Source organism: Lactuca saligna, chromosome 5 (genome assembly GCF_052625555.1).
Source record: "Lactuca saligna cultivar CGN05327 chromosome 5, ASM5262555v1, whole genome shotgun sequence".
NCBI classification, from domain to species: domain Eukaryota; kingdom Viridiplantae; phylum Streptophyta; class Magnoliopsida; order Asterales; family Asteraceae; genus Lactuca; species Lactuca saligna.
This window is the reverse complement of record NC_136421.1, coordinates 293861623-293933711: the sequence shown is the minus strand read 5'-3', so window position 1 is coordinate 293933711 and position 72089 is coordinate 293861623. Positions and strand designations below refer to the sequence as shown.

The window sequence follows — 72089 nt, the reverse complement described above, 5'->3', positions numbered from 1 at the left end:
CTATCCCAGGGGAGTTTGTTCCAATTCCCTCTTTATTTTGTCATTTTCTTTATCATGCATACCATGAAATGGAGACACTGCATAAATTAAGTGTGGGGTAGGGGGTTGATTATGTTAGTTACATTAGAATCCTAATTTAGGTATAATTTTGAAAATTTTGCATTAAAAATTACTTGGATTAATTTAGAAAATTTTGGTAAAACAATTAGGATTCCACGTTAGTGTTATGTTTGATGATTGCATGAAGACCCAAATGTTTAGTTGATCCTATATACGTTCTAGTGCATTTGTGGGCTCCTTCATTCTAGTGAAATCATGGGACAAAAACACAACCTCGGTTAGTTTGAGGGATGCAACATGTTTAGCATCGTGTACTTGAAATGTATCCATGAATTTTTTTTATCTTTAACCAATAAAGGTTGAAGTTGAGCACTCCTGATTAAGCATGTAGGGTTTTGAGTGTAAAAAAATGAGTTACATGTGAAAAAAAAGAAAAAAAAAGAAAGAGATAATTACAAGAAAAAGTTTTGAAGAATTTTGGGGCAATCAAGTGAAGATCAAAAGATCAAAATTCCGAAGATTCAAAAAGTTAAAGATACCGAAAATCATAAAGGTGGTGAATTCAAAGAAATCAAGATCAAATTATCAAAGAAGTGAAGAATTCCAAAAGCTCTATAGTGGTATCAACAAGTTGTGTATGCTTGGGTTGATTAACCAAAAATACCTTGAGGTTAGGAAGTTTTCTGCTGATGGATTCGGAGGGATGCATAAAATGAGCATTGTTCAAAAGAAGTGGGCGAGTATTTATGAGAATTGTTAGTATTTAGAATTGAGAGGGGTCGTTAGGAAAAAATTTAGACACAAATGCATGCAATGCGGTCTAGACATAATGGTTGGGTTCAATTGGGATTGTCTTATGTGATATTAGTGTGCTAAAATTTAGTTTTACTTGGGGGCAAGCAAAAGTCAAGTGTGGGGTATTTTGATATGTGCATATTTAGCTATATATTTAGTATATATTTTTATTATTTATTGGCTAATTTATTGCAAATTATGGACAAAAGGTACTTAATTGTGTTTAAATTGTATTTTAAGTCCAAAAGATATGCTCTGAAGCAAACGGAAGCAAGAGATGTGATCAGAAGCTCGGGAATTGAAGAAAAAAGAAAAAGAGCCAAATCCTGAAGAACTCGGCGAGTATGAACGACTACTTGGCAAGTACCCACGAATGTTCGCGAAGTAAAACACAAAGTCTTTGCCGTACACGGACTCTACAGAGGGGACTCGGTGAGTCGGTTATCTACTCGACGAGTAGACCATGTTTTCTAAAATCTATAAATAGAAGTCAAACTCCTGAATTGAGGCTCTCTCTGGAAACCCTTGGAGGTTAAGCTGCGATTGAAGTTGCTGCTGGAACCCTAGGAACTCGAAGATCAAGTCTAAGTATCCGATTTTGGGAAGATTGAAGGCAATTCAAGTGTGTTCTTACTTTAACCTTTGATTGAATCATGTTTAAACCAATGGATTTCGTTTTTGAGTTTGTTTTTACTATAATTATAAACTAAAACCCATGTATTCTGTTTAGGGTAGATGATTTTGTGAATATGGATTGATTTTATGGTTAGGATTAATTTAATTTGGTGATATTGTTTTGTTAAGCTTGTTAAAGAACCATATGTGTTAATTACAACTATTTTCAGTTAATTAACTAGCATATTAAGTTGCATGAACATCTCTTAATTGCTAATTTCATATGATTTATGTGAGAACATTGTTATATGCCTAGGAATAGCGAATGTGAAACTATGGTTAACTAGAAAATAGATAAATTAATGTGTGAGCTTGTGTGACGAACCATCAACAAGAGGTTAATTGAACAACCAATTTAATTAACCATTACAAGTCTTACTTAACCCGAACCAATAAACTAGGAAATTCATTAGTTTATACAATTGGCCATTGCTTGAATTAATCTGTTTTTTTTAAGGATTATTAATAGCGAACGTGAACCTAATCAACTTAATCGGTAGCCAAAGAAATTAATCCATTACATTTACAATAAATCAACCATAGGATCATATTATTCGAACCTAAACAGAAGTCCTATTTATCATTGAATTTAGTTGCATTTTATTTGCTTCGCTGTTAACTGTTTTCTTTAAGTGTTCGTTGAGTGTTTAAGTTTCTAGTCTTGCAAAACTAGAGAAAACCCTCCTTTTATTACTTTTTTTTTACTTAGATAATCCTAGTAGTTAGTCTTATAGTTGCCGTTCCCTGTGTTCGATACCCTGCTTGCTTAAACTATACCACCAATTGATAGGTACACTGCCTTTTGTGTGTCTAATTTATATTAACAAAAGTAGGATAAAACTAGTTAGTTTCACACACATCATACATCAAACCGCCAAGAAGCTTAAAGTCATTAGGGAAAGGATGTTAGCTGCCTAAAGTCATCAAAAGAGCTACACATATAAGAAACGATGACCGATAACATTTGATGTGGGTGATAAAGTGTTACTTAAAGTCTCACCATGGAAAGGTCTCATTAGATTCGGAAAGCATGGGAAGTTGAGTCCTCGTTTCATAGGATCATTTTAGGTACTTCAAAGGATAGGGAGTCAAGCTAAGAAGCTTGAATTGCACGTCAAACTAGAAGGTATCCATATTACCTTTCATGTTTGTTATTTGAGGAAGTACTCAGGAGAAGAAGTTGACATGCTTTCACTTTCAGAATTAAGGACCGACAAAGATAGGAGGCTGGTTGAAGTGTATGTATAAATCGTCGACCGTAAGACAAAGAAGTTACCTCGTAAGATGATTAACTTAGTGCTAGAGCGATGGAAACACCCAACAGGGTCAAATCTCAAATGGGAAATAGAAAGTGACATGAAGAGTCAGTATCCACATCTGTTTCCTGACGTATGATTCTGAGACGGAATCATCTTAAGGGGGAGAGAATTGTAACGCTTGCGTTTCCATCTAGGATTAATAATCATACATGTAACCTTCATGGTCAAGTCATGTAAACATTTTGTGAATGAATAAGACATGATTATTCATATATTTTATGCTTATGTGCTTTATATGATATTAAGATATATTATATAATAAAATAAATAAGATTTAAAATAAACCTCAAAAATAAAATATCACTTAGGAAAAAGAATCTCAACATAGTTATAACATTCGTAATTAGGATCTTGTACATATCTAGAACGCCTCAATCCGACTTAGAACAAAGAAGCTAGGAAGCGCCAAAGTCTCGCAATAAAATAGACACAACTACAGATAGCGTAAAGAGTGAATCTTGCTTAGATTGCTTTTTAGCTTAGGAAGTCTAAACAGAATTCATAGATGTCGTAAAAGCGAATTCATGCGTATAGATATCGTTTAAATCTGAATTCACTAGAGGAATTTATGGTTTTTCTAAAATTAGGCGCAACAGTGTGAGCACCGACATCGAATTTTAGATCGGTAGATTGTTATCCAAAATAGTCTAAACCTATGAGTAGTTGAACTTATTTGCTTTCGTTTAGCTAGATGATTCTTTGACTCTATGGCTTAGTTTATTAATTTATGGATTTTGTAAGTTGGTTTTGTGAATGTGTTTGATTATCATTACCTAGCATGTTAAAGATGTGATTTTGTTGCTTAAATTCAAGTTAAGTGTAGCTTAGTGAGTGACCATTAAATTACATTAAATTGATTACCTAGTGATTTAGTAACCATTAATTACTAGAGAGCTAGGATTGACCAAATATTAGATAAGTAATAAAAATAACAACTTTAGTTGTGTTGGAGAACATAATTGTGTTTGCTTAGATAAATCTTACATAGCCTATTCATAATAAATAACTAATTCTGTGTTTAGCTTGTGTATGACCATACAAGGTAGTTCATGAATTAGTGAAAATATTTGTAAATTTGGAATTGAATTGCAAATTACTTAATAAATGGTAACCAAATTTAATAATCCATAATTAGTAACTAACCATAGGCAAAATGTGGATTCGAACTAAACGAAAGTATTTTTAGTATACTAATTAAAACCATTAGTTAAGTGTTTAACTTTGTGTGAACTTGATAAATCAGATAAAACCCTTTTTAACTTTTGCTTGTTTTTAGATTAATCTATTAGTGGTTAGGTTTGTGCTATATTATTTGCAAATAGGTCCACTTCCTTAAGTTGTAATAGTTAGTTCGATAGTTTGGTAAATCTAATAAGTGTAATAATTACGAAACATCAGTGAGAGGGTTATCCGACTAAGTATGATTTGGATGTCTCCCATAAATGTTAGGTTTTGAAGTTCCTTCAAGGGACGAAAATTAGGTATCGGAAACTCGCTTCTAAGACCTGGTGCTTTGAACCAGGGGTGACAAAAATTAAGTGTCATCCGTTCGTTTGCTTCAAGAATATCAATAGAGTTATGCAATGCATCAATTTTGGCATTAAGGCATTTATTATAAGTAACTAAGATGTTTCTTTCACTGAAAGTGATTTCACAGTGTCTTTCAAAATAATACATTCATCCTTAGTCATTACGAGTTCTCTCTCTAATGATTCAATCTTAAGTTTGCGGTCTTAAAAACGTAATCTAAGATGAGTCAATTCACTATCCAGCTTCTCACTAACTTTTATGGAAGACTCACAGGCTTTATGAATAACTATCATATCTGATAGAATTTTAGTTAGATAGGGTTCGTAAATAGATAAATTAAAATTATTGTCAATTATCGTGGATTTTACCTGTTGGATGATGCTTCTGCTAAGTGGATCGTTTGTTGCCATTTAACAAAAGTTTGGCTCAACATCGTCATCATCTGCTTCTAAACCAAAAGACTAGTAGCCTTCATCACACTCAATTGACTATCTAGCCATAAGACACATGTTCCTTGCATATTTTTCTTCACCCTCATGACCAGATGACCAGCACCCATCAACATTTCTTGACACCTTGGTAACAAAATCCTTTTCACTTTCAGCAAGTTCTTGTACTCTACGAGCATAATAGGGTGGGTCTTTTACCTTTTGTTTTTGAGAAGTTTCAGCTAAATAGTTCTTTACAAAGTAGTTTCCGAGACCACATTTTTGACAAACAAACTTGGGTTTGACTAGTTTCGGAACTTCCGGAGGTTCCGAGGAGTAATTCGAAATGTTGGGTTAGTATGCCGGCGGATTTTTTGTAGGTTTAGGGAAAGGTTGAGGAGTGATTTGATGAGGGGCTTGAAATCAGTTATGAAAAGGCTTATGACTAGGATTCCAGGGATGTTTGTACTTCATATGTAAAAGTTCAAATTCTTGTTGGAAACGAAGTTCGAAATCAGCTAAATCGAGATCAAGATATTCTTTAAATGAATGATTAGGAATAACTAGGATAAGTGGAGTAGGACGTGTTGGTTGAGCAGATGAAATAGGTGGAATAGTTCCAAAAAGGTCTAAACATATAGGTTTGGAATTAGTGGGTTAACAGAACTGACTAAAGCGAGAGGACCTCCTGATAGTTCTCTTAACGTTTGAACAACGTTAGATTCATGGCCTTGCAGTCCGACAAATAATTATGGAGCTTCAATTTCTTCAGAGATCCATTACTCTAAAGATATGACTTAACATTTCCCCATATTTTAGTGAAAGTATCAAAGTCGTTTACAACAGATCTCAAACACTTATCCTTCATGTTCTCAGAATCTTCAAACAAGTCTTGAAGTGTATCCCAAATCTCTTTGGTAGATTTGCACAACATAACGTGCTCAAAGAGAGAACAAGGAACAAAAAAGATCATTTCCAAGAATGCAATTTGATCTGTATGAACATTTTCGAGGTCTAATGTAGTTAGAGGTGTTGGATGTTGTTCTTATTGACCCATGAGAGTAGCAGTGGTATCTCTAACCATTTGTCTTACGGGAACATGAGGACCTTATTTCATATATATCCATATCTTTTTACCTTTTTCCTTACCAAGTAAAATTCTCTCCATTCTAACTTTCTAGTGATCATACTCTTCAACAACTAGCAATGGGGCATGCATTGGGAAACCCCGTTATTTGCTATTTGCTATTTGTATTGGATACATTTGTTGAGTTGGATCAGGAGCAACCATTGAAGTTAAAGTATTAGAGTTGAAGTGGTATATGGAAGAAATTTTAGCTTGAACACAAAAATGACTGAGATGCCAAGGTAATATCAAATCAACTATAATTTGTTCTTATGGATTCAAAGGACAACCACGTAGGCTCTAATACCAATTGAAAGTGCAAGAATATTTACGCAGGCAAGCTTTCAAAACTCAAACCTAGAATTAACTTAAGATCAATGTTTGTTGCTAATATTAAGAGTCCAGTCAAGTCTGGTAAACCATTCATGACTTGAAATTATAAGTTCAACAAAGTTTTCAAGTATAGAAAATGAGTGTGAACTATGTAAAGAGAGTTTAAGAACAATGAGAACTATAGAGAGAATGATTTAACTTGCAAGATACTTGGTATTTATGCGAAAGAGAATGTTACTCTAAACGTTTCATTGCATGAAAATCACATCTCCTTAAATAGAAAAGGAGGGATAAAAAAGACAAACTAGGAAGACTGTGTGGACTATGTAAAGCTATAAAGTCAAAAAGCTGACACATAGGATTTTCTTGATCTTGTCCTACGATCTTTACAATAAAACAGAGAATAAATGACAAGAAGCATTAAATGTAAATATTGAAGGGATTTGAGCATTCTAACACTCCTAAAGTGTACATGCAACCCTAAAAACCTTGGATCTATGTTTTACTAAGATACATGCAAATTTGATTTTCAAGGTTATTAACCTAACTAGCATGGCATGGGGAACTTTTAAACATAACAGCTAGTTGAGATACATACCTTTTGTTGGTTGGATTCCTTGAGAACCTTGTGAGCCTAGAACCTCAAGTGTGATGCCTCAAATGTCTCACACAACACCACAATACTTGGAATAACCTTGATAGAAGTACACTTACACTCCAAAAATTGGTTTGCCCTCTTAGTTACTTGTAGTGGTCGATTTTGGTCATCCATGGGGTCTTTATATAGTTATGTCACAAGTAGGGTTACACCATGTAAACCCTAATTGTCATGGCTTTTCATATTCCATGATCCATGGGTTTGTAACCTCCATGGAGCACCTTATGGGTTTTAACCCAATCCATACAAACCACAAACCATTAGCCCAACAATACACGAATATATGATTTACACAATCAACCCTATATATTTAATTAGTCTCTTTTTGATCACTTAATTAATTCTAAGTTAATTCTTGATCAATACTAATCAAAAAATATTATTAATATATTAGAACGTATAATATATTAATAAACCTTAAGTGTTATTTCTTTCATTTAGTCTATCCAAGTGTTGCAATGCCATGCAACCCAAATGGACCATGCTAACCGGGTCAAGTACATTCCAGGAATAGTTATGAACTTAGACACCTAATTTAACAAATACATACTCAAAATAGCACTGAATACAAGGTGTTTCTCGGACAGTTCTTCATTTCAGAAGAAGCTTCATTTCGGAACTCATCACACTTCGGAATGGTATAATTTCAGATTGCTAAAGGTTCACTATTCATGTTTCAACACAGCCACATCTTGTTCAACTTTAGATAATCTTTCTCTTATCGATTGAATTATTTTCACAAGAAGAGAAAGTTGAGAGAGTATAGTTGTTTCAAAGTTGGAGCTTGATTCCCCCTGATAAATAGTAGCAGTCTAAATAGGTGTTGGCATAAGAGGAACATTCTCAAATTGAGGAGAAAGAGATACCAATATTGGAGAAACCTCATCTTGGATCATTGGCTTAGTAGTTACAACAAAAGGTGGGGTTGATCAATGTTGTGTATAAAGAAGTGGAGGGGAATCGAATGTGCTTGTTCATCCTTAGAGGAGACTTTATTCCTTGAACAAAGTCTTCTATGTTAGTGGTAGGCTCATCTACTTCAATCTCAACATCTTCTTCTTCATTATTAGTGCTTTCCTCATCATCATCCCCATCATCCTCTTCTTCAGAGTCAATGGATTCAACCACATATGGTTTGTCAATCCATTTCTACATCTTTATAGTAATATACAAATCATCTTCAGTAGGAGCAGTATTAATGATCTTTGAGGAGAGGTCATGAATTGAAAGATAATACCATGAATTTCAACATAGCCTTCCTTTCGAAGAAGTTCTAATATTTCATGAATATACATGGCATGATCAACTTTAGACTTGGACTAGATTAGAATATCATTAATGAATACGATGACAAATTTATCAAGCATTGGATGACATACCCGATTCATCATATCCATGAATACATCAGGAGCATTTGCCAAACCGAATGGCATGACAAGGAATTAAAAATGTCCATAACGAGCATAGAAAGCAGTCTTCGGTACATCATGTTCGTGTACTTTCAACTGATGATAGCCAGACCTCAAATCAATCTTTGAGAAATAGCTAACACACTAAAGTTTATCAAACAGATCGTCTATGCGAGGTAGTGGATACTTGTTCTTGATAGTAACTTTATTTAGCTCACGGTAATCAATACACATTCGCATCGATTCGTCTGTCTTCTTGAAAAACAATATTGGAGCACCCTAGGGAGAGGTACTCGGTCGAATAAAGCCTTTGTTGAGTAATTCCTACAGTTGGAACATCATTTCCTTCATCTCTGTTGGCGCAAGACGATAAGGAGTCTTTGCAATTGGAGCAACACCGTGTATAAGAATAATTCGGAATTCTACTTGCCTATCTGGAGGTAGTCCAGACAAATCATCGGGGAAAACATCAGTGTATTCATTAACAACGAGAATATCATTTACAGTTTTCTTCCCCTCTTTTGAGATATCTACTGTATAGGCTAAATAAGTAGAACACCCATTCGATATAAATTTACGAGCTTTTAGGAAAGAAATTATTTTAAAGATTTTAAGTCTTTGTTCACCGTAGACATAAATAGGATTCTCCCCTTCGATAGGAATGTGTACCATCTTTTCATAGCACACGAGTTCTGCACAGTTCTTTGACAACCAATCCATGCCGAGAATAATATCAAAGTTGGGTAAGGAGATAGGAATCAAGTTAGCAAGAAAATTATAGCCTTCAATTTCTATGACACAATCCCTATAGACTTTATCAGCAAGTAATGATATATTTCCCGCAGTTTCTACATAAAATGGTTGCGTGAGTGCATAGCAAGCAATTAGAAAGGAACGCGCAAATTCACGAGACACAAAAAGAATCTGAAGAACCAGAATTAAATAAGATGTGAGCATGTCTAGAGTTGACTAGAAATGTACCCGTCACAACATCCGGGTCTTTGCGTGTCTCCTCTATGGTAATCTAAAATGCACGGCCTTTAGCTTTTGACACCTCCTCCTTTTTAGTTGGAGTACTCTTTGGTTGTTGAACGAAATCTGGACTCCCCACCATTTGACTAATAAGAGTAGTGCAGAAACGCTTCCTGTGTCCAGTAACACCACAAGCAATGCATGTAACATTCTTCATCAGGCAAACGAGCTTCATGTGGCCTACTTCTGCACACCCATAACAGATCAGTGATCCTTAATCTGCATTCGCCCTGATGATTCTTTCTATAATTTCGACACGATAGCGACTGAAGAGAAAAAGATCGTGACCAACCACGACCACGAGAGGTATTATGAGATTGCACTTGTTTACCAGGATCAGATTGAACAGATTGAGCTGGTGGAATAGAGGAAACAGGAACAGTTCGATCAACACGTCGATGCTTCGGAACAGAAAGAGTGACACCACATATTTCTAAGTCATGCTTGCGCTTTCAGGCATACTCAACAGCTTTATCAAATGATAGAACATCCTGATTAACCACGAAATCATGGATTGCATACCGTAGTCCTTCCATGAATAACTGAATTTTATCGTCTTCAGTTGGAATATACTTTGCAGCAAACCGTGATTTTTGATTGAATTAGGTTTCATAATCATTCACAGTCATTCCTCCATGTTTAAGCTCAAGGAATTCTTTCTCCAATCTTCTCCTTATGTCTGGAGGACAATACTTTCCTAGCAAGCGAGTTTTGAACATTTCCCAATATAAATTCTCTTGGTCATACTTGTTGAGAGCTTTGAATGTTGCTTCCTACCAGACCAAGGCTTCTCCGATGTGCATTGTAGAAGAATAATTGGCCTTGTCTTCATTAACCACATGAGAGATACGAAATACTTTTTTTTGTGTTATGGATCCATGTAAGAACAACATTGGGATTAAGAACACCTAAAAACTCCGTAGCACCATTACTCTTGAAAGTTTTAAATGGGGGACATTTCATCTCCCTTTTTGAAGATTCTACGGTGGCTTTCTCTTTAACTTTATCACTATCCTTTTTGTGGTCTTCAAGAGTCTGCCAAATAACACCAGTAAATTTATCCAAGAGTCGCTCCTCACAAGGGGATATTGGAGTATTTAGTTCATCGGGATGAGGTTCTCCACTCGCATCTATTGAATGATTACTCACTTGTTCATCCATTGCTCTGAAATTTTGGAGTAATATAGTATTTTAGAATATTAGGATTTATTATTACCTAATACGTCAATTAAGTCTTTCTTATGGTTTGTATCCATATTCTTACAATAAATCCGTTCATATATTGAACTTCCAATAGTTTAAGTCTAAATACTAATCTGTGGGATTTAGTTTACTTAAACTACTACTCTGATACCATGATTGACAAAACCCCTTCTCTAATACCTTTACAATATTATTACTCCAAACATGCTATATGCATATTCATAATATAATTTACAGAAGTCTAGACACAAACCTACTATTAAGATTTTTACAAAGTTTTATATATTACATAACTTCTCAGGAATTTATACACTAAATACAAAAGTTATAATATTATCTATTCTACATCTTCCAAAAGTATATGACTATACTGGATGTTTATCACTTGCAATAGTTCAATACTGAGAAAGATATGCGAGTGACGCTTAGTGAGTTTCATAACAGTTACAATATAATGATGTGCCATATATACATTAATATGACATAAACAAAGAGGGACAAAGAACAATAAAGGCATATGTATATCATATGTCAGGCTTTCCAAATCAACCAATAATATGATTTAAAGATTTACAATCAATGAGACATAAAAATTTCAACTTGATATACATCAATAAAACTTCATCCCAAGTGGCATAGAACATAAAATTTTGGATTATCATTTTGCTAGAATATACAGGCTTTCAGCCCTACATAGCCCTATGCCAATACCAGAAGTTATATGGGTCATGCTCTACATGGACAAAGGCACAAAGCCAATACCAGAAGTGATACGAAACATGCTCTACTTGGCCAAATGCATAAATCCGATACCAGAATAATACGAGACATGCTCTACATGGCCAAAGGCTCAAAGCCAATACCAGAAGTGATACAAGTCATGCTCTACATGATCAATGGTATAAAAACTAGAATAACTTAGGAAAGCACATTAAACATATAACACATAACATATAATTGTCCCTATATTGAACTCACCGTGAAATAATCGAATTATAAAATGATAATTTGGGCAGCACTTCGTGTCTAAAAAATAACTTTCTTTAATAAAACCAGGGGTTTTTGTTGAAAACCGGGCCTTGCGCGGGCAAAGTTTCAACTTGAAAAGATTATTTTCTCGGGTCTTCAGTACGTCGGGACTTGCTTCGGGTGTTGGGGATGTTTCGTAGGCTTCGGGGGGTGTTAGGGTAGTTTGAAAGAGAGTTTAGGGTGCTAATATGTAAGTTTTTTGTAAACTTAATTCGGCAGCCTCGCACCCCTATTTATACTATCCGAAGCCCCAGGTTACGTTGGGCGTAAACTTGGAATACGTGGGGCGTACTGTTTTGTGTGGCTCTAAGCTAAGCGTAAATCCGGTACGCTACGCGTAGAGTGATGCGTAGCATCTGATCGGTTCCCGGACCTCGGACGTGTCAAACCTGCATGATACGTGTCCTCCGTCCGTAGTACATTGGGTGTACGTTCGAAGTACGTTGGGCATATATCTGTACGCTAAGCGTACACCTTGGTACGTTGGGTGTTCTTCCAGCCTCGAAGTTTGTACTTAAAACATCAAAAATTCATATATTTTGCATACGAGCTCCGGTTTTGACGTTCATTATATCCACGCGTAGGTGAAATTATGCTCTACAACTTTCGTTTGGACTCCGTTGGCTAATTTTGATATCACTTTATAATATTATATATTTAATAGGGCGGGATAGGAAAAGTACGTTAAAAATTCATAACTTCTTCATTCGACGTCCGTTTTTGTCTGTTTTTTTTACCGTTGAACTACAATCAACAAGATCTTCGGTTCTCGTTTAGATTGTGTCAGCTGAAAATTGCTCAATCTATAATTCAAATTTCGAGTTGTACAATGTTATGTCGAATCTCAGAAAAATCATAACTTCCTCATATTAAGTCAGATTTGGACGTTCTTTTTATGAAAGTTCTTGGTATAACGAATACTACGACTTTCATTTAAATTACTAAAGCTAAAAAGTAGTTTATCGTAAACTCACTTTTTACGTCATACACCATCGTGCCGGTTCTGTCGCTAAACTTTGATAAGTCATAACTTCTTCGTTATAACTCGGACTTCGATCAGGTTTTCGCCTAAACGTTTCTAACGAGATAATTTACAACTTTCAATTTTACATGTTCGTTAATTTCAATAATTGACTTTTTGATCGGAATATCATAAGACTTCCGATCACTTTATGAATGATTCTAAACATAGTTTTACTTCAAATCTCATAAAACTATCTTGTTTATGTATAATATAATAATATTCACTTTTAAGCTATCTACCTTACAAGACACGATAATTATACATGATTATTAAAGTGTATTTTACAGATTTTCCTGACTTTTGGATGTTTTACACCTTCTCTTTCTCACAAGAATGCAACGTGGTAATTCAATAATATAGAAAATCGTATGAACATGCACTCAAAGCTTTTCAAAATTTCCAACAATCGTAGACTACTCTTCATCATATTTAGAATTAACACCCAGAAACGATATTGCAACACAAAAAATTTAATCAAATATTTTCTTCGTAGTACGTGACTGCAACAATTTAGAAACTAAACCTCCATAACCAAATCCAAAAGCTAAACATTACAATACGTTGTCCCACATTTCACATAATTAATAAAACTCTAATATATGTTAATGTGTCCGATGAGAACGGTATTCAGGCGGTGGCCCCACATCACGGTAATCAGAAAACCGATGCTCCGCTGGTGGTGGTGGTGGTTGGACTGCAGGTGGAGGATGGTGGTACTCTCTACTTACAATGTGGTACTCCGGTGGTAAAGCATATACAGTAGGAGCCGGAGCCTCTCTATAAAACACATAATACGGGTCCCCCTCCTGTTCCCGAATCTCTTCACGGTAAGCGCGATGGTCATAGGTGTATGACCTCGCCAGAGACGCTACCAGAAGTGGCGGTGGCGGTAGGTGTCTGACGGTGACAGTCATCGGGGTATCATGCTGGTAAAAAACCGGCGGTCGTTCATAGTCGTTGCACCGTCGTTTTTCTCTACGTGGTGGGGAGAGGGACCAGGACCGAGGGTGAAAACGTCTTTCTTCCTCTTGATCACGTATTTTGAGTTTTTTTTTGGCCTCGAGATTCATCTTCCCTATTTCTTATACGTCTTTCATGGGATCTAATTCGATGATTTTCAATCGGTTGTGTTCTTCCACCGGGTTTTAAACCAGGTTTAGGACGGTTTTGTCCTTTTGATGTAACTGTAAATAGCTTACACAACTTCTTGACCTGTGAAATTCCTTCATAATTTATAAATATTTCTTTAAATGTATATTTTTATAAAACAGAATAAGGAACCTGATCGGCTTTCAGGAGACCTTCAAAGTTATTCTGTGTGTAGTAGTTTTCTTTAATGACATCCTTAAAATTCTCTTCTGCTATTGGCAAACAATCATCAAGCACACTAAATCGAACCTGAAATTCAATAATAAAAGTTATTATTATTCATTAGTTTTATATTAAGTTCTTAATAGAAACTTTAAAAGTCAATATGAATACTAACTTGAGATGGGAATTCATTTTTGAAAGCTTTTGGTTCAATGTTATAACCACCGGGTCCAGCAGCTTTGAAGATTCCATACATTAATCTGAGATCAACATCAAACAGAAACAATCTCATTCCTTTATAAATCTTTGCTACTTGATCTTGTTTATTTGCAGGAAGTCCAAGAATCTTGTAGCGAAAACAGTCTGTTTTTGTTTTTGAACTACACATGAACACCATCCCCATGCTTTCAACTCTCTTTGAACCTTTCTTTCTGCTTGATGATTATGGTTTATTATCTCCATTCACAACACTCGTCTTTGTGTTCTTGTTCTTGTCCCTATATCTACCTCTCTTTTCTTTACTCTCTAAATTCTCATTTAATTCCTCACTGTTTTGTGATTCTTTATCTTTCTTCTCATCTTCTTTCACAACACTTTCCTTGTTTGTTTCTTCATCTAATTCATATTCTATCACTTCTTCATATTCTATCTCTTCTTCATATTCTACCTCTTCTTTTTCTTCTTCTTCATATTCTATCTCTTCTTCATAATATTCTATCTCTTCTTCATAATATTCTACCTCTTCTTCTTCTTTTTCTTCTTCTTCTTCTTCTATCTCTTCTTCATAATATTCTACCTCTTCTTCTTCTTCTTCTTCTTTTTCTTCTTCTTCTTCTTCTTCTTCTTCAACCTCTTCTTCTTCTTTTTCTTCTTCTTCTTCTTCTTCTTCAATATTGTATGTAGTTCATAAAGCAAAAACACTTCATTTCAAAGTACATTATTGGCATGCTTAATAAAGTCAAGAGGGAGAGATTAACCTACTTGATGTAGATGACAGTGGAATAACTGATTGATCTACATCCTTTTGAGGACTTAAGTTTGATTTTGGGCTTTCATCTTTTATGTTTGTGTCAACCATTGTCATGTAGAAATACCAATTTGTAACTAAAACCACGTATGTTTAATTAGCGCTAGTCATCAAAGAAACCACTGAAAATGCTCATAAGTATGAAGAAAAAACATCATGCAAGGTCTAATAACATAAGACACTCTTTATGAACGGAAACTAAAAAAAATCAAGGGTGTGTAGGAACAGCATACATATTACAAGCACAAAAATCAAGGAAGAAACTAAAAAAAATCAAGGATGTACATACTTCTATGTTCATTTTGCTCTGGTTTATGTATAGCTGAAAAACCCATGGCTTTTACCAACTTAATCTTAGAAGCTAAGAAGCAATACAATGGAGAATATAATCTTGGATATTGACCTTTTCTTTCAAGGGGTTTATAGGGGCCTCTTTTTTGATGGAAACCTTGTCTATTTAAAAACATCAAAAGAACGTCTCTAATCATATCGTGTTGGTACTTGAAGTCTATAAGCTCTCTAAAATGAACTGCATGCTTCCAAAAATCTAAACATGCCTTGTGACAAAGTGGATATATCTTATCAATTGGAAATAGTGGAATCATGAGGCGACATTTAAGGATAGTATGATACTCCATTGGTGACATATGTTGATCAAGACCATTTATAGGGATAACCAGAAGAAAAAGCATGTGGTGCTCTTAGACACTCAAAACTCACTTTCCGTTTAACATTCATGTTAAAGTGTAATTTTATGTCTTGGATAATTTTAGTAAAAATGACATTCTTGCCAATGCATGTTGGGCTTTATGGGGTAGCATCCTAATTAATGAAACTCGTGTCGGGATTAACATCAACGATGATGCCACTGTTGTGATTTCACCACCTTCCCGTCCAATGGGAAGGGATAAAGCCTAACACAAGGAGAAAGAAAAAACGGCGGCAACTTCGGATGACCAAGAAGAAGCGAGGTCGAAGATTGCATGCCTAAATGCAAATTTGAACAAATACTCGGAGTTCACTTAAGAAACGAGCACAAAAAAGAAAAATCCCATACATAAAGATTTTTATGCAAAACTTGAGTAATTTAAACCGTGAGGAGCGTGAATTGGCTTTGGCTATAAAAGCCGGAAAAAAAATCAACATATAATTTTTTTCTTTATCTTTTTTTATTTTATTTTTGTGTTATTTACTTTTTAATCTAATGTTGAAGCAATTTTATTTCCAGTTAAGTTAAATTGTTCAAAAAATATAAAAAGTAAATATAACATGGAAAGACAAACAATTTCTTATCCATGATAAAAATTAGGAGATATGTGGTAAATATGAGGGGTGATGATGTGACACACAAAAACGTACTATGCTTAATATGCCACCACTCCTTCCACCTTTGGATTTTAGAATAAAACAACTAATATGTTCTACACTTCTACCCTAAAATCTAAATAATAGCATATACCAACATGGCAAAGTGTTTTTCTTGTAAAAAATAGTAACATGACATTTATATAATTCTACACAAAGCAATTTAAAAAACTTCATGTCTAACGGTCTCAAACTCAATAGTTACCTTTAGGGATCGGTTCCAGAACTGGACCAAACAACAACGGAACCGAAATAACAGAAGACGGATTAATGAGTGAACGAGAAAACAAAAATAGTACCAGGAGCGAATACAAGTAACTGGTTCTAGTTCCGGTTCGATTCTACTAGAAAAGACCGGAAGCGGAAGCGAAATAACCGAAAACCGAATATGATGAATTCGAAAACCAACAACCGGATTCAATACTACTAATCAGTTCTGCTTCTGGTTTGATTTTTCGGTTAAAAACTCATCGTTAGTTATCTTCTACTCATCTTGTTAATATATATAATCAATATCCATAAGACAATTGCTTTGAAAATTCTGCCAAACCTAAGAACACGAAAAATATGTAAAAGTTAGATTGAAATGGTACCAAATTAAGCTTCACTACCTTTTCCGTTGCTTATGAATCTTCCATTCTTTAAGAAGGTAATCGATGCCTTCTCTCAGAGTGGCCTACCTATTCTCCCTGTAATTCCATAGCTCTTCCATCAAATCCCTCCCATGTTGGTGATACCGATTCCTCTCTATCATACCTGTTAAAACAGCATGCAATGTGTCATCTTTGTAAACGGATACCAATTTGGATCTTCAACAAGTTGCTTGCAATGTGATACCAATTTAGTTGCATTCTCCTTCTTCACACTGGAAGTGGATCCAACAAAGAAAGGATTTGAATCCACCAACCCCATTGATCTCTTCGTTCCTATATCACCTCCAATTGGGTACGACTTCAGACCCTAATTAAATAACACCAAAATTAATCATCAAACAATATCTTATATTCTTATCTAACTATTAACTCCTTAATTACGTACATCAAAAAGCTCCCAACGAGCTTCACACAATTCCTCATTTTTTGTCTTTTGGATTATTCCAATCATTGATTCTTTCCTTTTCTTATTCACGTATTTTTCTATCCTTTATTGTGTTTCCTTTTCTTAGCCTTGAAGATAGGATCTCTTATTTTCTTCCTCTATATATATATTGTGTGTTTTCTGTAATGAATACAATAGAAGAAAATATTTTCTGGTCTTCTACTATTTTATATGGTATCAGAGCGGGTTACATACCGCTTGAACAAAACCCTAAAATAACCATCTCCATTCAACATGGCTGGGGAAGACGACAATGACAGCGGCTCATCAAACAAGACTGACAACGAATCATCCGACCATGGCTCTCCTTACTATCTTCACCCGTCAGACTATCCTAGGCAAATGCATGTGAATGAAACATTAAACGACAACAACTATCTTGATTGGGTTCAAGAAATGGAGAATTTTCTGTTTGCGAAAAATAAAATAGGGTTCGTTGACGGAACCCTTCAGAAACCAGAGAAGACACACGCTAATCACATGGGGTGGCTTCGATGCGATGCCATGATTAAAGGATGGCTGACTACAGCCATGGAAAGGGAGATCAGATCTAGTGTCAAATATGCTAGCACTGCCGAAGAAATCTGGAACGACCTCCGTGAGCGCTTCGGGAAGGAAAGCGCACCTAGGGCGTATGAACTAAAACAACTTCTCACAACAACTAAGCAAGACGGAGCTTCTGTTTCTGCATATTACACCAAGCTAAGGGCACTTTGGGACGAGATAAGTTCAGTTTTTAATATACCCAAATGTTCTTGTGCAGGTTGCAAATGTGGGATCAGTAAAAGACTCACTGAACTAAGAGACAAGGAGAGATTATACGAGTTCTTACTTGGACTCGACAGTGAGTTATCCACGATCAGAACCCAAATATTAGCAATGAAGCCTATTCCTACTTTAGGTGAGGCATACCACCTTGTGGCAGAAGACGAGCAGCAACGGGCAATCTCAACTGGAAAAGGACCAATAGTGAAACAGCTGCGTTTCAAGCTCACATAAAACATGATGCTGATGTTTGGTCACAGAGAAAAACGGGTCCAAGAAATGGAAAAAGAGGAGGAAATGATAAAGTTGAACATTGTGATTTTTGCGGGAAAGACGGACACACTCGCGACGGTTGTTTCAAGCGGATCGGTTACCCGGAATGGTGGCCCGGCAAAGGGAAACCAGAAAAAGGAAAAGCGAAAGCAGCTTTTGTTGAAACAGAACGGGACTCAATGAATGATAAGCATGGTGATGAAAAGATTACTATAGCTGGACTAAGCAGCGAACAGTATAGGCAATTTGTCAATCTGTTCACAACGAAAAATTCTCAGAATATTGATGTTACTCAACCGGCAGCCAACATGGCAGGTAAATTTGATGAAGGTAACGATTGGGTTGTAGACTCAGGTTGTACCGAGCACATAACTCACATTCTTGATTCTATTCACAACAATATTGAACCATCACTTGAATTACCTGTGACAATACCAAATGGCGACTCTATTCCTGTAAAGGGAAAAGGAACTTGTACTTTACCTAACGGGAGTGAAATCCGAGATGTTTTATATGTTCCGGACTTCACGTGTAACTTGTTATCTGTTAGCCGGTTAACAAAAGGACTTAAATGTGCCGTAACATTCTTCCCGGATTTTTTTGTTATGCAGGACTTGAGTTCGAGGAGATTGATTGGGACGGGTAGTTGCCAACGAGGTCTATACCGGATGAAAGTCAAAGAAAATAAAAGAGAAGCCTTAGCAACAACAGGTGAAGTATGGCACAAACGCTTGGGACATGCCTCACATAGCAAACTTTCACATTTTGATTTTTTTTCTTTAAGCTCGAACAATATGGTTTGTGACTCTTGTGCAAGGGCAAAGTTTACTAGATTGCCCTTTTCTATTAGTTCTATCAAATCAACAGAGTGTTTTGAACTTTTACATTGCGATATATGGGGAAAATACCGAACGCCCTCACTTACGCATGCAAATTATTTTCTTACGATCGTTGATGATTTTAGTCGATCAATATGGGTTTTTCTTTTACGACATAAATCCGATGCAAGTGATTGCTTGATTGGTTTCTGTAAAATGATCAAAACTCAATTTAATAAATGTGTAAAAAGGGTCCGGTGTGATAATGGGGGGGAATTCACCTCGAATCGCATGGTGAACTTTTACACGGAACAAGGAATTCTTCTCGAAACCACTTGTCCCCATACCCCTCAACAAAATGGGGTTGTTGAGCGAAAACATCGACATTTACTCGAGACAGCAAGAGCTCTACGATTTGAAGCAAAGTTACCTTCTACCTTTTGGGGCGAGTGCATCTTAACGGCAGCTTACATCATAAATCGTCTCCCTTCCAAGACGATTGACAACAAAACCCCATACGAAATTGTCTACAACCAAAAACCAAGTTATGACCACATGAAAGTTTTTGGTTGTCTTGCTTATTATCGCAACACAGAAACGAGAGGAGATAAGTTCGAGGAAAGGGGGAGACCGGGAATTTTCTTGGGTTACCCGCATGGCACAAAGGGATATAAGATTTTTGATATAAAGAACAAGAAAATGGTGGTATCAAGAGACGTAAAATTTGTTGAAAATATGTTTCCCCATGGTAAAGAAAAAATACAAATTGAAAATGAAGAAGGCGATATATTCGAAGCACCCACATGGCATCATAAAACCTTTACCGATGAACAAACCGTCACTAATAAAGAAGATGATCAAAGTGTACCAGTGGGCCATGAAGAAGTTAATGCTCCACAAAATATGCATGAAGATGATTTTCCCATGCAAGACAACGTTGACAGTGTGAATGTAAATTCAAATGGCATGCACATGGAGTCAAATAATTCACACACGCATGAAGAAGATTCGGTTGAAATTAATGTTGAAAATCCTCCACTCACTAGAGAAAGAAGGAACAGGTCGCGGCCGACTTACCTCGATGACTACATTGTTAACTTGCCATCATCCATAGACCAAGCAACACCCGTCACCAATCGAGACTCCTCTACGGTACATTCTTTAGCCAATTTTATTTCTTACAAAAATTGCACTCATTCTCACAGAGCATTCCTAGCGGGAATCAGCACCAATAATGAGCCAAAGAGTTTCAGCCAAGCCGTAAAAAATGTAAATTGGAGAGAAGCCATGAAGAAGGAGATACGAGCCCTTGAACAAAACGGTACATGGACTCTTGAAGAATTGCCGAAAGGGAAGCGTGCGATTGATTCAAAATGGATATATAAAATAAAATACAAACCGAACGGCGAGATCGAAAGATACAAGGCGAGACTAGTAGCAAAGGGTTTCACTCAAATAGAAGGCATTGACTTTCATGATACGTTCGCCCCGGTAGCCAAACTCGTCACCGTTCGGACCCTTTTAGCAGTGGCGGTCAAGAAAAATTGGATTATCAATCAACTTGACGTAAACAATGCCTTCTTACACGGAGAATTACACGAAGAGGTCTATATGAAAATCCCACAAGGTTTTGAGAAAGGAAAGGAAAACAAAGTATGTCGTCTCAGAAAATCCCTTTACGGTCTCAAGCAGGCTTCAAGGAATTGGTATCAAAAATTTACTTCATCGTTACATATGATCGGTTTCAGACAGTCTCAAGCAGACCACTCGTTATTCATCTTTAAAACGGAAAACTCATTCGTGGCGGCACTCATATATGTAGATGATGTCATAATTGTGGGAAATGATGTGAAAAAGATTAAAGAAACGAAAACATTCTTGAATGAGAAGTTTAGCATTAAGGATCTAGGCCCCTTGAAATACTTCTTAGGTATCGAAGTGACTCGTACTCGAGACGGAATAGTGCTCAATCAAAGGAAGTATATTCTTGATATCCTGGAGGATAGTGGAATGATGGGGTGTCGGCCTAGCGCTTTTCCCATGGAGCAAAATGCTAAACTCCAAAAGAATGATGAAGATAAGCGAGTGGATACAAATAAATATAGAAGACTTGTAGGAAGATTGCTATACTTACAAGCAACCAGGCCCGACATTACCTACTCAGTCAACATTTTAAGCCAGTTTGTGACGGATCCTCGTGAAAGTCACATGAATGCTGCTATGAGGGTGTTGAGATACTTAAAAGCTACACCGGCACAGGGGATACTACTTCCAAAGGAGGGTGAAGCAAATTTAATTGCCTATACTGATTCAGATTGGCTTGGGTGTCCAGATACGAGAAGATCGAGGAACGGTTACTTATTACTTCTGGGGGGAGCCCCGATATCATGGAAATCGAAAAGGCAGTCTGTTGTGTCTCGCTCTTCCGCGGAAGCTGAATATCGAGCAATGGCAACTACGGTTAGTGAAGTCATTTGGCTTCGATGGCTTCTAAAAGAATTAGGTCTAGAACAAAGTGATCCTACTCAACTATTGTGTGACAACATGGCTGTGAAACACATTGCAAACAATCCGGTATTTCACGAGCGTACCAAGCATGTTGAAATGGATTGTTATTTTGTCCGTGAACGCGTCGAGTCGAAAGAAGTGAAACCGTTACACATCGACACTAAGTCTCAAGTTGCGGATTTGTTTACCAAAGCTTTGGGAGCTAAACATCTTCAATCTCTACTCAACAAGTTGGGCATTTGCAACCTTCATGCTCCAACTTGAGGGGGAGTTTTGGATTATTCCAATCATTGATTCTTTCCTTTTCTTATTCACGTATTTTTCTATCCTTTATTGTGTTTCCTTTTCTTAGCCTTGAAGATAGGATCTCTTATTTTCTTCCTCTATATATATATTGTGTGTTTTCTGTAATGAATACAATAGAAGAAAATATTTTCTGGTCTTCTACTATTTTATATTGTCTGGATAGCTGAACGAAAAGAGTTTTCATTATTTTTCATTTCTTGAAGTTTTTCATTCTTCTGTATCAATTCGGTCTGTAAATTCTTCATCTTTTCTTGAAGGTCTGTATAGTAATCTTCTTGTATAGCATGTAATGCAGTTTCAAGTTGTGTAATCTCGCTTTCTAGACTTTCATAATTGACAGCTTTGAGTTGGGATTCCAGTTCAGCTCTTCTCTTTTGAAGGATCACTAGTTCATCCTGAAAATATATATGGATCTGATCAGATTATACAACTTTCTGAAATTCGTAAAAATCAACGAACCATGGTCTGTGTTTTTGAAATTACCGTTATACCCTCCGCTAGTTTCCTAGAAGTGCAGCTTTCTTTGACTAGTTGTTTGCAGGATGACAATCTTTCTTGCTAACATGGTAAACATATACAACATGATTGATCAAGAAAATGTTCATGAAGTAAATTAACAAAAGAGTATTGTATACCACTCTCTTCTTGAGTTGTTGCTTTGACTTTGACTTTTGAAGCTTCAGTTCGTTTTTTGTAAGTTCGTATTCCCGTTGTTGCAGAGATTTGCTTGAGGCTTCCATTTGCGAACTGCTTTCTTCATAGCATTGAAGAAACTTCTCACAGTCAACAGTTATCTTCTCATTCATCTTTTTTATATCTAATAAAAAACGCAACATTTTTCTCGATCAAGGATGTCGTAAAAACATTAGGAATCATAAAGACACGTTTCCATCATTTCATCAAGTTCGGATCAAAGATTATTGCTAACGCAGAATAAGTACAAGTTGGCATTTATTAGATGACCAGATCTTCGATCTGTTAAAAGAATATCTTCTTTTATTGAATGAAGAAACTAACCTAAAGTATGAACACGAAAGACCTCATCGTATCTGGAGAGAATACTGGTTTTTAGGGATATCGTATTTGTATCAACGATGGTGCAATCCATCTGCTCCATCATATCCCCCTAACACAAAAAACCAACAATCAATCAATCATATCCTAGTTTTTTTTTTCAAATGTTTAAATTAAGAACAAGAATCAAGATCATTTGGATTTTATAGTGAGTAGAGGCAGTGTTGTGAGTGGATATATATCGGAGATCCATTTGGTAAAACGCATGAACTCGGACAATGTAACAGTAAAAACATAGTTAAGTAAGTAGGATTCAAATGAAAGATTAAAGAAGGATACTCACCAGCAAATTGCAACTTTTTCAAGAACACTCGAGAGAAATATTATCAGAAGAAAACCCTGAAAAGTGATAAAGAAATGAAAGATGAGTTGCAGTTATTTGGCTGGACATTCCATATTCATGCGACAGACCAATAGCTAGCACGGTATTCATATACAAGAATGGAAACTTCGGTTCTTTTCCGTACATAAACAAAAAGCAAATAAATCCATGCAAATTAGTGAAAGGGAATATTATGGAAGATCTTTTTATCATTTTTCTTTAAAATAGTAAAATTTTAACAAGATCATCAACAGTCATTAATTTCGCTGAGCTGCGAAACCAATAACACGGGCTGCAAAATCAATAATGGATTGAAAAATCGTTTTATGAGTGCAAAAACACTATAGTGGGCTGCGCAATGGGCATCTTATTAACTTAGTCAACAAAATCAACACAAAGGGGTTAAAAAAAAGTCTAAGAAATGGTTATCAACAACTTTCTTAGAGCATTTGTAAGTTCAATGAGAGACTTGAATGAGATGTTAAGTCTTCAATGGATGAAACTCTACCATTATGAGATGTCACATTGACAGTCTATAGATTTTGAATTCAATGGAAAAAATGAAAGTTTTTAATTCTTTAAAATTTACTATAAATTATATTTTGTAACATTCTATTGAACTCTGTAGAGTTCAATACATTGTAGGAAAAAATGATAGAGTTGTATAGATTGTATAAATTAATCATGTTTTCTTAGTTATAAAGTTTTCTTAGTCATAAAGTATTCTTAACCATTAAGTTTTACTTAGCTATTAAGAATACTTTCTTATTAAGTTTACTTAACCTTTATTTTTACTTCTTTGTTAAGTATTTCCTTAGTTTTGGTTCCTGTAAGGACCTAATGTTTGTAAGAAAAATGTAAGAGGGATGTATGAGAAATGTGAAGTAAGTGATATAAAAAAAAAGAGTAGTGACTATCCTTTAAAATAGTCGTGTTGTTATTGTGTGACTAACTTTAGTCTATCGTCTTTGTTTCCTTATAACCACCAACAAGTGGTATCATGGCCGAGGTTATATTCAACGACGTGACGATGACGAATATGATTCAATCGCATATCCTAAAATTGACGGCAACAAATTACAGGAATTGGAGTATCCAAATGAAGGTGTTACTCGGTTCTCAAGATATTTGGCATATAGTAGAAGATGGATACATCGAGCTGGCAGATGCAATTGTTGAAGCAGCTTTAACAGATGCTCAAAAGGTGAAGTTAAAGGAGTCCCAGAAAAGGGATAAAAAAGCTCTATTTTTTATTTTCCAAGGTGCTGATGAATCAACCTTTGAGAAAATTTCATATGCGAAGACATTGAAGAAAGCTTGGGAGGTTCTGCAGAAAGTGCTCCAAGGAGCCAAAAAGGCGAAAAAAGGTACGACTCCAATCACTTCAAGATGAATTTGAAACGTCGAGGATGAAAAGTTCAGAAAGCATAAATGATTATGTTACTTGTTTGAAAATGATGGCGAACGGGATGAAAAGAAACAAAGAAGCTCTTGATGAAGTAAGGCTAATGGAAAAATTACTCCATTCATTAATCAGAAAATTTGATTATGTGGTAACAGTTATTGAAGAAATAAAAGATTTGTCCATAATTTCCAAGGATGAGTTCGTAGGTAGTCTTCAAGCCCATGAACACAAGATGAATCAAAATGATGATACGGGTAAGTTGGAGCAAGCTTTACAAATCAAGATGTTAATTAATGAAAACCAATCCAACAACAACAATGTAAGAGGCAGAGGAAATCGGCGTGGTTATAGAGGTGGCTAGAAAGGTGGACTTGGTTGAAGAGGTCGTGGTAGAGAATCTTTTGACGGAAGTCAAGAAAATGAAAGAAATCAGCCCTCTAGTCGTGGTCAAGGATTTCAAAGCAGAGGAAGAAGAAGATGTAGGTTTTAACAACAAAGTGACAAATTTCAGGTTCAATGCTATAACATTAATAATTATGGCCATTTTAGTTATGAATGCAAATATCCAAAAGTAGAAGAAAGAAGTCATTTTACAACAACAACTGAAGATAAAGATAAAGATGTTGGGCCTGATGTATATCTTACATACAAAGGGGATGAAGAATGTAAAAAAAATGGTATTTTTATAATCGTGCAAGTAACCATATGTGTGGTTATAAGGATCTATTTTTGAAGTTGGACGAGACAGTTAAGGGAGACGTTAGCTTTGGTGATTTGTCAAATATTATTGTCTAAAGCAAAGGTACAATTATGATTCTCTCAAAGAATGGTGATAAAAAGTATATTCATAATGTTTTATTATGTACCTACTTTGAAAATGAATATCATGTTGGTGATTTTAGTTTTCATCATGTAAGTTTAAGTAACTGGAACCAATATGTGAGCTAAGAGGCTTCATGATTTGTACTCTAATATATGTACGGGGTTGTGCGGAGTGCACACATGTATAAGATTGAGTCAGAAGCCTGTTCGACGACTATTTGGGGGTCCGGGGCAGCGCCCCTTTGGCGGGGTCTAGGGGCAGCGCCCCTAGCGGGGTCCAAGGGGAAGAGCCCCTGGCTGGTAACCCTAAATCCTCAGTAAATCCAGATTGACATTACTTGCTTCCAAAGCAACTAATGACGGTCCAACCTTAATGAAACCCTAATCATGTTTAATATATAAAGAACTCTTCCTCTCCAGAAGAGGGTTACGATCTTAAGCTCTTATTATCATCATACTTTCATAGAATCCTCTAGCATATTGGCTTACGTTTTTTGTGCCTAGAAACATAAGTGTCCACTTGGATTATCCTAGGTTGAATTTCTTGTAACCCAGGCATAGGGTAGAAATATCAGTTCGGAAAGTGATATCACGATCCAAGTTGGTATCCAAATCTCCACCACAAACCCTAAATTTCCCTACATATCACCAGCCTTAGTTAGCTTCTTGAAAAAGGATATGATATTCTCATGAGAGATAATTCTCTTACAGTCAAAAATCAATTTCAATAATTGATTACTAAAGTTCAAATGTGAAAGAATCGTTTTTTCTCTATTAACATACAAACAGAAGTTCAAATGTTTTTCAAGACTTTCATTAAAGATGACTCATGGTTGTGGCATTTAAGGTTTGGTCACCTTGGATTTTCTGGTTTGAAGATGTTATCAAAAGCAAAGATTGTGAATGGGTTCCTCGAAATCAATCAACCAAAGATCATTTATGTGAAGCATGTATCAAAGGAAAGCAACAATGACAAAGTTTTCCAGTTGAAAGATTATGGAGAGCTAGAAGGTCATTAGAGCTTGTTCATACAGATATTGTTAGACCATACGACATACCTTCACTCGGTCAAAACAGGTACTACCTAATATTCATTGATGATTTCAAAAGAAAATTTTGGGTGTACATAATCAATGAAAAATTAGAAGCTTTTGATAAATTTAAAGAATTCAAAGCAATGGTCGAAAAGAAAATTAGGGAATATTTGAAGATAGTCAAATCTGACAGAGGAGGAGAATATACATTAAATTTATTTAATGACTTATGTAAAGACCATGGGATCATTCATAAGTTAGCAATAGAATATATGCCATAAAAATGGCATTACATAAAGGAAGAATCGTACAATTCTTGATATGGCGAGAAGCATGGTGAAGGGTAAACAACTGCCAAGAACATTTTGAGCAAAATCTATTCTATGTGTTGTTTATTTGTTTAAATTTTTTCCAAATAAAAGTGTAGGATTCAAGACTCCAAATGAAGCATGGTGTTGTTGTAAACCAGCAGTTAGGCACCTAAGAATTTTTGGGTATTGCATATGCCCAAGTTCCTGATCAAAAGATAAAGAAGTTAGATGAATAAAGTGAAAAGTGAATCTTCATTCGTTATTATACAAGCATTAAGGCATACAGGTTATACAACCCATTGACAAAAATGTTAATCGTTTCACAAGATGTTGAATTTGATGAAACAAATTATTGAAGATGGAGCAATAAAGAAAGACAAATTTAAGGACAATTATTTGAAGATGAAAATGATCATCGGTCTCCTCCATCAAGCCCCGGTCTAACAACTCTTGCATCAACACCATCAACATCACAAAGTAGCAGCAATAGCAGTTCAGGGGGAGCACCACCAAAAAATGAGAAGTCTAGATAACATCTATGATGCAACAAGTCCAATTGATACTCCATTTTATTATTCACTATTTTTTATGGTTGAATGTAACCCAGTAACATATGAAGAAGCTAACGAAGAAAGTAAGTGGAGTAAATCCATAGATGAAGAAATCAACTCAATCAAGAAGAATGACATGTGGAAGCTTACAAGTGTTCCAAAGGGAAAGAAAGAAATTGGTGTCAAATGGGTCTATAAAACAAAGACCAATTACAAAGGAAAAGTTGAAGAGTACAAAGAAAGGTTTCTTGAAAAAGGCTACAAGTAGTGACGTGGAATTTATTATGATGAAGTATTTGCTCCGATAGTAAGAGTTGATACAATCAGACTTCTAATAATAATTGCAGCTCAAAATCAGTGGAAGATTTATCATATGGATGTGAAGTCAGCATTCCTAAATGGATATCTTGAAGAGGAATTTTATATTGAGAAACCTGAAGGTTATGTTTATAAAAGAAAAGATGATAAGGTATATCGATTGAAGAAAGCCTTATATGGTTTGAAGCAAGCTCCGAGAGCATGGAATACCAGAATAGACGAGAGCTTCTAGAAGGAGGGATTTGTGAAGAGCCCATATAAACATGTACTTTATATAAAAAGAAACCATAATGGGTTTATTATGATTGTGTGCTTGTATGTGGATGATATGATCTTCACCGAAAACAATGTAGATATGTTTGAAGATTTTAAGAAATTAATGACTATAGAATTTGAGATGACAGATATTGGCCAAATGTCTTAATCTATTGGAGTTGAAGTAAATCAAAGAAAGAATGTAACATTCATGTTACAAAAGAAGTATGTGGAGTAGATTTTATAGAGTCTCAAAACAGAAGAATGTGAACCAGTCAGTACACCAGTAGAAACAGGAATGAAGATGAGTGTTGAATAAGATAGAGAACCTGTAAACCTAAATTTTTTCAAAAGCTTGGTGGGAAGTTTAAGATATTTGACCTTTATACATCCATACATTATGTACATAGTTGGAGTAGTCAGTAGAGACATGGAGAAGCCAAACCAAAATCATTTTGTTGCAGCTATAAGAATTTTGAGATACATAAAAGGTACGCTAAATCATGGTTTGTTTTACACGTATTCTTAAGATGAAATTTTGGTTTGTTATTAAGATAACGATTGTGGTGTAGATATGGATGATGGTAAGAGCACTTTTGGATATGCATTTCACATCGGTTCAACAGTGTTTTCATGGTCTTTAAAGAAACAACAAATTGTTTCTCTTTCAACATATGAAGCGGATACTAGGTAATTTCCTTTTTGACCCAAAAGATAAAATATGTTGCAAAAGTGGTCCTTACGCTAAGCGTACTTGGGGCGTACGCTTTGTGTAACTCGTTTAAATGGGTCGTGTGTTCCGGTGTGTATGTTGGGCGTACATTGGGCGCACTCAAGTGTACGATGAGAGTATGTGACAAATGAGTAAAACCATAATTTTGGGGTTTGGGCACTATTTAAACATCCTTATCCCCTCAAAACCCTTTCCTTCATCATCCTCCACCTCCTAAAACGTCCCTTTCGAACCCTTATCTTTTGTATAAGCATTTTTTAAGCTTGAGAATGTATATTTGTGCTCTTGAAGGAAGAAGAAGATAGTGGATTGATTTTGGAACCTTCAAGCAAGTGTAGATCTGGAACTTCCACCTTGAAAGCAACCTCCAGAAGGTATAAAGTTAGAAACTTGATGAATGTTCTCCTTGGATCTTGTAAGTTCTTAAGTTTTATGCATTTTAGTCCCATAAGCTTGGTGTTCATGAGTATGGCCTACTCTAAACCACGAGAGCTGTCCTTTCAAACATTTTTGAGTGATAGGAACCATAAAAATGTGATCTTTGCCTTTTTCTTCCCTTCATGCAAGAGTTATGATGCTTTGGTTGTGTATTAAGTAAGGGTTTTGGTTTTTGGACTCTTTCTAGTCATGGAAAGTCATAAAGTTGGAACCTTTGCGACTTAGAATGTTATTTAGGACTAGATATGAGCTTTGTATGTGAGGTGTTAATGGAATAAGCACTTAATATAAAAAAAAAGAACTAGCTAAGTACACTAGTTGATGCCACATACCTTGGTGAAGGGTTCACTACGTTATGCGTAGTTACTGAGTACGTTCAGCCAGGTGGGCAAACCAGACTCATGTTGTGGGCTCAGGGGTAGTGTAGCCCAATGGTTGTGGACCCAATATGCATGATATTATATGTTGTATGGTGGTATTTTAGGGAAACTTACTAAGCTTTGGCTTATAGTTTAAGTGTAATGTTTCAGGTACATTTGATGATCGGGGCAAGGTTAAGGTGTGATCGTACGCATCTTTCAGTGATATGTTTTGGATATTTTACGATACTCTTATTTTAGAATTTTTGTATTTGGATGTTTGGTTCTCATGACCTGGGTTGTAATTGAAACAATGATTTTACTAAATTGAAAAACGGAAATTTTATTGTGATATTTGGGATGTTATAAGTTGCTATCAGATCCCTGGTTTAAGTGAATTGGATAAGCATTCGTGTGAATCCAGACTCAAACTAAGGATATGTAATTTTTTTAAATTTTGATTTCAAAATTGTTTTCTATTTTCAAAATTGTTGTCAAAGGTAGCCAAAGAAGGATAAGATGTGTATGATCAGTTGGAGCAAGAAAGTATGCCCCAAGGTACTCACACTTTTATTTGTATATGATGATTATGATAGAACTACATGCTAGTTGTAGGTTAGGGATCCTCAAGAATTGCATAATAGCATTTCCTGATGTGTGATGCCTGATAGCCTAGGAGAATCTCTTGTATGCTAGATGGAATTGATATCATTATTGTAGTTGCTTAGTATGTGCATCATAGTTATACATAACTAAGATGTTATAGCTTGATAATGTTTGATTTAGCCTTATTTCCTATTCCTTGTCTGGTTGTGGGCTTATGGTAGAATCAAGTATTTGACTGTCTATGGAATCTAGCATTATGTATGATTAGCATGCATGAGCGACTGTAGAGTTGGTGGAAGTTTCATGAATAAGTGTGGTTGAAGTATGTCAGCTTGAGGATTGATTAGCCACTCTTAAGAGAGTGAGTATAGGATGTATGCATATCCTAGTTGTTAGGTTTGTTTTCGAGTAGTTTATGATGATACATTAAGAAAAATACGGGTAAGTATGGAAGGTAGTATGGGTCTGTACTACTGGAAGAACAAGACCCGTATGCATAGCAAGGAAGTCACAAACCATGAGGGTTTAGTCTTTTCGTGATGGTTGTAATAGTATAAATTGTGGCATTTCTGAAATATTTTTGGTTCATTTTCAGTATGGTGTACACAAGAGGATCTGGTTCAGGAGTTGGCGGCCCCGGGAGACCAAGTTTTCCAGACGATGACATTCGTGAGTTGATTGCCACTGAGGTGGCTGCTACTTTCTAGGGTGCAATCTCGTAGGTTTTTGCGTCTATCAAGACCGTGATGATTGATTTATTTGATGAGTGGTATGTTGTTGTGTCTGAGGTTATTGTCCCTACAGCCACTACAACTATTGTTGTTGTTGGGGTTCAGGGGAGAGGATCATTCTAGTATCAGGACTTCAACAACACGAAGCCCCCAGAGCTCAACGGGGTAAAGGAACCGTTCGATTTAATCTATATCCCTATGGGGTGTGATAGTATGGATGGAGTGGTTCAGTAAGTTTTGTGCCATGATAGACTGTGAGGGAAAGCGGGTAGTAGTTTGAACCCCAACTGTGGAGAGCTGATTATTTATGGGAGGGTACCAGAGTTGGTTCAAATTTTTGTTCATTCGCCAGGAGTGCTCTGATTGTCCGAGATTTTTTGCAGGAGCAGTGGTGGAGCCTCCGTCAGCAACCTTGAGGATCACTGATAGTCGCCTGGGCAAGGTGTAGGCATCTGTGGTGAAGAGCAGCGCATTTCTTCTGATTACCGATGAGTCCCGTGCAGCACCGGATGTGGTTATAGGGACCTTTTTGGTCAATGGTATGTCTGCTCATGTTCTGTTTGAGTCGGTTGCTACCCAATCCTTTGTATCTCTTACGCTTAGCAAGAATTTTTGTGATGCTCCCTGGACTCTGGATTTTCCATTGGAGGTTGAGATTGCAGATGACCGTACTGTGAATGCTTTGAGGGGTTATCACGGGTGTGTCCTAAATCTGTCCAGTGAAAGGTACTCTAATGATTTGGTGTCGATTCCATTAAGAGGATCAAAGGTTATCATCGTGATAGATTGGTTAGGCCCCAATGGGGCCATGATTGACTGCGAGCGTCAGCTGGTGAGAGTTCGAAGCTCAAGTGGGGGAGAAATGATTATTCCTGGAGAGGGAGCTTCGTATGGGTCGACTTTCTGTTCAACTACGAGGGCCAAGAGGTATCTTCAACAACGTTGTTCTGGGCTCATAGCTTATGTCGCATACACTCGAATTAAGGGCACGACGGAGTTGAGTGGGGTGACCATTATTTGGGATTTTCCCGATGTATTTCCTGAGGATTTTCCAAGAGTGCCTCCAAGGTAGGTCATGTTTCGAATTGATCTGGTTCTTGGTGTGGCTCCGATAGCCAAAGCACCTTATCGCTTGGCACCACCATAGATGCAGGAGTTGTCTACACAACTTCAGCAGTTGGTAGACAATGGGTTTATTTATCCGAGCAACTCTCCTTGGGGAGCACCGATCATGTTTTTATAGAAGAAGGACGGTTCACACAAGTTGAGCATTGACTGCCAAGAGTTTAATAAGTTAACGGTGAAGAACCGTTACCCATTTCCGAGGATTGATGATTTATTTGATCAGCTTTAGGGTGTATCTTGGTTTTCCAAGATTGATTTGCAATCAGGGTACTATTAGATGAGGGTCAAGGATGATGATGTGTAGAAGACGGCCTTCAGGACTCATTATGGTCATTACGAGTTCGTGGTGATGCCTTTCAGGCTCACCAATGCACTAGCAGCGTTCATGGATCTCATGAACCGGGTTTGCAGGTCGATGCTGGATCAGTCAGTGATAGTATTCATAAATAATATTCTGGTCTACTCCAAGACCACGGAGCAGAAGGAGGAGCACTTACGAGAGGTGTTGGAGATCCTGAGGAGGGAGAGGTTGTATGTCAAATTCTCCAAATTGTTACTTCCAGTGTCCCTATAATGTTGTTTTAAGATCCTCAAAATCCATCACTTAGATGTTAAGTACGTCTTTAGTTTTGGCTCATATATAATGATGTAATGTTTGTAAGAAAAAAATATAAAAGAGATGTATGAGAAATGTGAAGTAAGTGATATAATAATATAGCAGTAGCTCTCGTTTAAAATAGTGATGTGGTTATTGTGTGATAACTTTAGTCTACCATATTTGTTTATTTATAACCACCAACGGTTATGGCCTCGACCTTTTCAAGGTAAATAATTTTCAGTTTTACATTCTATTCGTATTTCTAGAAAAATTCTTTTTAAACAAAAATGAAACAAGACGATAACAATTTACATGATAGAGTACGTAATCTCGTCTATTATACCTTTTTTACGTTTTATGTATCTTTGTGGGCATTTTTAGTGAAATTATACATGAGAAATAAATATTTCAGCAAGTGGATGGTGGGTGTCGAGACCACCAAATAAATAAAAAAAAGCTAAATACGACGACAAACAAAAATGAATTGTAGTAGCGGTAATAGGAATCGAATCCACATGAATTGGTTCGAATCAAATCTATGCATTCAGTTTCTATAAATTAAACTATTATATAACTAAAATAACAAAATATAAAATTTATAAAACAAAAAACGTTCCAATATCGGGATAAATCGCAAGTTCAACTATTTGACTAATCATCATAATTTTGTGGTTAGAGAAGTTTGATATCACCTAAACTTTTCTTAGATAATAAAATGGTTAGAGAAACTCATAACACATTTTCTTAGTTAAAGTCATAATTTTCATGAAGCATGTAAGTAATGAAAATTAACTAGCATTACGATTTAAAAGTCACCAATTCCAAGAGGATTCAAAATGGTTTCACTACCATGTTGGAGAAAATATTTTCATTATTGTGTGAAAGAAAAACAATCATAAAAACCATTTGTCGCTTGTTAATTTGAAGATCTATTATGTAATCAGGAAATTAACCAATAATTAAAAATTCACATATCTAAACTCATGATTAAAAATATATTAACATAAATAGATGTTTTACTAGAAAATATTTTCATAGCATACCCTGAAAACCACACAAACCTATTCATAATCAATTAATTGTTTCATAGATTCACCAAATATTGAAAGTAATAATAATAATAATAATAATAATAATAATAATAATACTGATTATGAAACGTATATGACAAAGCTTCTTGAAATCGTTATTTATTGTTGCTCCAAAAACTTTATCCATAATCCAAGTATTAATACAAAAATTAAAATAATCTAATTAGAAAGATAAATGACTCATTAGCAAATTATGATGGTAAATCATAAATGTAATGTTCCAAAAATAAGAAAAATAAATGAGGAGAGAGTCTACTCTCCACTTGCACCTGAGAAAATTCTCCTAGAAATTTTTTTTATTTATTTTACTATCAATATGAAATTATAACATATTTTATATTTGGATAAAATTAATAATATTTTAGTATACTTGTTCTCCTTGTTTTAAATGGATATCAAGATATGTAGTAATAAAAGTAAAAGGATAATTAATTTCGTATCCTCTCCCTGTTGTGATGTCGTTTCTTTTTTCTACTTGCTGCGATTTTGCCCTACCACACTTAAGAAAAATGGGCCGATTAAATTGTCATGAGCTACCGAATAAATAACCAAAGTTGACTCATATTTGTGATCATATCTTTTCTTTCCCGCCCAAATAAAATATGAGGATGGCAGTTAATGTATGTTGGGCTGCAATAAAGATAATGGGTTGTTGGGCTGCAATAAAGATAATGGGCCGTTAGATAAGATGTTGGACAGCCTAATGTGCTTCTGTCCACGAGGCTAAAAGCCATATCAAAACGGGTCGGAATCTACTCATTTTCAGTGAGATTGAATATCAAAGAGTTGGGAAACGTTGTAAATTTTCAGCTCAATCGGACAATGTTTGCCCCTCCATCTGATCGCTTGAAAAAGGTCGTGCAGTGCTGTCAAAATTAGAAAAATTAATGTATATTGCTTTGTTTTTCTTTTCGCTCCCGGATTTTGCTATGAGATTACAATCGTGGTTGCAAGACATTCAATGTGGTTTTAACAATTCTACAAAACACCATCTTTCTCGTACAAATCTGCACAAAATAACTTACACGAGTAAAAATATTCAAAACAATAAATCTAACTATTTAACACAAAAAGAATATTAAAAATGCTAAAAGTAAAATAAAACGATTGCTAAAATATATACAAATAATCAAGCTATCAGTGGATTTCAGATCTATCTACAAAAATCTAATTTTTGCAATTATATTTTGAGATTTTACATCCGGAAAAAAAAAAAAAAAAAAAAAAAAAACTTTTGGTTTGTATCATACGTTTTAATATCATTTGGAAAAATGTTAAATTTATTCGGGCATCTGTTAAAATATGGTTTTCTCAAGTATTTTCACTGTTGTTATTGAGGTTTTACAATTTATTTGTTAGTGTAAAATTAGAACATAACATTTAGTGCCACCATGGATAGTATTTTTTCTTTTTTAAAACGACATGTTATTTCTACTAGCAAAAAGCTAGAAATAAAAAGTATACATAAAAGATTGCGGTTAATGGTCCTGAAGCCATGTAATCCAACTAACGTTCAGCTTTGAGCTTTCATGTAAAAACCAAAAAACGATTAAGTAAAAAAGAAATCATAGAAAGCCAATTTCTTTAGCTTTACCAAACAAAACATGCGATCATTTCGGTGCTTCCATAAAGTCCATATCAACGTAAAAGCCACAACATTAAAACACTTCCTTTGAATAGTTATGCACCTCAACCTATTCTCCCAATCATGCAAATTCGTGAAGTTCGAAAAAGTTGACGACCCTATCCTCCACCACCGATCAATTTGATCCCAAAGCGTGCTTGCTATAAGACAATAGAAAGGGAAATAAGTAAGAGATTCCAAGTGTGTCTCACACATCACATACAAACGACTATCAACTTCAATTCCCCTTTTGTCCAAATTATCTTTTGTTGGGACATTATGTAAAATCAAAGACAATTTCAAGGTTTTTCCGGATCTTGAAACGATGTGCAAGTCGATTTTACAGGTCGCCGTTGATTTCCGAATCTGATAACGATGGCTTCTCATGCTTGCTCCGACGTTTTAGACCCATAGGATTTCTCGTGTTTGTATCAACCTAAATTCTAAATGGGAAAACCAAGAAGAGACCATGTGATTGATTTCCTTCATCATTAACCGCTAGAGACTCCAAATCAATTGCAATGGAGGGAGGTTAATCTCTCGACGGTGATTTTCCCATCACATGCTTACCGGAAAGAGGGAAAGAGATTACTAGAGTGGTGGTTTGGCAATATGCAATGGTGGTGTTTCTCGATGAGTTAATTTAGAAGGCATGATTTAAAAAAAAAAAAAAAAAAAAAAAAAAAAAAAAAAAAACTAATCTCCATTCATGTGTGGTGTACAAAACTAAAAAAAAAAAACTACACTGCTTTCTAGCTTAAAGAAACTAATCTCCGTTTATGTGTAGTTTTTTTTAAAAAAAATGTTGTAGAATGGAGAAAGCTAGAATGGAGACAACAATTAGTTTTTCATTCAATAAAAAACAGTACATTAATTTTAAAAACTACACTGCTTAAAAAGCTAGAATTTAAAAATAAATAATAACAAAAACAAACAAACATTAAAATTCAAAAAATAAAAAAGAATAAAAATAAATAAATAAACTAATCTCCGTTCATGTGTCGTTGGTACAAATGTTCAACAACATCTTCTCGAAGATTGAAACACGTTTTACTGTTATTAATATCAACAGCTCGTGATAAAAATTCGATCGTTCCGCATACAAACTTTTCAATCGGGATAAGTACGTCGTTCGAATCACACGTGCAAATGCTCTACCTTCATTTTCAATAATCATATCATGCATTATAAAACATACATTTACTATTCGTTTGATTTTATCATTATCCTAAAGTCGTGCAACATATTTCACTACATGTCATGTTTGCTTGAGGAATGGTCTCTCGATATCATTTCCCGTTGATTCCTGTTTTTTTGTGAAAAACTATTTGTACGAATGTTCGTTCACCGTAAACGACATATCAGGTGCTTTGCCGGTCTAAATATTGTTAAACATAAAAGACTGACTAAGAACATTAATGTCGTTGTTAGACACCACAACTCCAAAGAACAAATGTTATATTCACAAATCCTGAGATGCAACAGCTTTGAGTATAGTACTTGGCTCACCTATATTACCTCTTGTAAATTGACCGTGTCACACATTTGGACATATTTCCCACGCAACATGTGTACATTCAAGACTATCAAGCATTCCCAAAAATCAATGTTTCTCTTCATGAACCACAATATAATTTCTCAATATCACGTGGAGCAGTTTTACACAAGATAAACCTTATACACACATACGCAAAACCAATCCACACAATCAATTGTGGTCCTCTTGGATACTTTGAAGTACTAATCGGATACATCAAAGACTATACCGTATCCCAAATATCTAGGCGCAACCGCACATATTTGTATACTACTAAAACTCATTCTTCCTGTAGCTTCTGGTTTTATTTAAAATAATCATAATGGGCCTCTAAGGCATTAATAATACGTAAAAATATAACCTTATTTAAACGGAAACAATGTTCGAACGATTCATCATTATAAAGACAATTATTAGCAAAGTAATCACGTACTAATAAGTCATGTACGTCTTGACGATTTTGATTGACAACCGCTCTTGAATGCAAAACATCTGAACTTTTTTCACCGTGTACGAGTAGTACAATTGAGGAACATCGAGATGAATTCTCCGTAATCGAAATTCTTAAAAAATCTATAAATATGTTTTTTAAGATGGTATAATTACCAGAAATTTGGAGGTGTACAATCGAGCATGCCAAAAAGAACTTTCCTACATAAATGCAATACGCCTATCTAATTAAAAAAAAAATGATTCAAATGCTTTGAATTTTCCAACATAAATACAATTGTAAGATTATTCTTCATCATACTTATGATTAAAACCCACAAAATCATTTTGCAACACAAAATTTTTTAACAAATATCATCTTGATACTAACGCAACGCAAGAATAACGAAAAGGGATACTAGTAGTAGTAGTTTTTAATTGCTTTTAAGTTAGAAACTAAACCTCCATCGCCATAACCAAATCCAAAAGCTAAACATTACAATATGTTGCCTTACATTTCACATAATTAATAAAACTCTAATATCTGTAATGTGTCCGATGAGATCGATACTCCGGTGGTGGTGGCCCCACATCACGGTAATCAGAAAACCGATACTCCGGTGGTGGCGGCTGCACTGCAGGTGGAGGATGGTGGTACTCTCTGCTTACAATGTGGTACTCCGGTGGTAAAGCATACACATTAGGAGGACCCTCTCTACTATACACATAATACGGGTCCCGCTCCCGGTCCCGGTCCCAATCCCGGGCCCGCATCTCATCATGGTAAGCGCGGTGGTCATAAGGTGGTGGTCTGTCATAGGGGTACGACCTCGCCGGAGACACCGCCGGAAGCGGCGGTGGCGGCAGGTATCTGACCGCCACCGGGGCGGCACGCTCGTACAAAACAGGCGGCCGTTCATAGTCGTTGTACCGTCTTTTTTCTCTATGCGGAGAGCGGGAACGGGAACGGGACCGGGACCGGGACCGAGGGCGAAAACGTCTTTCTTCCTCTCGAGAGCGTATTTTACGTTTTTTTCTGTCTTGGGATTCATCTTCCCTGTTTCTTCTACCTCTTTCATCGGATGATCTAACTCGATGGTTTTCAATCGCTCGTGTTCTTCCACGGGGTTTTAAACCGGATTTAGGACGATTTTGCCCTTTTGATGTAACTGCAAACAGCTTACACAGCTTCTTCACCTGTGAAATTTAATTTGTAACTTATAAATATTTCTTGAAATGTATATTTATATAAAACAGAAAAAGGAACCTGATCGGCTTTCAAGAGGCCTTCAAATTTACTCCGTGTGTAGTAGTTTTCTTTAAGGACGTCCTTAAATTTCTCTTCTGCTACTGGCAAACAATCATCAAGCACACTAAATCGAACCTGAAATTCAATAATAAGAGTTGTTATTATTCATTAGTTTTATATTAAGTTCTTAATAGAAACTTTAAAAGTCAATATGAATACTAACTTGAGATGGGAATTCATTTTTGAAAGCTTTTGGTTCAATGTTATAACCACCGGGTCCAGCAGCTTTGAAGATTCCATACATTAATCTGAGATCAACATCAAACAGAAACAATCTCATTCCTTTATAAATCTTTGCTACTTGATCTTGTTTATTTGCAGGAAGTCCAAGAATCTTGTAGCGAAAACAGTCGGTTTTTGTTTTTGAACTACACATGAACACCATCCCCATGCTTTCAACTCTCTTTGAACCTTTCTTTCTGCTTGATGATTCTGGTTTATTATCTCCATTCACAACACTCTTCTTTGTGCTCTTGTCTCTAGATCTAGCCCTCTTTTCTTTACTTTTTGAATCCTCGCCTTTTTTTACTTCTTTATCTTTCTTCTCATCTTCTTTCACAGCATTTTCGTTGTTTGTTTCTTCTTTCTTCACCTTTTCTTCTTCTTCTTCTTCGTCTTCTTCTTCTTCTTCTTCTTCTTCTTCTTCTTCTTCTGGTTCTTCGTCTTCTTCTTCATATTCTACCTCCTCTTCATCCTCTTCTTCCTCCTCATACTCTTCTTCATCCTCTTCATTGTTATCTTCCATATTGACTGTAATTCAAGAGGCAAAAACAATTCTTTCAAAGTTCATTCTTGGCAGCTTGGTAAACTCAAGAGGGAGAGATTAACCTACTTATTATAGACGAATGTGGAATAACTGATTGATCTACACCCTTTTCAGGAGTTATGTTTGATTTTGGGTTTTCGCCTTTTTCTTTTGTGTCAACCATTTTCCTGTAGAAATGCCACTTTGTTAAACCACGTATGTTAATTAGTGCTAGCCATGAAAGAAACCACTGAAAATGATCACAAGTATGAAGAAACAAAAGCATGCAAACGTCTAATAACATAAAAGACGATCTCTATGAACAGAAACCAAATTACTTAAGGGTGTGTCGTTTGCCCCCTAATTTATCTTTAGATCAAAAGCCGATGGCTTTCTTTCAATCAGCTGCTGCCAACTAAACCTTAAAATCTAAGAAGCGATACTATTGAATCAGCATCCGAGGAAAACTAGTAGAGATACTTAAAAATTAGAATACATATATTATTTAGCACAAAAACCAATAAACGCATAAAGAATCCACCTGGAGATATAGAATTTCGCACTAGTTAAAACTCATTGCTTCACCAGAAAAGTTCGTCTCCCAAAGCCGATCACTGAACGCGAAGCAGACATTAACAAATCAAGACCTATAACGCACATTACAACTGATATCCAACAACAAACACAAACCCTAGCCCTAACTAAACATTTCAAGCACAATTGATTCGAGCAAAAACTACAGAACTTGAATACATTGACAATCATCCAGCTGCAAACATTTAATTTGATTAATCAAATAACCAATCAGAAATTAGAAAGATATGAGAGAAATTACCTCTTGTTGCGACGAAATCGGGAAAACTGAAATTGAAGCAAGGATCCATAACACTGTATTTTGTAATTTGAAGAACGTTTACAGCTATGGGCTTTTTACCTTCTGGGCTTATCCTTGGGCTTATTGCCCACACTAATAGTACTCGACTTTTAATACTCGACTTTTAATTTACTTTTTAAGAGTTGTTCATAAAATGAACAAACGACGAGAATGAAACTGTGTCTCATGAATCATTATTTTTAGGAATTTAACAAAATAACTCTTAGAATCGCCACGTTTTTGTGACATATCTATTATGTCGTTTTGAAGTCCTAAAATATCTTTAGGTATTTGTTTATTTTTAGAATATTATTCTTGGTCTCCTTTAAATTCTTAAATGTTTGGGTAAATTACACCTTTCGTTCCTAGTATAGGTGTCCAAAAGCATGTTCGGTCCCTATTTTTAAAATTTAATTCGGAGCGTCCCTCATTTATTTAAAAGTTGCACATTTCATCCCTCTTGACATAAAAACTCTATTTTTCCCTTAATATTTTCTTTTTTAGTTTTCTTTTTTTCTTTAATCCTTTTTTAACAATTAGAAGAAAGCTCCCCACTTCCGATCAATACCCTCAAGCGATTCACCGGTGACTTTTCCACCTCCACCCCATTCTCGTTCCGGACTTAACTTAGCATCTCCGCTTCACCATCGATTCTCTTCCTGATTTGACTTAAAACTGGTCTAACAAACAAATGTCACACACACCATGTACAACCTCCTGAAACCGTCGATCGAACTCCAATTGCGCGGGGGGGGGGGGGGGGGGGGGGGGGGGAACATGATGGAAGCATAGATTACAGGTGGTGATGGTGTTCAATCTGAGACCACCAAAGTAAAATTTGTCATGAAACAGGCGACGGCTCGAAAACTTAGGCGGCAACCATCTTAGATTTGATGTACGAGGTGGTGCAACCGACGGTGATTCAGGTGATGACAAAACCTAGATTGTTCGATGATGACAACACATTTCAAACCCATGGTCATATTTATTCGAATATGTTTCTCGTTTGGAGCTGAAGTTGAACCAACCTCTTTCTTTCCTGATTCTTTTAGATACATATTGAGAATGGAACAGACCTTTATAATTTGGGTATTGTTTTTTCTGGTGAGGTGAAGAAGACAACGAATTGGAGGTTGGGGAGTATGAAATCGACGAACAGGGGAGTTTTAATTAATTTTTTTAATTCTTTGTATGATCACTGATTTGCATAAGGTGTTGGGTTGGTGGGGGTGTGATGATTAAGGTGGTGGTTTGCAGTGGGTTATGTATAGTGTTGATGGTGGTTGGTGGTGGATGGATATAAAGGTGATTATGGTGCTAATTCCAGGTGAGATGGCTTTAGTGATGCCGGTGGTTGTGTAATTTTTTTTAGTGATGAAGGCTAGTTCGAGTAAAAATAGGTGGTGTTTGATGGTTGTGGGTAGTGGTGATGGTCCGACGGTGGTGATTTTGTCAAATAATTTAGGGGGAAAGATGGTTTAGAAGGGAAGGCAGTATAAGACGGGTGGGTTGGGGTTTTTTATTTTATTTTGTATATAATAAATAATTGTAAGAAAAATAAAATAAATGAAAAAAAGAATAAAAAGGGTAGAATAGTCATTTCATGTATTATAAGGGATTAAACATGCAAATAAAAACCAACGAGGGATAAAATGTGCAACTTTTAACCAAACCAGTGACTGTCCGGGTTAATTTTTAAAAATAGGGACTAAACACGCTTTTTGGCATGTGCACGAGGGACGATTGGTGTAATTTTGTCACTCCCCAAAACCGGAACGGCGGAAACATTCTGGGGTGGATGACGTCATGTCAAGTATCACAACATATGCAGTATAGTAATCAAAGTACAACATCCATTGCATTAATAGTAATAGTTTTGCATGGTTTACATTACATTTCATCATCAAAGTAATACAAGTAATAATATAGGTGCAGCTTGGTACTAAACTGTCTTTATCAAAAGCTCCAGGGATGTACTTGTCTATTGCTGACCTGAGAATACAAGTTATTTGAAAGCGAGTATCAGCATTTTTACAAATGCTGGTGATTTCATAAGTATTTAGTGTCATTTTAATTCAAATAACTTTATACAAGTAGTAGTTTTAGAGTACACAGTGAATTAGAGTCTTTTCCAGAAAATCCTATATTTTCTAATTTAAAAGCAGTCTTCTACCAAGACTAGACAGAGTTATGTTGAAAAAATAATTTTTCCCTTAACACTATCATTATCAAAATAGGGTATTGATTGTAAAAAAAGTAGGAGAATATCAGGGAAAATAACATATGTCTCAGCAGTGAAGACTGCTGACTAAGACAAAAGAAATCATAGACTCCAGTAGAGTATCGAATGAACGACGCGCCTGGATTAGTCTAACGAGAGAAAACACAGACCCTAGCCAATATCAAATGAATGATATGTCTAGCAAGGTCTAAAAACAGTGAACACAAACCCCAGACAGTATCAAATGAATGAAAAGTCTAGCAAGGACTAAAACAAAGAGTGAATGTGAACTTGTGTGTAACCATGTTGATCGACAATAGAGTATCTGATGACCCTCCAGGTCACGCGTAGTGATAGTGGCAATAGTAGTGGCAGTAGTAGTAGTGGCTTCATGTCACCCATGGGCCTTACCGGCGTAGACTGTAGCTAGTAGTCAGGGTGTGGGAGTGTCAGTTCCGTATAGATCTATACACATGATGTTTGCTCTCCTTTCCGGAGACTCTGCTTACACGGCATTGGCGCAATGAAGCGTCGTAGTGAGTAATAGTGTGTCACATTCTAAAGTAAGAGAGAGATAGAGAGAGTGATAGTATAAGAGATAGGATGAGAGATAGAGTCCTTTAACTATTCCTATAATAGTTACTAGTGTCTCTGATCTATGAGTGACGAGTGGGAGGATGCCCTTGCTACCCAAGGGAAGTGAACTGATCGATGTAATCCTATATGTCTATGCTTGTATACATAATATATAACTAATGATCAAACGACCTTCGGACGGACATCCGATCCCACCAGACCACATCTCAACGAAGAAAAGGAAATAGGGCGAACAAGCCTTCCTAAGTCCTTTAAACATTATTTATATAACTATACAAGCACAGGCATACATTTAACTAAGTAGAAGCGTTAACAAAGTAGAAGTATTCCATGAAGTAGAAGCGTTTCTCAAAGTAGAAGTGCTAATGAGGTATAAGCGTTTACGAAGTAGTAGCATCAATAAAGTAGGAGTGGTTCGTGAAGTAGTAGCATAAACAAAGTAGGAGTGGTTCGTGAAGTAGTAGCATAAATAAAGTAGAAGTGGTTCGTGAAGTAGTAGTATAATAAAGTATGAGTGGTTTGTGAAGTAGTAGTATTAATGAAGTAGGAGTGTTAATGAGTAGCAACGTATCGTGAAGTAAAAGTGTTAATAAGTAGAAACGTGTTACGAAGTAAAAGTGCATCACGAAGTAAAAGCGTTAACAAAGTAGTAGTGTTTAACTAAGTAGGAGCATTAACTAAGTAGAAGTATAACGAAGCAGTAGTATCTAACAAAGTAGGAGTATAAAAACATGGAAGAAAACTTTGGTGAAATCTATGGAAAACCTTTATTGTCACACCCTAAAACCGAGAACGGCGGAAACGTTCTGGGGCGGAGGACGTCATGTAATGTATCACAACAATGCAAAGTAGTAAACAAGCAACAACATCATCCATTGCATTAATAGTATAATTTTAATTACATTTGAGTTCTTTCATAGTATAATTCTACAAAATGAATATTCAAAAATAAAAGACGAGTCTTGATTTCTCCGTCTTCATAGAACCTGGTAGTCGTACCTGTCTATCCGTATCCTGGGAATACAAGTTATTTTGAAAGCGAGTATCAGCGATAATGCTGGTGAATTCATAAGTATTTATGTGACTTTGATTTGTAAAGCTGTAATTGAAAGACCTGTAAATGTTTTTGAAGGAAAGTTTGTACCAATGAACATGTTTGTAAATATCTGTAAACGTTTGAAAACTCTAGAAAATCCCATATTTTCTACTAGTATAAAATGTAGCCTTCTACCAAGACCCGACTGTTTTGAATGTTTGCTTCAGAATTCCAATATTTGTTTGTAAGTGAGTGGTAGTTTAAAAGTCCCAAAATGAACTACCATGATGTTTTTCATGTCATAAAATAGTAGATTTGTGTACAGTTATAATCGCTAAGATATATGAAAACTCCGTAAATCAACGTGTTTTTAATACTTCATGTGAGTTTTATAACCATGCTATTGACATTGATGGCTTGTAACAACGTTCTTCATGCGTTGGAATGTTATGACATTTGTCACCCTAGACCTGTCGGTCTAACTGTAGCTAACAGTTTAGGTGCGGGATTGTCAATCCCGTATAGATCTATACACAAGTATCACGCTCCCCCTCCAAGGGATTATGGTTTATAATACAGGACTTAAAATGCATACTCGAACGTACGTGAAGCTGAAATGTCTCACAATTCTTAGTATTAAATAGATTTACATATGAAAGTCCATTTTGTTTTTGTATATGAATATACCTTCTTGATATGGTACTTGTAGTATATAAAATGTTATGAATATCTAGTATACTATCTCATGTAATTGTATTCGTTGAAATGGTATGTCTTGAAGTTGTTGCTTCTGTAATTTTATGTCTTAAGATTGTATGCCTTTTTAATCGTATATAATTGTATCTCTTCGCATAGTATGTAATGTATTTGTATTGACTCATGAATAGACTGAATCTTGTATAACTCCTGGTACTTGGAATGGTAAATAGTATGTCTTAACTATACCTATTATAGTTATTGATAGTGTGTGTGTATAATTCGAAATATGCCTTTGCTACCCAAAGGTACTGAATGAACTGACGGAAACTTTTATGTCTATATATGTACATATATATAACTAATATTTAGACGACATTCAGACGAATAACCGATGCCCTAAGGCCACATCCCAACGAGGAAAAGGAAATAAAGCGAGCTAGCCGTCCTAAGTCCTTCAAACATTACTTATATAAGTATACACGTATACGTTAGCACAAAAATATAAAAGAAGTTTTGTAAAATCTTTGAAAAGTTTAATAAATAAGAAATGATGACTTGATGTCAGTTTATAAAATGATTTGAAAGTAGTTTGTTTGATAAGAACAGTTTTAAATATAGGAAGACCTTTGTTAGAAACATGATTCTAACAGCGTTTGAAAGGAATCATAAAGTATGTAAGACAGTTTCATAAAGAGTTTCTAACATGTATGAATGTTTGTCGTAAACCATTATAGTTTTTCCAAAAGTTCGTTTCGTTTGTATAGTAACCCTAGTGTAATGTTTACTTGTTATGAAATGTGTAACTTTTTGTGGTGACATAATGAACACTTGTACTTGAGGTATAAATAAACTGTTTGATTCGTATACGTATAACAACATATTTAATTTCAATATATATATCAGACGATATCGTGTTATGTTTTCCGTATGAAAGATTCCACATAATGATTGTGAATCACATATGATTTACTTGATAAAAAAAATGAGTATTTAGTGAATCTTTGAGTTACACACGATAATAATCGTGTGTTTACTTGTATTCCCCCCCTCAAAAGTGTATATTAAAAACAATATTGATAACACATTTAAAAATGTAGATTATAGGGGTATGAACTCACCGAAGAAAGTGCGTGATTTGAAGAAAACGAGATTTTCCCGGGTGGCACCTCGACCGGAAAGTGACGAGATTCTCGGGAATCTCGGGGCTTCAGACTTTCGTCGGGGCTTGAATATGAAACCAGGGAGTCGGGATGTTGTCGGCACAAAAAACAAGGCGAAAATGAGAGAGAAATGAGGTATTTTTGTGAAAACAGCCGGCACCCTCGCAGCCTATTTATAGATGCTGGAGGTCCTCGGTACGCAGGGCGTACTTCGGACTTACGCGGGGCGTACTCCGAAGGTACGCGGGGCGTTTGTTTGCATCACTGCTTACCGCATCCTCGGGCGAAGTTCTAGTCGACGTGGCTGATCCGGAGCCTTGTATCCGAGTACGCGGGGCGTACGAGAGTACGCAGGGCGTACTCCTTCGGATAAGACTTTGAAGTGCGTGCCAAGAACTTCTAATATGCATAACTTTCGCATACGAGCTCCGTTTTTGACGTTCTTTATATCCACGCGAAGGTGAGAAAATACTCTACAACTTTCATTTAGACTCCGTCGGCTAATTTTGACTTCATTTTTAATTATATTTTAATTAATAGGTTGGGACACGATAACTTCGTTAAAAATCCGTAACTTCTTTATCCGAAGTCCATTTGCATCAGACTTTTTATTGTTATACTCCTATTGTCAGGCTCTCCAACTTTCATTTAGGTTGTGTCGGCTAAAGATCGCTCGATTTCTGTTTCGAGTTTTTAGCTGTCTACTACTAGGTTAGAAACTTCGGAAAATCATAACTTCCTCATACGAAGTCAGATTTGGGCGTTCTTTTTATGCATGATCACGGTTTAACGTAATCTACGACTTTCGTTTAGATACCTAAGGCTAAAAATTATTGTATCGAAACTTTGCATTCTACGTCTACCAGCGTTGCCGGCTTTCGCTGTGAATTTTAGATTGGTCATAACTTCTTCATTATAACTCGGATTTTAGTGTTCTTTATATGTACGAAAACCTTGATACGAGTCCTACCACTTTATTTAACCCAAATATGATTTTAGGAAAGTTAAGTTTTCCCGGGCGGCACCTCGACCGGAAAGTGACGAGATTCTCGGGAATCTCGGGGCTTCGGACTTTCTTCGGGGCTTGAATATGAAACCGGGGAGTCGGGATGTTGTCGGCACGAAAAACAAGGCGAAAATGAGAGAGAAATGAGGTATTTTTGTGAAAACAGCCGGCACCCTCGCAACCTATTTATAGAGGCTGGAGGTCCTCGGTACGCAGGGCGTACTCCGAAGGTACGCGGGGCGTTTGTTTGCGTCACTGCTTACCGCATCCTCGGGCGAAGTTCTAGTCGACGTGGCTGATCCGGAGCCTTGTATCCGAGTACGCGGGGCGTACGAGAGTACGCAGGGTGTACTCCTTCGGATAAGACTTTGAAGTGCGTGCCAAGAACTTCTAATATGCGTAACTTTCGCATACGAGCTCCGTTTTTGACGTTCTTTATATCCACGCGAAGGTGAGAAAATACTCTACAACTTTCATTTAGACTCCGTCGGCTAATTTTGACTTTATTTTTAATTATATTTTAATTAATAGGTCGGGACACGATAACTTCGTTAAAAATCCGTAACTTCTTTATCCGAAGTCCGTTTGCATCAGACTTTTTATTGTTATACTCCTATTGTCGGGCTCTCCAACTTTCATTTAGGTTGTGTCGGCTAAAGATCGCTCGATTTCTGTTTCGAGTTTTTAGCTGTCTACTACTAGGTTAGAAACTTCGGAAAATCATAACTTCCTCATACGAAGTCAGATTTGGGCGTTCTTTTTATGCATAATCACGGTTTAACGTAATCTACGACTTTCGTTTAGATACCTAAGGCTAAAAATTATTGTATCAAAACTTTGCATTTTACGTCCACCAGCGTTGCCGGCTTTCGCTGTGAATTTTAGATTGGTCATAACTTCTTCGTTATAACTCGAATTTTAGTGTTCTTTATATGTACGAAAACCTTGATACGAGTCCTACCACTTTATTTAACCCAAATATGATTTTAGGAAAGTTAAGTTTTGGCTTAAATTTGGCTGGCGGTACATTTTATCATCTCAAAATATTGGGTTGTCACATCACCCCCCTGTTAGAGGGAATTTCGTCCCGAAATTCGAGTTTTAAGTAGTATTAACAATCATCCTACGGACTGGAGTTTTATTTGATATTCATGTTCTTAAGCAAACATTCGTCTTCGCCTGGCATTCCAGTGAATCTTTCACTAATGGGATACGACTTTGCTTCTTTCGTTTGACTTCACTGGTATGATATCCTTTCCTTGTCGAATGTGTGTTGTGTGTTTCGGTGAGAGTATTACACCTTGTACCCTACAAGTGGTGTCTCCAGATCTTCAGAGCAATTAACGCTGCTTCTGAATCAGGGTCATGTGTCGAACAGTCAAATTCTTGTGTCTTAAACTGTTTTGAGGTAAAGGTAGTGATCTTTCCTCTTGCATAAGAACACAACCAAGCCCTTGGTTAGATGCATCACATTACATCACAAAATATTTTATTCCTTTTGGGAGGGATAATATTGGTGCGAGGCATCAGGCTTAATTTAGCATTGGAACGCTCTTTGTTGTTTACAGAAAAGTCCGATGCTCCTCTAAGTGAGAAACTTATCCTAAAGAATCCCCTTCTGAGGAGTTTGTTAAGCTCGCTAGGAAGTTCTCGCATCTCGGTTGGAGCTAGTCAATAAGGTGATTTGGCTACTAGAACTAAGTCGATTCTGAATTTGACTTGACGCCGTGTTGGTAGCCTCGGTTGTCCTTCTGGAAAGGTGTCGGGAAAAGTCGCGTACTTCTTGGATGTTCTGAATGTACTTCACTTCTTGGCACGTCTCGGCGATGTGTGCAAGGAATACATGATATTCCTTTTGTAAGCATTTTTGAGCTTGCATACAGGAAATGATGAGAGGGTTTGTACTTGGTTCATGGCTGTAAATAACTACGGCTTCGTTGTTTAGGGAGGTTAGAAGGAACTACTTTATCAAAGCACCTGATGTTGGCTCGATGTAGACTGAATCAACTACTACTGATTATGATGTCAAAATCTGGGGGTGGATTAGCTGTCGTGAAGGTCTAAAAGATAGTATGACTACTCATGAATTAGGGAAAAGGATAGGTATTTCTAAGTTTATTCTCACGGAAGCACGATCATTCGTAGTTTTGGGCAGTCTTCATCCTGAAGTTTATAGTAGAACTCATACCTGGTTCATCTATCACAGTCTCGACTATACGAGTCGTATATAATTAAGGTTGGGAAGGTAGTCGAATAAATGATTCTTCTTTTAAGCTCTCATCCCATTGAGGAAAAAGAAGTTAAAGTGGAATTGTCAATTCCAAACTTGTAGAACCTTGATTATATATTATCCCTATGTAAACGTTCATCAGCTAAGGTCAATCGTATGGACCTTTGGATTTGAACTTGACGTATTGTACGAGTGATACTTCAGGGAGGTTTCCTTGGAAAGGATGAGAAACAGGAGGTACTCTATGCATGAGTACTTCGGTGTTCTGGAATGATGGCTTTGCTAGAAAGACGTTTTCGGAGAAGGAGAAGTACGCACGAAACTGATATTGCGAGGATCAAGTTGAGTCAAATTGTATGATGATATCGGACTTACTTGGAAATAAGGTATTAGATTTGATCATAAGGGTGTTACACACAAAACACAATAGTGCAACTTTTAACAGAGTTACAGTACTTTGGTTCTACTACAAGACTATTGTTGCGAACAAGGTATACTACAAAAAGGGAAATATACGCAACACGAGGGTCCCTTATACTGACGGGATCTCTCAAAGATAAGACTCTGATTGTGCTAGTTTTGGATGGTTTATAATTCTGTTACAATGAAACGCCTAATTTACATTAACGTGGGTTCGTAGTAGGTTCTCCTACAGCTCTGATCCTGACAATCCTACCGTCTGCGCCAGAGATCTTTGTTATAGGACAATCCTTCTTGAGATGCCCTATCTCCCTGTATTGGTGGCATGACTGGCTAGTACTAGCCTTGGTGGCGGGAGTGAGGTGTTTAGTCAGAGTTATGTGGACACGAGTGCCTTCCTCATTACACCACCTTGGAAACTGCTTCCTAAAGCGTTCTGCAGGAGTTGCCATTTGTAGCTGCGGCATGGCAAGTCTTTGGGATCTCTTGCGCTCCTTTAGGGCTTGACGATATCGCTTCTTCCTCTCGGTCTTACGGCTTCGCGAGTCTATGACTGTTGCCATTTGTTGTTTTCCCGTTTCGGTATTACCATCGGAACTCTCAACTTCTTTGTCGGTCTTGCTTATGTTGCCTAAGTTGATGTGTGTAAGGAAAGTTGTCACCGCAGCTGCTACTGCAGCTTGAAATGAAGCGGCGTCGATATGGAGGATAGGGTTTTCGTTGCTCGGCGGATCGTTTCCGGATGACGACATGATTTTTGTAATACAAAAGATAAATATTTTTGTGAGCGATTCTGGTTGACTCTAGATGTACTTCGATTGCTTTAAGTAAAGAGTACAAATATGTTCTCGAAAGTTTGACCTACATCCCTATGATGCAGTCCTAGTACGGATTGGAAGTATGTTCATGATGGTTTGATCTACATCCCCATGATGCAATCATAGTATAGAGTAGAAGTATGTTTGTAGAATGGTCTTTTTAAGACGTTTGTCGTTCAAGCTGAGGAATCGTTGGTTGGTGGATAACATGATCCAACCACTAGAAGGGACATGGAAATGCCTCCGGAGTTAAATTACTATAGTCCAATGACTTGACTAAAGCATATTAACGAAGGTATGATGAGGGTTTTTGAACAAAAGGTAACACGGGAGTTAGCCGACTGTCAATATCATCGATGCTTGACGATGTAATAAGCTTAGGAAAAATTTGACTTTGAAGAAGGTCTTACATCATATCCAGAGTAGAATGGTTTAGGCCGCATAAAGGCCTAACTAACAGTACTTACCATACAAGATAGTTTCATAGAAAATGCTGCATCGGGAATAGACAGAAAATAATTCTTTTAACAAGGGAAATTAAAGTAAGGAATCTAATTTTGGCGACGGTCATCCCTCTGATGGAATCTCAGCTCAGTCAGTTGACGTTCCATATCAAGTAGGTGTCCTTCGTATACCCTTAGGAGTTCTATGACTTCGGCTTGCGTTTCAGCTAATGCTTGCAGCAGGGTCTCATGGTATCTCTTAGTTCTCTCATGAGTGTTTTCAAGATGATTGGTGTAGATGGTGTGCATTCTTGCGTTGGTATTTATCCTCTTTGATACAATGGAGAGTCGTCCTGCCTTGAATTTCGTTTCGACCAACTCTGCGGATCCGGATTGTTAGAACTTTGTCTGTTGAGCTCCCTTCGCTTAAGTTGTAGTAGCTTCGGTCTCCTTTTAACGACATAGGTCGATCTTGCTCTTCGCTCCATGTTTCCAAGTATTCTTCCTAAGGAGGCGTCGGGCCATGAATATCTAGACGAGGGTTACGGTTTGAATTCGGAGCTACCGGGGGTAGGTTCTCCTTCTCGAGTTCAGAGTTATCATCATCCGAAAGATCTTCAGTACGGTGATCATTCAAAGGGGATTGGATGATCATTCTCTGGTTCTTCTCTAAACCATCCAGCGTTGCCTTTGTTCGGGAAGTATGAGTTGTCGTGGGGATGGGGTCCAGCTATGTTATCTATACGGTAATTTGGGGTATAAGAATCTAACACATAAGTAGTTTATAGAATACACAAAATACTCCTATAGTATTTTAGGTTTACGTTCTATTGTTCCCATTGTGGTATTGTGGGTAAGTTTTTAGACTTGTTGCAACTCACAACCACACTTAGGCACATGCTATTCAACCCTTGGAAAATATAGTTGATCAGGCTATATCATCCCAGTTTTGACTATATGTCTCTAAGTCTACTTGTGCTTCCCAACAATCATAATACTTTTGTTCTGTCTTAGTGTCACTGATGAATGCAGACATGTATAATTCAAATACTTTATTACATAAAAGTATAGACTCTTTATCAGAGTGTTTTAATCCCTATTGTATTTATAGTTTGTATATCTTTTATGGGTTGATATACTTAATTCACTATAAACAATGCTCTTATACCAATCTGTCACACCCCAAAACCGTGAACAGCGGAAACGTTCTGGGGCGGAGGACGTCATGTAATGTATCACAACAATGCAAAGTAGTAAACAAGCAACAACATCATCCATTGCATTAATAGTATAATTTTAATTACATTTGAGTTCTTTCATAGTATAATTCTACAAAATGAATATTCAAAAATAAAAGACGAGTCTTGATTTCTCCGTCTTCACAGAACCTGGTAGTCGTACCTGTCTATCCGTATCCTGGGAATACAAGTTATTTTGAAAGCGAGTATCAGCGATAATGCTGGTGAATTCATAAGTATTTATGTGACTTTGATTTGTAAAGCTGTAATTGAAAGACCTGTAAATGTTTTTGAAGGAAAGTTTGTACCAATGAGCATGTTTGTAAATATCTTTAAACGTTTGAAAACTCTAGAAAATCCCATATTTTCTACTAGTATAAAATGTAGCCTTCTACCAAGACCCGACTGTTTTGAATGTTTGCTTTAGAATTCCAATATTTGTTTGTAAGTGAGTGGTAGTTTAAAAGTCCCAAAATGAACTACCATGATGTTTTTCATGTCATAAAATAGTAGATTTGTGTACAGTTATAATCGCTAAGATATATGAAAACTCCATAAATCAACGTGTTTTTAATACTTCATGTGAGTTTTATAACCATGCTATTGACATTGATGGCTTGTAACAACATTCTTCATGCGTTGGAATGTTATGACATTTGTCACCCTAGACCTGTCGGTCTAACTGTAGCTAACAGTTTAGGTGCGGGATTGTCAATCCCGTATAGATCTATACACAAGTATCACGCTCCCCCTCCAAGGGATTATGGTTTATAATACAGGACTTAAAATGCATACTCGAACGTACGTGAAGCTGAAATGTCTCACAATTCTTAGTATTAAATAGATTTACATATGAAAGTCCATTTTGTTTTTGTATATGAATATACCTTCTTGATATGGTACTTGTAGTATATAAAATGTTATGAATATCTAGTATACTATCTCATGTAATTGTATTCGTTGAAATGGTATGTCTTGAAGTTGTTGCTTCTGTAATTTTATGTCTTAAGATTGTATGCCTTTTTAATCGTATATAATTGTATCTCTTCGCATAGTATGTAATGTATTTGTATTGACTCATGAATAGACTGAATCTTGTATAACTCCTGGTACTTGGAATGGTAAATAGTATGTCTTAACTATACCTATTATAGTTATTGATAGTGTGTGTGTATAATTCGAAATATGCCTTTGCTACCCAAAGGTACTGAATGAACTGACGGAAACTTTTATGTCTATATATGTACATATATATAACTAATATTTAGACGACATTCAGACGAATAACCGATGCCCTAAGGCCACATCCCAACGAGGAAAAGGAAATAAAGCGAGCTAGCCGTCCTAAGTCCTTCAAACATTACTTATATAAGTATACACGTATACGTTAGCACAAAAATATAAAAGAAGTTTTGTAAAATCTTTGAAAAGTTTAATAAATAAGAAATGATGACTTGATGTCAGTTTATAAAATGATTTGAAAGTAGTTTGTTTGATAAGAACAGTTTTAAATATAGGAAGACCTTTGTTAGAAACATGATTCTAACAGCGTTTGAAAGGAATCATAAAGTATGTAAGACAGTTTCATAAAGAGTTTCTAACATGTATGAATGTTTGTCGTAAACCATTATAGTTTTTCCAAAAGTTCGTTTCGTTTGTATAGTAACCCTAGTGTAATGTTTACTTGTTATGAAATGTGTAACTTTTTGTGGTGACATAATGAACACTTGTACTTGAGGTATAAATAAACTGTTTGATTCGTATACGTATAACAACATATTTAATTTCAATATATATATCAGACGATATCGTGTTATGTTTTCCGTATGAAAGATTCCACATAATGATTGTGAATCACATATGATTTACTTGATAAAAAAAATGAGTATTTAGTGAATCTTTGAGTTACACACGATAATAATCGTGTGTTTACTTGTATTCCCCCCCTCAAAAGTGTATATTAAAAACAATATTGATAACACATTTAAAAATGTAGATTATAGGGGTATGAACTCACCGAAGAAAGTGCGTGATTTGAAGAAAACGAGATTTTCCCGGGTGGCACCTCGACCAGAAAGTGACGAGATTCTCGGGAATCTCGGGGCTTCAGACTTTCGTCGGGGCTTGAATATGAAACCAGGGAGTCGGGATGTTGTCGGCACAAAAAACAAGGCGAAAATGAGAGAGAAATGAGGTATTTTTGTGAAAACAGCCGGCACCCTCGCAGCCTATTTATAGATGCTGGAGGTCCTCGGTACGCAGGGCGTACTTCGGACTTACGCGGGGCGTACTCCGAAGGTACGCGGGGCGTTTGTTTGCATCACTGCTTACCGCATCCTCGGGCGAAGTTCTAGTCGACGTGGCTGATCCGGAGCCTTGTATCCGAGTACGCGGGGCGTACGAGAGTACGCAGGGCGTACTCCTTCGGATAAGACTTTGAAGTGCGTGCCAAGAACTTCTAATATGCATAACTTTCGCATACGAGCTCCGTTTTTGACGTTCTTTATATCCACGCGAAGGTGAGAAAATACTCTACAACTTTCATTTAGACTCCGTCGGCTAATTTTGACTTCATTTTTAATTATATTTTAATTAATAGGTTGGGACACGATAACTTCGTTAAAAATCCGTAACTTCTTTATCCGAAGTCCATTTGCATCAGACTTTTTATTGTTATACTCCTATTGTCGGGCTCTCCAACTTTCATTTAGGTTGTGTCGGCTAAAGATCGCTCGATTTCTGTTTCGAGTTTTTAGCTGTCTACTACTAGGTTAGAAACTTCGGAAAATCATAACTTCCTCATACGAAGTCAGATTTGGGCGTTCTTTTTATGCATGATCACGGTTTAACGTAATCTACGACTTTCGTTTAGATACCTAAGGCTAAAAATTATTGTATCGAAACTTTGCATTCTACGTCTACCAGCGTTGCCGGCTTTCGCTGTGAATTTTAGATTGGTCATAACTTCTTCATTATAACTCGGATTTTAGTGTTCTTTATATGTACGAAAACCTTGATACGAGTCCTACCACTTTATTTAACCCAAATATGATTTTAGGAAAGTTAAGTTTTGGCTTAAATTTTGCTGGCGTTACATTTTATCATCTCAAAATATTGGGTCGTCACATCATCCCCCTGTTAGAGGGAATTTCATCCTGAAATTCGAGTTTTAAGTAGTATTAAAAATCATGCTATGGACTAGAGTTTTATTTGATACTCGTGTTCTTAAGCAAACATTCGTCTTTGCCTGGCATTCCAGTGAATCTTTCACTAATGGGATACGACTTTGCTTCTTTCGTTTGACTTCACTGGTATGATATCCTTTCCTTGTCGAATGTGTGTTGTGTGTTTCGGTGAGAGTATTACACCTTGTACCCTACAAGTGGTGTCTCCAGATCTTCAGAGCAATTAACGCTGCTTTTGAATCAGGGTCATGTGTCGAACAGTCAAATTCTTGTGTCTTAAACTGTTTTGAGGTAAAGGTAGTGATCTTTCCTCTTGCATAAGAACACAACCAAGCCCTTGGTTAGATGCATCGCATTACATCACAAAATATTCTATTTATTTTGGGAGGGATAATATTGGTGCGAGGCATCAGGCTTAATTTAGCATTGGAACGATCTTTGTTGTTTACAGAAAAGTCTGATGCTCCTCTAAGTGAGAAACTTGTCCTAAAGAATCCCTTTCTGAGGAGTTTGTTAAGCTCGCTAGGAAGTTCTCGCATCTCGGTTGGAGCTAGTCAATAAGGTGATTTGGCTACTGGAACTAAGTCGATTCTGAATTTGACTTGACGCCGTGTTGGTAGCCTCGGTTGTCCTTCTGGAAAGGTGTCGGGAAAAGTCGCGTACTTCTTGGATGTTCTGAATGTACTTCACTTCTTGGCACGTCTCGACGATGTTTGCAAGGAATACATGATATTCCTTTTGTAAGCATTTTTGAGCCTGCATACAGGAAATGATGAGAGGGTTTGTACTTGGTTCATGGCTGTAAATAACTAGGGCTTCGTTGTTTAGGGAGGTTAGGACGAACTACTTTATCAAAGCACCTGATGTTGGCTCGATGTAGACTGAATCAACTACTACTGATTATGATGTCAAAATCTGGGGGTGGATTAGCTGTCGTGAAGGTCTAAAAGATAGTATGAATACTAATGAATTAGGGAAAAGGATAGGTATTTCTACGTTTATTCTCACGGAAGCACGATTATTCGTAGTTTTGGGCAGTCTTCGTCCTGAAGTTCATATTAGAACTCATACCTGGTTCATCTATCACAGTCTCGACTATACGAGTCGTATATAATTAAGGTTGGGAAGGTAGTCGAATAAATGATTCTTCTTTTAAGCTCTCATCCCATTGAGGAAAAAGAAGTTAAAGTGGAATTGTCAATTCCAAACTTGTAGAACCTTGATTATATATTATCCCTATGTAAACGTTCATCAGCGAAGGTCAACCGTATGGACTTTTGGATTTGAACTTGACGTATTGTACGAGTGATACTTCAGGGAGATTTGCTGAGGTTTCCTTGGAAAGGATGAGAAACAGGAGGTACTCTATGCATGAGTACTTCGGTGTTCTGGAATGATGGCTTTGCTAGAAAGACGTTTTCGGAGAAGGAGAAGTACGCACGAAACTGATATTGCGAGGATCAAGTTGAGTCAAATTGTATGATGATATCGGACTTACCTGGAAATAAGGTATTAGATTTGATCATAAGGGTGTTACACACAAAACACAATAGTGCAACTTTTAACAGAGTTACAGTACTTTGGTTCTACTACAAGACTATTGTTGCGAACAAGGTATACTACAAAAAGGGAAATATACGCAACACGAGGGTCCCTTATACTGACGGGATCTCTCAAAGATAAGACTCTGATTGTGCTAGTTTTGGATGGTTTATAATTCTGTTACAATGAAACGCCTAATTTACATTAACGTGGGTTCGTAGTAGGTTCTCCTACAACTCTGATCCTGACAATCCTACCGTCTGTGCCAGAGTTCTTTTTTATAGGACAATCCTTCTTGAGATGCCCTATCTCCCTGTATTGGTGGCATGACTGGCTAGTACTAGCCTTGGTGGCGGGAGTGAGGTGTTTAGTCAGAGTTATGTGGACACGAGTGCCTTCCTCATTACACCACCTTGGAAACTGCTTCCTAAAGCGTTCTGCAGGAGTTGCCATTTGTTGCTGCGGCATGGCAAGTCTTTGGGATCTCTTGCGCTCCTTTAGGGCTTGACGATATCGCTTCTTCCTCTCGGTCTTACGGCTTTGCGAGTCTATGACTGTTGCCATTTGTTGTTTTCCTGTTTCGGTATTACCATCGGAACTCTCAACTTCTTTGTCGGTCTTGCTTATGTTGCCTAAGTTGATGTGTGTAAGGAAAGTTGTCACCGCAGCTGCTACTGCAGCTTGAAATGAAGCGGCGTCGATATGGAGGATAGGGTTTTCGTTGCTCGGCGGATCGTTTCCGGATGACGACATGATTTTTTTAATACGAAAGATAAAGATTTTTGTGAGCGATTCTGGTTGACTCTAGATGTACTTCGATTGCTTTAAGTAAAGAGTACAAGTATGTTCTCGAAAGTTTGACCTACATCCCTATGATGCTGTCCTAGTACGGATTGGAAGTATGTTCATGATGGTTTGATCTATATCCCCATGATGCAATCATAGTATAGAGTAGAAGTATGTTTGTAGAATGGCCTTTTTAAGATGTTTGTCGTTCAAGCCGAGGTATCATTGGTTGGTGGATAACATGATCCAACCACTAGAAGGGACATGGAAATGCCTCCGGAGTTAAATTACTATAGTCCAATGACTTGACTAAAGCATATTAACGAAGGTATGATGAGGGTTTTTGAACAAAAGGTGACACGGGAGTTAGCCGACTGTCAATATCATCGATGCTTTACAATGTAATAAGCTTAGGAAAAATTTGACTTTGAAGAAGGTCTTACATCATATCCAGAGTAGAATGGTTTAGGCCGCATAAAGGCCTAACTAACAGTACTTACCATACAAGATAGTTTCATAGAAAATGCTGAATCGGGCATAGACAGAAAATAATTCTTTTAACAAGGGAAATTAAAGTAAGGAATCTACTTTTGGCGACGGTCATCCCTCTGGTGGACTCTCAGCTCAGTCAGTTGACGTTCCATATCAAGTAGGTGTCCTTCGTACACCCTTAGGAGTTCTATGACTTCGGCTTGTGTTTCAGCTAATGCTTGCAACAGGGTCTCATGGTATCTCTTAGTTCTCTCATGAGTGTTTTCAAGATGATTGGTGTAGATGGTGTGCATTCTTGCGTTGGTATTTATCCTCTTTGATACAATGGAGAGTCGTCCTGCCTTGAATTTCGTTTCGACCAACTCTGCGGATCCGGATTGTTAGAACTTTGTCTGCTGAGCTCCCTTCGCTTAAGTTGTAGTAGCTTCGGTCTCCTTTTGACGACATAGGTCGATCTTGCTCTTCGCTCCATGTTTCCAAGTATTCTTCCTAAGGAGGCGTCGGGCCATGAAGATCTAGACGAGGGTTAGGGTTTGAATTCGGAGCTACCGGGGGTAGGTTCTCCTTATCGAGTTCAGAGTTATCATCATTCGAAAGATCTTCAGTATGGTGATCATTCAAAGGGGATTGGATGATCATTCTCTGGTTCTTCTCTAAACCATCCAGAATTGCCTTTGTTCGGGAAGTATGAGTTGTCGTGGGGATGGGGTCCAGCTATGTTATCTATACGGTAATTTGGGGTATAAGAATCTAACACATAAGTAGTTTATAGAATACACAAAATACTCCTATAGTATTTTAGGTTTATGTTCTATTGTTCCCATTGTGGTATTGTGGGTAAGTTTTTAGACTTGTTGCAACTCACAACCACACTTAGGCACATGCTATTCAACCCTTGGAAAATATAGTTGATCAGGCTATATCATCCCAGTTTTGACTATATGTCTCTAAGTCTACTTGTGCTTCCCAACAATCGTAATACTTTTGTTCTGTCTTAATGTCACTGATGAATGCAGACATGTATAATTCAAATACTTTATTACTTAAAAGTATAGACTCTTTATCAGAGTGTTTTAATCCCTATTGTATTTATACTTTGTATATCTTTTATGGGTTGATATACTTAATTCACTATAAACAATGCTCTGATACCAATCTGTCACACCCCAAAACCGAGAACGGCGGAAACGTTCTGGGGCGGAGGACGTCATGTAATGTATCACAACAATGCAAAGTAGTAAACAAGCAACAACATCATCCATTGCATTAATAGTATAATTTTAATTACATTTGAGTTCTTTCATAGTATAATTCTACAAAATGAATATTCAAAAATAAAAGACGAGTCTTGATTTCTCCGTCTTCACAGAACCTGGTAGTCATACCTGTCTATCCGTATCCTGGGAATACAAGTTATTTTGAAAGCGAGTATCAGCGATAATGCTGGTGAATTCATAAGTATTTATGTGACTTTGATTTGTAAAGCGGTAATTGAAAGACCTGTAAATGTTTTTGAAGGAAAGTTTGTACCAATGAGCATGTTTGTAAATATCTTTAAACGTTTGAAAACTCTAGAAAATCCCATATTTTCTACTAGTATAAAATGTAGCCTTCTACCAAGACCCGACTGTTTTGAATGTTTGCTTCAGAATTCCAATATTTGTTTGTAAGTGAGTGGTAGTTTAAAAGTCCCAAAATGAACTACCATGATGTTTTTCATGTCATAAAATAGTAGATTTGTGTACAGTTATAATCGCTAAGATATATGAAAACTCCGTAAATCAACGTGTTTTTAATACTTCATGTGAGTTTTATAACCATGCTATTGACATTGATGGCTTGTAACAACGTTCTTCATGCGTTAGAATGTTATGACATTTGTCACCCTAGACCTGTCGGTCTAACTGTATCTAACAGTTTAGGTGCGGGATTGTCAATCCCATATAGATCTATACACAAGTATCACGCTCCCCCTCCAAGGGATTATGGTTTATAATACAGGACTTAAAATGCATACTCGAACGTACGTGAAACTGAAATGTCTCACAATTCTTAGTATTAAATAGATTTACGTATGAAAGTCCATTTTGTTTTTGTATATGAATATACCTTCTTGATATGGTACTTGTAGTATATAAAATGTTATGAATATCTAGTATACTATCTCATGTAATTGTATTCCTTGAAATGGTATGTCTTGAAGTTGTATGCTTCTGTAATTTTATGTCTTAAGATTGTATGCCTTTTTAATCGTATATAATTGTATCTCTTCGCATATTATGTAATGTATTTATATTGACTCATGAATAGACTGAATCTTGTATAACTCCTGGTACTTGGAATGGTAAATAGTATGTCTTAACTATACCTATTATAGTTATTGATAGTGTGTGTGTATAATTCGAAATATGCCTTTGCTACCCAAAGGTACTGAACGAACTGACGGAAACTTTTATGTCTATATATGTACATATATATAACTAATATTTAGACGACATTCAGACGAATAGCCGATGCCCTAAGGCCACATCCCAACGAGGAAAAGGAAATAAAGCGAGCTAGACGTCCTAAGTCCTTCAAACATTACTTATATAAGTATACACGTATAGGTTAGCACAAAAATATAAAAGAAGTTTTGTAAAATCTTTGAAAAGTTTAATAAATAAGAAATGATGACTTGATGTCAGATTATAAAATGATTTGAAAGTAGTTTGTTTGATAAGAACAGTTTTAAATATAGGAAGACCTTTGTTAGAAACATGATTCTAACAGCGTTTGAAAGGAATCATAAAGTATGTAAGACAGTTTCATAAAGAGTTTCTAACATGTATGAATGTTTGTCGTAAACCATTATAATTTTTCCAAAAGTTCGTTTCGTTTGTATAGTAACCCTAGTGTAATGTTTACTTGTTATGAAATGTGTAACTTTTTGTGGTGACATAATGAACACTTGTACTTGAGGTATAAATAAACTGTTTGATTCGTATACATATAACAACATATTTAATTTCAATATATATATCAGACGATATCGTGTTATGTTTTCCGTATGAAAGATTCCACATAATGATTGTGAATCACATATGATTTACTTGATAAAAAAATTGAGTATTTAGTGAATCTTTGAGTTACACACGATAATAATCGTGTGTTTACTTGTATTCCCCCCCCCCCCCTCAAAAGTGTATATTAAAAACAATATTGATAACACATTTAAAAATGTAGATTATAGGGGTATGAACTCACCGAAGAAAGTGCGTGATTTGAAGAAAACGAGATTTTCCCGGGCGGCACCTCGACCGGAAAGTGACGAGATTCTCGGGAATCTCGGGGCTTCGGACTTTCTTCGGGGCTTGAATATGAAACCGGGGAGTCGGGATGTTGTCGGCACAAAAAACAAGGCGAAAATGAGAGAGAAATGAGGTATTTTTGTGAAAACAGTCGGCACCCTCGCAGCCTATTTATAGAGGCTGGAGGTCCTCGGTACGCAGGGCGTACTTCGGACTTACGCGGGGCGTACTCCGAAGGTACGCGGGGTGTTTGTTTGCGTCACTGCTTACCGCATCCTCGGGCGAAGTTCTAGTCGACTTGGCTGATCCAGAGCCTTGTATCCGAGTACGCGGGGCGTACGAGAGTACGCAGGGTGTACTCCTTCGGATAAGACTTTGAAGTGCGTGCCAAGAACTTCTAATATGCGTAACTTTCGCATACGAGCTCCGTTTTTGACGTTCTTTATATCCACGCGAAGGTGAGAAAATACTCTACAACTTTCATTTAGACTCCGTCGGCTAATTTTGACTTTATTTTTAATTATATTTTAATTAATAGGTCGGGACACGATAACTTCGTTAAAAATCCGTAACTTCTTTATCCGAAGTCCGTTTGCATCAGACTTTTTATTGTTATACTCCTATTGTCGGGCTCTCCAATTTTCGTTTAGGTTGTGTCGGCTAAAGATCGCTCGATTTCTGTTTCGAGTTTTGAGCTGTCTACTGCTAGGTTAGAAACTTCGGAAAATCATAACTTCCTCATACGAAGTCAGATTTGGGCGTTCTTTTTATGCATGATCACGGTTTAACGTAATCTACGACTTTCGTTTAGATACCTAAGGCTAAAAATTATTGTATCGAAACTTTGCATTTTACATCTATCAGCGTTGCCGGCTTTCGCTATGAATTTTAGATTGGTCATAACTTCTTCGTTATAACTCAGATTTTAGTGTTCTTTATATTTACGAAAACCTTGATACGAGTCCTACCACTTTATTTAACCCAAATATGATTTTAGGAAAGTTAAGTTTGTGCTTAAATTTGACTAGCGTTACATTTTATCATCTCAAAATATTGGGTTGTCACATTTATACTTTGAGAAAATCATTCATAAACTAGTTTTGATTATAACCTTAATAAAGTAGAGAAAACCTTTGTTTAAAATGTTGCTGTAACAGAGTTTGAAAATAAAACATACAGCACGAGAGGCAATTTGAGAAAAGCTTTGAATACATAGAGACGTTTTAGAAAGCCATTTACAGTATCATACTTGGTAAAACCGTTGACAGTGTAATGAATCCTTGTACATGCGGGTTATCAATCACATGTGATTGATATAATAACTGGCATGTTTAACTTGTATTCCCCCCCCCCCCCCCCCATAAAAGCATGTAAAAACATTTAAAAGGTTCATTCAGGGGTATGAACTCACCTGTTGCAAGTGGATCCGACGAAGGTTCCGGTTGGGTGCTCGGTGTCAAGTAAAGACTTGAACACACTTAGTGACCTATTAAACAGATGATAACATATGTTTACATACACTTAGCAAATATAATACTAATTAAACATGTATACGCATCCTAAAGTGCAGAAAACAATTTGGTTAAGTGTTTGGAGTGTCCCGGGTAACATCTAAGGGTGTGTATGGATTATATAGGGAGTTTACTCTTCAAGAGTAAACTCTTTAAAGAGTTCACGACCCAAATACCATGTCCCCATGATTTTACGGCCGTAAACTCATGGTGGGAGTGTTCTAGGATGCTAAATGGCCTTATATCATTCATAGAATTAGGCTAGACTCAAACCTAGGGCTTATGAAGGGTTTAAGGCCTCACATGGACCATTTTTGGGAGTTTACAGCAGTAAACATGGAGTTTACGGCCGTAAACTTCTACTCACCCTTTCCTTTTGTGTTTGAGGTCTTAAATGGTAGAGGATAAAGTTCTATGCATTATTTCAAGCCAAATGGGGGTGTTAGGGCATCATTTGGGCACTTAATGGGAGTTTACGGCCCATGGACCAATCCTATGGGGGTTTACGGCCGAACTCCTATTTCGTTGGTTTAATTGATGTTTAATGTCCTTACTGCAATGGAGGTTGCTTCTAGACATTTTCCAAGGCCATAGGAGGTGTTTGAGGGTATTTCTAACACCTTAAAAGGTGTTCACGGCCTATGAAGAGGGGTTTATGGTCCAAGAGTGTTCTTGGGGCGTAAACTCATGTTTACTCTCCATATCACAAGGTTTTAGTGCTCTAAAATCGAAGGTGTAAGTCCACAAGTCATATCTAAGCCTTAGGGGCAATTTAGAGGGGTTTTAGGGCTTAAAAACCCCATTTAGGGGTGTTCACGGTACAAGAGTGTTCTTGGGCCGTAAACACATAATCTTACCCCTATTTGGTGTCTTAAACACGAATTTGCATGTTAATTAAGCTATACAACAAGTTAGGATAGAGTTCTTACTAGTTTGGGGCTCGAAACGGGTGTTTTTGGCTCGAAAACGAGTTGTAGAGAGAGAGTGGAAAAGGTGGAAATGGAGTTTACTCTCCCTTATATAGGGGCTTGAGTTGGGGCTCAGTGCAAATCTACCCGATACTGTTGTTAAACGGGGCTTTTGGTCGCACCCGATTTAGTGGTTGTATTTTGATTTGGTTGAAACTAAAATTTTTCAAGGGAAAAATTTAGGGTGTTTCTAATTTATTTCAACCCTCATAAAGTCATTCAAAAAGTCCCAAATTTATTAACCATTCCAAAAGTTAACGGACAATTAAATAAAACGAGGCATTAACGGAAAAAGGGGTTAAAATGACGGAATAAACTTCGGGTTGTCACAAATTTACCCTAAATATTTATTATGATAGGGAAAATGACAGTAATCATTAGGGGTGTAAGTGAGCCGAGCTACTCGTGAGCTACTCGGGATCGACTCGTTAAAAGCTCGACTCGATATCGAATTAAACGAGCCCGAGCCGAGCTCGAGCCTAAATATGAGGCTCGTTTATTAAATGAGCTCGAGCCGAGCTTCAATTAATGGGCTCGCGAGCCTAAACGAGCTTAAACGAGCCTCTATATATATATACACACACACACACACATACATACACACACATACATACATACACACACACACACATAGAGACTCGTTTAGGCTCGATTAAGCTCGCGAGCCCACTAAATTATTCATGAGCTGAGCTCGAGCTCGAGCTTCCTCAAATTAAACGAGCCGAGCTCGAGCTTTGTCAGGCTCGGGCTCGGCTCGGCTCGTTTACACCCCTAGTAATCATCTTTGTCGTTTTGTTTAAATTTAGATAGTTTTTTTTTATTCATTTAACCATTTAACTTGTTAAATATGTTCACATGGTACCATTGTGTTCACATGTTACATGTTACCATTGTGTTCACATGGTACCATTGTTATCCACATTTAACAAGTTAAATGGTTAAATGTGTACAAAAAAAACGAAAATTGTCTAAATGTGAACAAAGTGAAATGTTAATTACCCTAATAATTTATTTTCCTCACTTTTAATAATGATTTTAGTTTGTATTTGTTTGTATTATTTTTCCAAACATGATTTTTAGAGTATCCATAATGATTGATTATATATACCATTTATAATATTTTGATTCGACAAATCGATTTTCTACTGATTAATTTTTAGCAAAAATTTATTATCATAAACATAAATTAAATATTAATCAATTATAAACTTTAATTTTTAATTAATAAATACGGTTTTGTGAAATATTTTATATAGCCTATTATATTCATTTTGATTTTTAAAAAATATGAAGGGTCTTTTAAAAAAAATAAAAAGAAAATATTACGTAGCAAATAAAATAACAAAAAAATCTATATAATGTAAATATTTTAAAATTATTATAATGTTTTTTTATACTTTTTAAGTAAAAGTTTATCAACTTTTTTAATTTTTTTAATACAACATTTTAAACTAGTATTTAACAAAAGTTTAAAAATAATTATATGAAAGTTATAAAAAAATTGCACGATAATGTAAAAATAAATTAAAAACCTCTAAGAAAAATTTTAAACATTTAGAAAATATTTAATTTAAAAGCACTTGTATGAAAATTATATGAAAGTATAAAAAAAATTAAAAAATTATAAGCAAAGTTTAAAACATTGTATTAAAAAAGCTACAAGAAAAAAAATATCATTTAAATGTTGTAAGAAATTATAAAAAGTCTTAAGAAATTTGCAAAAAAAAATCTCACATTTAAGAAAAAAAAACATTGAACACATTTGACCATTTAACTTGTTAAATGTGTTCACATATTATCATTATCACCTGGTATTGGTAACATGTGAATACATATAACAAGCTAAATTGTCAAATGTATACAAGAAAAAGTTGACTAAATGTGAACAATACGAAAATGTAATTTACCTCACGAGTCAATTTCCTATTATGATATTGTTATGATTCTCTGTTTTTAGAACAAAGTCGGTCCGGATCAATGTGCTCCCATCCCCTTTCATTATTGTTTTGATTGTGTGTCTATTACTATATATGTTTAAGATGGAGGCTAATGAAGAATAAAATAATTATACAGCTTATAATGATCTCCGAATGAGAATGTTAAAAGGGACTCAAAAGAAAACCCCTAATGTTGCAATAGAAATGGATATTAACTAAACTAACCATATTGTGATGCGGTCGTTGTAACAATGATTGAAGAATGAAGAGGGTAAGTCACAGTTCTAAAGGGCGGTGATTGGGTAGTGTGCAATTGTGGCGGGAAAAGAAAGAGAATAAGTATCATGAGAGATGATGGATGTCTTTTAATGTATGGTTAGTGAAATGGTTTGAGAAGAATAGCCAAATTGGTGAATAGTCAAATTGGTGAACCACTCTAAATTTTGGAGTTTAATTAATTTATCCATACTCTTTGCATTTTCATATTTTATTTGAACATCTTCGTTGAATACATGTAAGAAATCTACTTTGCATTTTATAAAATTGAATCTTGTTCTTGTAAATAAATAAATAATAAAGTACCTGCCCGGCCTCCCCTTCGATCATTAGTTGGTCATGTAAGTTAAGCAATTAGATATGATCCCATAAATCTGGAGCTATTGGAGGAAAAACAAGTTGTTCCTGTAATATATGTAATATATAAATGAGAAATCATTCAATTATCTTTTTTTTAAAATTTTTTTTTTTTTTCTGTTCATACTCCAATTCATTAAATTAAAACAAATGTTAAAAGCAATAGATAAAATTAAAAGAAATAATTAATGGATTCCGGGTATTATTGTTTGGTATGAATATAAAGATAAATAGAAACAAAATGTAAAAATATATTTAATTTTTCTACATAAATTCATGTATTTCTAGGTCCATACATAAACTTAGAATATGGTACTAATTTAACAATTTCATGACATTCCAACATTGGTCCATACAAATTAAATAACCTTTTTTTTTGTTGTGATAAGTACAATACCCAAGTTTCGCTTTTATACCTGTTTACGAACGTTTTTTTTTTTTTTTTCGAAGTACTTTTTTGGACTATACTATATAAGCTATAGATATGATCATATGGACGTTTTTAGCATAAATATTTATTACAATATAAATTATGGTACACCAATGTCTTCGACCGTCAAATTAATAAATAATAAGTATGCACCGCAGCACGTTATACTTTTATTAAAAGCAAGTTAATATATTAAAACAATAAAAATATAAATAATTTTTTACATAAATTGTTGATTATCATAGAATCATATTTATTTTGTGATGAAAACCAAAGTAACACCAGCTCAAAAAGTATTCACTCAAAATTTATGATACATAATATAAAATTTGAATTTTTGTCAAACTATATTACAAATAACATACTTTAAACATCAAACTTTGTTATAAATTTACAATCAAATAAATAAATACATAATTATTGGTAAATAAGTTTTTAGTGGACCATAAAATTATATTATATGGTTATTCGGTATACCAGTTTTCACTCCTAAATTAGGATCTTAGCATTATTAACTTAACTGAAACCAGATGATTATATTTTTATTTATTAAATTAAATTAAATGTTAAAAAACATAACAGTGATGTTTATTTACGATTTAATAAGATTAATAATATCTTAATTACTTAATTACATGCTTTCCCTCTTCTAAATTGACTGGTTCATGGCCGACTCTATATTTCATCCACCATTTTTGCTACAGCAAAACAACCTCTCTCTCTCCCTCTCCCTCTCCCTCTCCCTCATCCCCACCCACTTTGCTTTCTAAACTATCTCACGATCAACATTTTCTTTTCTTTGAGAATTCGAACGTATATGATCATGAAATCTTCGAAAATCCGATGACCCATCGTCAGAACTCAGAACCACCGCAGCTGCCACCGCTTTGCATTATCGGGTAACAGATGGATCACACATCCAGGTACCGAATCAAAATCGGGGTGGTGCTTTGTGTGTTTTTCATTTGTTGGTGTGTTATGATTCACAATGTTAAATGGTACGATTTATCTTCACCTATAACCGCCTTCCGCCACCAAGGAAACACCGTTGAAATTGTAGATACGAACACGACGCATCCCGCCGCCACAGAATCCGAGAACAGTACCACCGGTGATGATAAAACCAAAGTCGACGATGAAATCGATTGGATTAAGGATACGACTCAATTGCAAGCACTGGAGGAAGAATTAGAACCTGTACTAGAAAAATTCAAACCCAAACCGGAGGAGAAGAAGAGGAAGCACAATAAAACGACAAACGAGAAGGGTTCAGAGCAGATGGAAGAGAAACGGAAACAGAAATCACATGATAGGAGAGTGAATGAAACGACGATCGAGAAAGTAGCCGAGCAATTGGGGCGACAACGGACTGAACGGAGGAGGCATCGATCAACGAAACGATCATGTTCTGGCCGGTATATTTACGTTCACGATCTTCCGGCGAAATTCAACGATGACATCCTTGACGATTGTCGATCGTTCAACAAATGGCAAAACATGTGCCCTTCCCTGGATAACAATGGTCTCGGGCCCGTTCTCGGTAACTCTCAAAGGGTTCTCTCCAGATCCGGTTGGTATTCCACGAATCAATTCCTACTGGAAGTCATTTTCAGGAATCGAATGAAGCAATACGAATGCCTCACGAACGATTCATCAACAGCTTCCGCCATTTACGTCCCGTACTTCGCCGGACTTGACGTTTCCCGATACCTATTCGACCACAACACCTCATCTCGAGACGCGATATCTCTCGATTTAGCCGAATGGTTACGTAAACGACCGGAATGGGAGATAAATTCCGGGAAGAACCACTTCCTCGTCATCGGGAGAATCACTTGGGATTTCCGACGAGATACCGACGACGATGACGCTTGGGGAAGTAAACTAATGTCATTGCCGGAGTTCAAAAACATGACGATTTTAACGATTGAGAAAAGCCCTTGGCATAATAACGATTTCGGCATCCCTTATCCCACGTATTTCCACCCGGGAAACGATCTTCAGATCATTGACTGGCAGAACAAGATGAAGAGACAAAGGCGGCGAGCGTTGTTCTCTTTCGCCGGCGCCCCACGTCCGGGAGTAGAAGATTCAATCCGGGAGAAGATCATCGAGCAATGTGTTGCATCCATTCCAAAATGCAGGCTACTACGATGTTCATATTATAATTTAAAGTGTTACCAGCCGATTGACGTGATGAGGTTATTTCAAAATTCAGTCTTCTGCTTACAACCTCCCGGTGATTCATATACCCGTAGGTCTACTTTCGATTCGATTCTCGCCGGTTGCATTCCGGTGTTCTTCACCCCTGGTTCTGCTTACATTCAATATATATGGCATTTGCCACGAGACTTCCATAAGTACTCAGTTCTTATCGACGAGGAAGACGTGCACCATAAAAATGTCAGCATCGAGCATGTTTTATCGCAGATTCCGGCCACGAAGGTGGCGGAGATGAGAGATGAAGTGATCAGATTGATTCCCCAGGTGGTTTACGCTGATCCGAAGTCAAAATTGGAGAAATTTAAAGATGCATTTGATCTGAGCGTCGATGGGGTTCTTGAACGAATGGATCGTCTTAACAAAAGCGAGTCGAGTTTTGATTTTGATGAGAAATCGAGTTGGAAGTACTTGTTGTTTGGAAGTGTAGGAAAGCATGATTGGGATCATTATTTTCGTTACTCTAGGAATCAGAAAGTGAAAAAATCCGAAACAGAAGATAACTGAATTAGAGTTTTATTTAAACTTATTAATTCCGGCAGATGTACATATAAAAGAAATATTTGTTATCGTTTTTTTGGAATGCAAATATTGTGTATTTTAGATTTTCATTACTTTTATACTATAGCTCTGTACATTTTATAGTGAGTTTTTATTTAGAGTTTTGGACCTTTATGGTAAAAAAATTTAGTCGCAGATTGTGGTCACACGAATGACACGGTTGGTTTGGGAGAGTTTCAATCTTAGAGGGTGATCCGAAAAGTTTACTTAAAACCAATAATAATATCATGTTTTGCGTAACAATGCATTTAAGTGGTTAAAATAATTATGAAAAAAAAAATATATGTTGAAATTTACGTTTTTACTCATGTTTTGGGTATTAACCGAATTATCAAATAACATCAAAATCCATCAACTTATATTTTGAAACTATCTAATACAGTTCATACTTTATAAACTTACTTTTACTTTTATAATATTCAATATATATTATAAGTTTTTATAACATTAATATAATCTACTTTTTTTATGTCCGATAATATTTTTTGGATAAAATAAAAAATAATTTGTTTTGAATGAACTATTAATAAACAATATTGAATTAATAAACTTTGTATTACACTATTTATATTACCCCACAACATCCAATGTTTTATATATGAATTTTTAAATATTCAACATTCAAATTCAGAATGAAATCATACAAAATATGTCAGTATACATAAATGTTATCAAGAGTTTTAAAATAAATTGATTTGTAAATATAATATTTAATTTTAATTATATATTTTGCAAGGCGTATGTTTGAATGAGAATATAAAATAGATATTACTGAGCATTGATATAAATAATTAAAAATGGTATGTGGATCTCCAACCACTAGGCAAAGACAACATACCTCTCTAGTGGTATTGATTTTTATATGAAGTTGAATTAGTCATTCTATGTAGAACTTGTTTATAATTGCATAAACAAATATGAGTAACCAAACATAAAAATATTATCGTTACATAGAAAAAATATTTTTGTTAATTAACAAATTAAATAAGTTTAAGAGTTAGGAGTTTCAAAACATTAATATTTTTATTAATCAATCAGTTAAGTAATACATGTTGAAATTTTTACAATCATTATTAAAAAAACATTTGAAATATTATATTTTAAATGAATTTTGGTTGAATTGTTTTAACCTCTATTTTATATATATATATATATATATATATATATATATATATATATATATATATATATATATATATATATATATATATATATATATAGAGAGAGAGAGAGAGAGAGAGATGGAAACTATAACATATGTATGAGTTTTAATTAATTATTTTTTAAAAATGGTACAATTACAAAACAAAAAAAAACATATTTAAAATATTTAATTAAATATTTTCGCTATCACCCTATATAACATATGATCAATATATTAACGATTAAACCACAATATACAACGATTGTATTACAATAATCCAAAAACGAAGAAAATATAAAAACGAATTAGTATAACAAACTTACAAATTAAAATTTCTAATATAATCGCATATCTCTAAAAGTGGTCATAAGACCTCAACCTAACACATAAACCTTTAAGTTTGTTTTCTTTCTGAAAATTGTATATGATTTGTATGCATGTCTTCCCAAAAGATTAATTTTTATAGTAAAAATTTCACTAATTGCTAATTAAACATAATATAAGTTATAAAACTTTTAAGTGTTAAATAATAATATAGAAAACTTTTGAGTTGCATTAGTTAAAAAAGGGGGTTTCAAATGAATGTGGTTTGAGGAATTTAAAAAAGGGGGTTTCAAATGCATGAGATTCAAGAAAAAATGTTAGCTTTATCAGTATGTATGATGAAATAAATCCCTAGCTTATCCAGTTTATCCGGTAACAAAACACTGTATATTCTAATAAGCCATTTTTAATGTTTGTCAAAATTACCAAAAAGGGCTTCCATATATCATTTGTGTTTTGGTGTAGCTGGGAATAGAATACATTCATGGGTATCAACTTCATGGAAAGCTGAAATTGCATTGTAATTGAATAACTAATGTGAGTAAAAAAAGAGGGAGGAAAAAAAAAGAATTACATAGATCATATTCATAGTATCAATTCCAAGTAACCAAAACATCAATTCATAGATTTATAGAATGCGGGAACAAATAAAAGATTTATACAATTAAAGACGTAACAACCTAAAAACAGAGATAAAATTTTCCGTTTAATAAAAAACCATTAGTTCCATACATCAGATGTCTCAAAGTCATCCACAATACAAAATTTCAAAACCATCAAAGTACAATAAACATAAGTACAGAATCATGAGCGGG

General features: G+C 35.9%; 4 protein-coding genes and 1 long non-coding RNA gene across 7 annotated transcripts; 2 read left to right on the top strand and 3 right to left on the bottom strand.

The window, feature by feature from the left end:
• Nucleotides 1–16575: 16575 nt before the first annotated feature.
• Nucleotides 16576–17409, bottom strand: LOC145044992 (uncharacterized). The gene is made up of 3 exons (XR_013681751.1): nucleotides 17363–17409; nucleotides 17162–17284; nucleotides 16576–17080 (listed from the first exon to the last, which is right to left on the bottom strand). It is a non-coding gene; the product is annotated as an uncharacterized LOC145044992 (long non-coding RNA).
• A 4829-nt stretch (nucleotides 17410–22238) lies between these two features.
• LOC145046883 (uncharacterized) lies at nucleotides 22239–23503 on the bottom strand. The gene is made up of 5 exons (XM_078995141.1): nucleotides 23450–23503; nucleotides 23110–23218; nucleotides 22728–22909; nucleotides 22576–22650; nucleotides 22239–22487 (listed from the first exon to the last, which is right to left on the bottom strand). The coding sequence occupies exons 2-5, from the start codon at nucleotides 23210–23212 to the stop codon at nucleotides 22239–22241; spliced, it is 609 nt and encodes a 202-aa protein (XP_078851267.1). The 5' UTR covers nucleotides 23213–23218; nucleotides 23450–23503.
• Nucleotides 23504–31592: 8089 nt separating this feature from the next.
• On the top strand, nucleotides 31593–32123 carry LOC145046881 (uncharacterized). The gene has a single exon (XM_078995139.1). The coding sequence runs from the start codon at nucleotides 31593–31595 to the stop codon at nucleotides 32121–32123; it is 531 nt and encodes a 176-aa protein (XP_078851265.1).
• A 5748-nt stretch (nucleotides 32124–37871) lies between these two features.
• Nucleotides 37872–40462, bottom strand: LOC145048242 (uncharacterized). 3 transcript variants are annotated; one of them, XM_078996689.1, is made up of 6 exons: nucleotides 40345–40405; nucleotides 40051–40123; nucleotides 39597–39697; nucleotides 38928–39514; nucleotides 38723–38839; nucleotides 37872–38652 (listed from the first exon to the last, which is right to left on the bottom strand). In XM_078996689.1, exons 3-6 carry the CDS (start codon nucleotides 39691–39693, stop codon nucleotides 37993–37995), a joined length of 1461 nt encoding a protein of 486 aa, XP_078852815.1. In that variant the 5' UTR covers nucleotides 39694–39697; nucleotides 40051–40123; nucleotides 40345–40405; the 3' UTR covers nucleotides 37872–37992. The 3 variants fall into 3 exon arrangements, with proteins under 3 accessions (XP_078852815.1, XP_078852814.1, XP_078852816.1); XM_078996688.1 differs by lacking the exon at nucleotides 40051–40123 and having other exon boundaries at nucleotides 40345–40462; XM_078996690.1 differs by lacking the exon at nucleotides 40345–40405 and having other exon boundaries at nucleotides 40051–40299.
• Nucleotides 40463–67780: 27318 nt separating this feature from the next.
• On the top strand, nucleotides 67781–69781 carry LOC144998304 (putative xyloglucan galactosyltransferase GT12). Its single transcript, XM_078958103.1, has one exon. The coding sequence runs from the start codon at nucleotides 67932–67934 to the stop codon at nucleotides 69750–69752; it is 1821 nt and encodes a 606-aa protein (XP_078814229.1). The 5' UTR covers nucleotides 67781–67931; the 3' UTR covers nucleotides 69753–69781.
• The last annotated feature ends 2308 nt before the right edge of the window (nucleotides 69782–72089 follow it).

Bases quoted from the DNA above. Each gene is read 5' to 3' on its own strand.
- LOC144998304 (XM_078958103.1), top strand. From the start codon at position 67,932: ATGGATCACACATCCAGGTACCGAATCAAAATCGGGGTGGTGCTTTGT.
- LOC145048242 (XM_078996688.1), bottom strand. From the start codon at position 39,693: ATGGTTGACACAAAAGAAAAAGGCGAAAACCCAAAATCAAACATAACT. The intron at 38,840-38,927 runs GTTAGTATTCAT...ATTGAATTTCAG, and splicing joins AAAATGAATTCCCATCTCAA to GTTCGATTTAGTGTGCTTGA. The intron at 38,653-38,722 runs GTTCCTTTTTCT...TAAATTTCACAG, and splicing joins GCCTCTTGAAAGCCGATCAG to GTGAAGAAGCTGTGTAAGCT.
- LOC145046883 (XM_078995141.1), bottom strand. From the start codon at position 23,212: ATGATGGAGCAGATGGATTGCACCATCGTTGATACAAATACGATATCC. The intron at 22,910-23,109 runs GTTAGTTTCTTC...GTTTTTTATTAG, and splicing joins CTTTCGTGTTCATACTTTAG to ATATAAAAAAGATGAATGAG. The intron at 22,488-22,575 runs GTAATTTCAAAA...ATATATTTTCAG, and splicing joins AACTAGCGGAGGGTATAACG to GATGAACTAGTGATCCTTCA.
- LOC145046881 (XM_078995139.1), top strand. From the start codon at position 31,593: ATGTCTGCTCATGTTCTGTTTGAGTCGGTTGCTACCCAATCCTTTGTA.